Raw genomic sequence first — 72,089 nt, 5'->3', positions numbered from 1 at the left:
AATCAAGATTGTAACATCACTAGCTCAAGCTCACTCCGCGCAGAGACCACGCGAAACAGCTCTGATACCACCTGTGACAGCCCCACCTCACCCTAAGGCGAACACAAGGGTTCGGCGGACCACCTGCCCAACTCTCGCCGGGACTCAGTCGAGCCGTTAAAAGAAATCGGAAACGTTCAAGAAGGTAATAGCGCGCTTAAACGATTCAAAGTCGCCAAATAGAAAAACGAAAATCAACACAAAAAAATGAATAGTGGTTGCCACTTCACCACCCCGCCAGGAGCCCAACGAATACAGATATGGCCAAATGACTAGAGAAAACATTTCCAATGCAAATAGGATACATGAACAGGGTAAACAGTTTTATACACATACGTTTGTAATTTACGGAACAAAAGAAGATAATTAGATCAAAAATACATTTAGGGTTTTCCCACTATCAAGGAGTTTTACAAAAATATAATAAAACTAGCTCGACTCGTTTCAAAACATTTTAGCCGCAAAAGTGGTTCCCTGTAAGGAAAACAAAGAGAACGGGAAGGGGTGAATTTACGCTCAATGAGGTACCAGAATAATAGCAAATAAGAAACATGAAACTTTATATTCAATTAATCACATATGTGCATCAAATAAAGAAGTGAACAAACACCATAGACAGAAAGGATACAGGTGGCTCTCAGGAGCCAAATTCACATTTGCTTTACCGAAACTTGATCGAAATAACAGTTGACACTCCGTCAACGTTACAGAAGTAACCAATACCGTAGACTCCATTTTCTTCGATTCCTTCCACCTCACATACCCCCACCGGGCCCGAAATCCAATCAGATCAGAAATGGTAATACTCGAGTATACCGGAATCAAGGGTCTCAATACTCAAAGATCCCAAAACAGACTACCGTGGTTCGTTATCTAATCGACCAGGCCCTTGCCGGCCCGACTCGACTAACTGGCCACAGGTGTTGAGCTCAGAGGTCACAGAAAGGTCGTTGGATACAAGCTTCCAAACGACGTCAGAACAGATACAGATACAGATACCAGATATAGATAATAGATTCTGATACGCACTCAAAATTGGCATATGAACAGACAAGAGAATGAGTGTGATAAAGTACACCCTCGCCTCCATTTTATCAAAACAGTATTTGGCTCCAACAGTCATAAATCAAGTATTTCAGATATTCAGATATTTCACATAACGGGTAGCAGGTAGTGGAACACTCACCGGTTCAAGTACAGATACTTCAAAAGTTTTCACTTCAGATTGGCTTTAATCGCCAAGAAACCCTAAAAGAATCAAAGTAAAACAATTGAAAGTTCTACTTCCAAAATCGAGTATACAGAATGCACATGTGAGGCTCGACAACCAGTCGTAGGCCTCGCCAAATAATTACTAATGCAATGGTGAAAAACATGATTTTAAGGTAACATGAAGACATAGGCTCAAGCAACCCAAAAGCTTTTCATTTCTACCAAAAGGGCAATTCAAACTTAAAGGAACCAAACGGCCTCGAAAATTGGACAGCATTTTTCCTAAATTTGCTTACTTTTCCAGCCGTCATGGCTTCATTATTTTCCTCAGCCAGTCCCAAAGTCACCCACAACATAAGTTCATTCAATAGCCGTTTAGTAAGCTCCAAGTAGTACAAGTACAATTCAAGCTAGGGAAAATCCGGAAAGGAAAGTCAAGCCCTAAAATATTCAAATAAGCACAATAAAACTCAATTACAAGTCATAAACCAATTCCAAATACCACCAAAATAGGGCTCCATAAGCATACATAAGCATTAGAGGAATCCAGAAAAATCCGGAAATGGAGTTAAGCGTTAACGAAAAAAAACAGTTTTTGACATCATTTTGCGGTTTTGGTACCAAAGGCACTACGATTATCGGATGGAGGTACAAGATACACCGTTTCGAAGCTAAGAGATAGGGTTACAATATTACAGAAGGTCACTAAGCCCAATTTCCAGTCTAACCAAGTCAAAAATGCAATAGACGACACCAGAACTGCAAAAACAGGTTCACAAATCGCATTCTGGTGCAACCATCATAAATCAGGCTACCTAAGTCCAAATCTAGTAATTCCAAAGCCATCCAAAAGCTAAGAAACAGAGATACAATTTATCAGAAGACCTCAACAATTAATTCCGAAGTATTCCCAACCAAAATAACCCATTACAGAAGCAATTCTCAAATTCAGGTAAAACCAGGGTAGCAAGGGTAATTCCATCTTTTCTCAAGCTGCGCTACTCCGATTGACCTGAAATTTTGTAAGTAACTCTAAAATATCATTACCTACAACTTTCATGTTTTAACCCAAGACCAATTCGTCCTCTAACTATGAGCTACAAAACCAGGCAGAATGTAGGAATATGAACCCTAGTTTTCCAATTTTCCTTCCAAAACAGAAATTTCCAGCAATTAAGCACTTTTTCCACCTTCTAGCTTCCTTAAATATCATTTCCAATCATCATACAAAGCCACACCATATGAATCATATGAAATCAGAAAAATTCATGAACAAAAGAAAATCCATCAATCTCACCCATAGGTCATGAAATCATCCATAAAATGCAATGCTTTACCACTAGAAATCCTTAATTGACCATTATTAGCATGAGAGGGAAGATATTTAACACCTCACCTTTGCAACTCCAAGAAACAAGACAAGTAGAGCTTGTTCTTCACAAATGGCTCCACTCAATACCTTAAACTAGTTTAGCAACTCACTTTTGTGGAGAAATTTTGGAATTTAACCGGTAGATTTGCAAGATTCAAGCTAGAAATGTAGGAAAATTGAAGACACTTTCTCTCTCTTTCTCTCCTCCATGGCCGGCCAAGAGCAAGGGAAAATGAAGCTCATTTTGGTCAATTTTTGGTATTTGGTAAAGTTGGTGAATAGTGGTCAAATCTAAGGTCCAATGAAAACGTGACACCTAGCATCTCTTTTGGCTTACAATTATTCTTTTGTCTCTCTAATACCAATCCACTTGGGTAACCTCTAATTATCTCTAAGCACCCTATAATTTAAATCCAATATCCGAAACTTAACCTAGTTGACCGAATTTTTTCGAACTTTTCACCCTAGTGGGTCCCACGTCCGATATATACTCTTAATTTCTCAAAAACTAACCGATACTAGAAAAATCATTTTAAAACTATATTTACTCATAAAATTTATTTTTAAAATTTTTTGAATAAAGAAAATGTGGAAAAACGTGCAATTAAAAGAAATTAAGACCTAAAAATTAAGAAAATCACGGGTCCTCACACTATCTCCCCCTTAAAGAAATTTCGCCCTCGAAATTTTTCTTATCAAAGGAATCTATCAAAACCTAAGGTACCCAACGGACCATACCTTCTCCGTCCTCAGACGAGTCAGGATCCTGATGGTGTTCTAAAGAGTACACCTGAGCCGGTACCTTGGATCCAGTCCCTTTCTTTTCCGACTGTCCAGGGTTAGTCTTAATGGGTTGCGGGGTCCCTTTTCCTTTTCGCAATCGAACTGGGCAATCAGCAATCCGATGATCAGCACTTCCGCAACGCAGACATTTTCCTTCTTTCTTCCAGCAATTTGCCTCCGTGTGATTTGGCCCTCCGCAATATCCACAGGGACCTCGAGTAGCAGTGACCGATCCTCCTAGTGAGACACCACTGGCCACCCCCGGTTGTCATACTCCCCTGTTTCCTTTTCCACTCTTAGGGGGTGTGCTCTTATCTTCCTGTTCCGAGCTGCTCCCAGGAAAGCCCATTTTTTTGGCTTGGAAGTTCCTAACTTGTAATCTCGCAGTTTCAACTCGCTGGGCCTTCTCCATCGCATCACTAAAGGCATTAAGTTGGGCTACTGCCAGATCCTTCTGAATTTCAACATTTAATCCTTGTATGAATCGCCTTATCCGTCTTTGTTCGGTTACAATCAGTTCGGGCGCAAATTTAGACAACCGAGTGAATTGACTCTCATACTCGGCTACGGTCTGAGTTCCTTGGCGAAACCGAATGAATTCATCTTCCTTCTTTTCTTGGTTTAGAGGAGGGGAAAACTTGGCATTTAATTCTCTCAAAAAGTTCGCTCACGTCCTCGGGGTTTGTTCTCTTTCCCACTTCATTCAAATGACATTCCACCAGGAACGGGCGGCTCTCTCTAGTTCAAAGACAGCAAATGTCACCTGTCTCTCCTCAGTGTAGTGTAATGCAGCAAAAATATCAATCATCTTCTCCAGCCACCTCTCAGCCACGTCAAGGTCAGGGCCTCCGAGAAATTTGGGTGGGGAGAACTTTTGAAATCTCTCAAGAGCTCTATCCTCGCCCTCTATGTGATTACCAGCGTTCTCAGGGTTGGGGTTAGGGTTTTGACCCTGTTGGTGCACTACTTGGGCTAGCAAATCAATCATTTGCTGCATGGCAGCAGCTATTTGGACGTTGGGGTCAATCATAGGTTCAGGGTTTGGTCCATATGAGGTTTCCCCAGCACCTCTGTCCGGCGTGGGTTGTCTACGCCCGCGCCCACATCCTCGGCCACTATGTGTGCCCTCTATGAATCTAAGTCAATCTAGGGTCGAGGTGCAAAGATAATATTAAAGATAATTATAAGCATAAGCAAATAACAAGAGGTACACACAGAGCAAAAGCATATATACACACAACTAGACCGAACCAGTCACACATTAGCAGTCAAGTAGATACAAATATGAGAGATCCATGAAAGTAGCAGAATCATCCGAAAGTACTATAGACAGACTAGGTCACGAGTACAAAAATAACTCACGAAGAGCTTTTCCCTCTCGAGAGCTCCGTCCATAATCTACGACAACAACCTTAACCACACCCGAACAGACCATACGAAATTCCATAGAATCGCCTTTCTAGTTCGCGTAAGTCCTTTCTAACCTAGGTTCTCATTGATTTAGTAGCCGGGCACGAGAATCCCAAATAAGATAATTCACAAATTGAGTCGGCCGGTCCCAAGCGTAAATCATCCATATTAAAGATTCCTACCCGACATACAAATCAATCTTCCTCAAATTTCATAATAAAGATTTTTACACTTAGAACATGCATAGTTCATAACTTATGCTCAAACGAGCACTCAGACACATTCAAGAAATCAAGATTGTAACATCACTAGCCCAAGCTCACTCCGCGCAGAGACCACGCGAAACAGCTCTGATACCACCTGTGACAGCCCCACCTCACCCTAAGGCGAACACAAGGGTTCGGCGGACCACCTGCCCAACTCTCGCCGGGACTCAGTCGAGCCGTTAAAAGAAATCGGAAACGTTCAAGAAGGTAATAGCGCGCTTAAACGATTCAAAGTCGCCAAATAGAAAAATGAAAATCAACACAAAAAAATGAATAGTGGTTGCCACTTCACCACCCCGCCAGGAGCCCAACGAATACAGATATGGCCAAATGACTCGGGAAAATATTTCCAATGCAAATAGGATACATGAACAGGGTAAACAGTTTTATACACATACGTTTGTAATTTACGGAACAAAAGAAGGTAATTAGATCAAAAATACATTTAGGGTTTTCCCACTGTCAAGGAGCTTTACAAAAATATAATAAAACTAGCTCGACTCGTTTCAAAACATTTTAGCCGCAAAAGTGGTTCCCTGTAAGGAAAACAAAGAGAACGGGAAGGGGTGAATTTACGCTCAATGAGGTACCAGAATAATAGCAAATAAGAAACATGAAACTTTATATTCAATTAATCACATATGTGCATCAAATAAAGAAGTGAACAAACACCATAGACAGAAAGGATACAGGTGGCTCTCAGGAGCCAAATTCACATTTGCTTTACCGAAACTTGATCGAAATAACAGTTGACACTCCGTCAACGTTACAGAAGTAACCAATACCGTAGACTCCATTTTCTTCGATTCCTTCCGCCTCACATACCCCCACCGGGCCCGAAATCCAATCAGATCAGAAATGGTAATACTCGAGTATACCGGAATCAAGGGTCTCAATACCCAAAGATCCCAAAACAGACTACCGTGGTTCGTTAACTAATCGACCAGACCCTTGCCGGCCCGACTCGAGTAACTGGCCACAGGTGTTGAGCTCAGAGGTCACAGAAAGATCGTTGGATACAAGCTTCCAAACGATGTCAGAACAGATACAGATACAGATACCAGATACGGATAGCAGATTCCGATACGCACTCAAAATTGGCATATGAACAGACAAGAGAACGAGTGTGATAAAGTACACCCTCGCCTCCATTTTATCAAAACAGTATTTGGCTCCAACAATCATAAATCAAGTATTTCAGATATTCAGATATTTCACATAACGGGTAGCAGGTAGTGGAACACTCACCGGTTCAAGTACAGATATTTCAAAAGTTTTCACTTCAGATTGGCTTTAATCACCAAGAAACCCTAAAAGAACCAAAGTAAAACAATTGAAGGTTCCACTTCCAAAATCGAGTATACAGAATGCATATGTGAGGCTCGACAGCCAGTCGTAAGCCTCGCCAAATAATTACTAATGCAAGGGTGCAAAACATGATTTTAAGGTAACATGAAGACATAGGCTCAAGCAACCCAAAAGCTTTTATTTCTACCAAAAGGGCAATTCAAACTTAAAGGAACCAAACGGCCTCGAAAATTGGACAGCATTTTTCCTAAATTTGCTTACTTTTCCAGCCGTCATGGCTTCATTATTTTCCTCAGCCAGTCCCAAAGTCACCCACAACATAAGTTCATTCAATAGCCGTTTAGTAAGCTCCAAGTAGTACAAGTACAATTCAAGCTAGAGAAAAATCCGGAAAGGAAAGTCAAGCCCTAAAATATTCAAATAAGCACAATAAAACTCAATTACAAGTCATAAACCAATTCCAAATACCACCAAAATAGGGCTCCATAAGCATACATAAGCATTAGAGGAATCCAGAAAAATCCGGAAATGGAGTTAAGCGTTAACGAAAAAAAAACAGTTATTGACATCATTTTGCGGTTTTGGTACCAAAGGCACTACGATTATCGGATGGAGGTACAAGATACACCGTTTCGAAGCTAAGAGATAGGGTTACAATATTACAGAAGGTCACTAAGCCCAATTTCCAGTCTAACCAAGTCAAAAATGCAATAGACGACACCAGAACTGCAAAAATAGGTTCACAAATCGCATTCTGGTGCAACCATCATAAATCAGGCTACCTAAGTCCAAATCTAGTAATTCCAAAGCCATCCAAAAGCTAAGAAACAGAGATACAATTTATCAGAAGACCGTAACAATTAATTCCGAAGTATTCCCAACCAAAATAACCCATTACAGAAGCAATTCTCAAATTCAGGTAAAACCAGGGTAGCAAGGGTAATTCCATCTTTTCTCAAGCTGCGCTCCTCCGATTGACCAGAAATTTTGTAAGTAAATCTAAAATATCATTACCTACAACTTTCATGTTTTAACCCAAGGCCAATTCGGCCTCTAACTATGAGCTACAAAACCAGGCAGAATGTAGGAATATGAACCCTAGTTTTCCAATTTTCCTTCCAAAACAGAAATTTCCAGCAATTAAGCACTTTTTCCACCTTCTAGCTTCCTTAAATATCATTTCCAATCATCATACAAAGCCACACCATATGAATCATATGAAATCAGAAAAATTCATGAACAAAAGAAAATCCATCAATCTCACCCATAGGTCATGAAATCATCCATAAAATGCATTGCTCTACCACTAGAAATCCTTAATTGACCATTATTAGCATGAGAGGGAAGATATTTAACACCTCACCTTTGCAACTCCAAGAAACAAGACAAGTAGAGCTTGTTCTTCACAAATGGCTCCACTCAATACCTTAAACTAGTTTAACAACTCACTTTTGTGGAGAAATTTTGGAATTTAACCGGTAGGTTTGCAAGATTCAAGCTAGAAATGTAGGAAAATTGAAGACACTTTCTCTCTCTTTCTCTCCTCCATGGCCGGCCAAGAGCAAGGGAAAATGAAGCTCATTTTGGTCAATTTTTGGTATTTGGTAAAGTTGGTGAATAGTGGTCAAATCTAAGGTCCAATGAAAACGTGACACCTAGCATCTCTTTTGGCTTACAATTATCCTTTTGTCTCTCTAATACCAATCCACTTGGGTAACCTCTAATTATCTCTTAGCACCCGATAATTTAAATCCAATATCCGAAACTTAACCTAATTGACCGAATTTTTTGGAACTTTTCACCCTAGTGGGTCCCACGTCCGATATATACTCTTAATTTCTCAAAAACTAACCGATACTAGAAAAATCATTTTAAAACTATATTTACTCATAAAATTTATTTTTAAAATTTTTTGAATAAAGAAAATGTGGAAAAACGTGCAATTAAAAGAAATTAAGACCTAAAAATTAAGAAAATCACGGGTCCTCACACTATCTCCCCCTTAAAGAAATTTCGCCCTCGAAATTTTTCTTATCAAAGGAATCTATCAAAACCTAAGGTACCCAACGGACCATACCTTCTCCGTCCTCAGACGAGTCAGGATCCTGATGGTGTTCTAAAGAGTACACCTGAGCCGGTACCTTGGATCCAGTCCCTTCCTTTTCCGACTGTCCAGGGTTAGTCTTAATGGGTTGCGGGGTCCCTTTTCCTTTTCGCAATCGAACTGGGCAATCAGCAATCCGATGATCAGCACTTCCGCAACGCAGACATTTTCCTTCTTTCTTCCAGCAATTTGCCTCCGTGTGATTTGGCCCTCCGCAATATCCACAAGGACCTCGAGTAGCAGTGACCGATCCTCCTAGTGAGACACCACTGGCCACCCCCGGTTGTCATACTCCCCTGTTTCCTTTTCCACTCTTAGGGGGTGTGCTCTTATCTTCCTGTTCCGAGCTGCTCCCAGGAAAGCCCCTTTTTTTGGCTTGGAAGTTCCTAACTTGTAATCTCGCAGTTTCAACTCGCTGGGCCTTCTCCATCGCATCACTAAAGGCATTAAGTTGGGCTACTGCCAGATCCTTCTGAATTTCAACATTTAATCCTTGGATGAATCGCCTTATCCGTCTTTGTTCGGTTACAATCAGTTCGGGCGCAAATTTAGACAACCGAGTGAATTGACTCTCATACTCGGCTACGGTTTGAGTTCCTTGGCGAAACCGAATGAATTCATCTTCCTTCTTTTCTTGGTTTAGAGGAGGGGAAAACTTGGCATTTAATTCTCTCAAAAAGTTCGCTCACGTTCTCGGGGTTTGTTCTCTTTCCCACTTCATTCAAATGACATTCCACCAGGAACGGGCGGCTCTCTCTAGTTCAAAGACAGCAAATGTCACCTGTCTCTCCTCAGTGTAGTGTAATGCAGCAAAAATATCAATCATCTTCTCCAGCCACCTCTCAGCCACGTCAAGGTCAGGGCCTCCGAGAAATTTGGGTGGGGAGAACTTTTGAAATCTCTCAAGAGCTCTATCCTCGCCCTCTATGTGATTACCAGCGTTCTCAGGGTTGGGGTTAGGGTTTTGACCCTGTTGGTGCACTACTTGGGCTAGCAAATCAATCATTTGCTGCATGGCAGCAGCTATTTGGACGTTGGGGTCAATCATAGGTTCAGGGTTTGGTCCATATGAGGTTTCCCCAGCACCTCTGTCCGGCGTGGGTTGTCTACGCCCGCGCCCACATCCTCGGCCACTATGTGTGCCCTCCATGAATCTAAGTCAATCTAGGGTCGAGGTGCAAAGATAATATTAAAGATAATTATAAGCATAAGCAAATAACAAGAGGTACACACAGAGCAAAAGCATATATACACACAACTAGACCGAACCAGTCACACATTAGCAGTCAAGTAGATACAAATATGAGTGATCCATGAAAGTAGCAGAATCATCCGAAAGTACTATAGACAGACTAGGTCACGAGTACAAAAATAACTCACGAAGAGCTTTTCCCCCTCGAGAGCTCCGTCCATAATCTACGACAACAACCTTAACCATACCCAAACAGACCATAAGAAATTCCATAGAATCGCCTTTCTAGTTCGCGTAAGTCCTTTCTAACCTAGGCTCTCATTGATTTAGTAGTCGGGCAAGAGAATCCCAAATAAGATAATTCACAACTTGAGCCGGCCGGTCCCAAATATAAATCATCCATATTAAAGATTCCTACCCGACATACAGATTTATCTTCTTCAAATTTCATGATAAAGATTTTTATACTTAGAACATGCATAGTTCATAACTTATGCTCAAACGAGCACTTAGACACATTCAAGAAATCAATATTGTAACACCACTGGCCCAAACTCACTCCACGCAGAGACCACGCGAAACAGCTCTGATACCACCTGTGACAGCCCCACCTCACCCTAAGGCGAACATAAGGCTTCGGCGGACCGCCTGCCCAACTCTCGCCGGGACTCAGTCGAGCCGTTAAAAGAAATCGAAAACGTTCAAGAAGGTAATAGCGCGCTCAAACGATTCAAAGTCGCCAAATAGCAAAACGAAAATCAACACAAAAAAATGAATAGTGGTTGCCACTTCACCACCCCGCCAGGAGCCCAACGAGTACAGATATGGCCATATGACTCGGGAAAACATTTCCAATCCAAATAGGATATATGAACAGGGTAAACAGTTTTATACACATACGTTTGTAATTTACGGAACAAAAGAAGATAATTAGATCAAAATACATTTAGGGTTTTCCCACTATCGAGAAGCTTTACAAAAATATAATAAAACTAGCTCGACTCGTGTGTCAAAACATCTTAGCGCCGAAAATGGTTCCCTGTAAGGAAAACAAAGAGAACGGGAAGGGATGAGTTTACGCTCAATGAGGTACCAAAATAGTAGCAAATAAGAAACATGGAACTTTATATTCAATTAATCACATATGTGCAACAAATAAAGAAATGAACAAACACCATAGACAGAAAGGATACGGGTGGCTCTCAGGAGCCAAATTCCCAATTGCTTCACCGAAACTTGATCGAAATAACAGTTGACACTCCGTCAACGTTACAGAAGTAACCAATACCGTAGACTCCACTTTCTTCGATTTCTTCCACCTCAAATACCCCCACCGGGCCCGAAATCCAATCAGATCAGAAATGGTAATACTCGAGTATATCGGAATCAAGGGTCTCAATACTAAAAGATCCCAAAACAGACTACCGTGGTTCGTTATCTAATCGACCAGGCCCTTGCCGGCCTGACTCGACTAACTGGCCACAGGTGTTGAGCTCAGAGATCACAGAAAGGTTGTTGGATACAAGCTTCCAAACGACGTCAGAACAGATACAGATACAGATACCAGATATAGATAATAGATTCCGATACGCACTCAAAATTGGCATATGAACAGACAAGAGAATGAGTGTGATAAAGTACACCCTCGCCTCCATTTTATCAAAACAGTATTTGGCTCCAACAGTCATAAATCAAGTATTTCAGATATTCAGATATTTCACATAACGGGTAGCAGGTAGTGGAACACTCACCGGTTCAAGAACAGATACTTCAAAAGTTTTCACTTCAGATTGGCTTTAATCGCCAAGAAACCCTAAAAGAATCAAAGTAAAACAATTGAAAGTTCCACTTCCAAAATCGAGTATACAGAATGCACATGTGAGGCTCGACAACCAGTCGTAGGTCTCGCCAAATAATTACTAATGCAAGGGTGCAAAACATGATTTTAAGGTAACATGAAGACATAGGCTCAAGCAACCGAAAAGCCTTTCATTTCTACCAAAAGGGCAATTCAAACTTAACGGAACCAAACGGCCTTGAAAATTGGACAGCATTTTCCCTAAATTTGCTTACTTTTCCAGCCGTCATGGCTTCATTATTTTCCTCAGCCAGTCCAAAAGTCACCCACAACATAAGTTCATTCAATAGCATTTAGTAAGCTCCAAGTAGTACAAGTACAATTCAAGTTAGGGAAAAGTCCGGAAAGGAAAGTCAAGCCCTAAAATATTCAAATAAGCACAACAAAACTCAATTACAAGTCATAAACCAATTCCAAATACCACCAAAATAGGGCTCCATAAGCATACATAAGCATTAGAGGAATCCAGAAAAATCCGGAAATGGAGCTAAGCGTTAACGAAAAAAAAATAGTTTTTGACATCATTTTGCGGTTTTGGTACCAAAGGCACTACAATTATCGGATGGAGGTACAAGATACACTGTTTCGAAGCTAAGAGATAGGGTTACAATATTACATAAGGTCACTAAGCCCAATTTCAAGTCTAACCATGTCAACAATGCAATAGACGACACCAGAACTGCAAAAACAGGTTCACAAATCGCATTCTGGTGCAACCATCATAAATCAGGCTACCTAAGTCCAAATCTAGTAATTCCAAAGCCATCCAAAAGCTAAGAAACAGAGATAAAATTTATCAGAAGACCTCAACAATTAATTCCAAAGTATTCCCAACCAAAATAACCCATTACAGAAGCAATTCTCAAATTCAGGTAAAACCAGGGCAGCAAGGGTAATTCCATCTTTTCTCAAGCTGCGCTACTCCGATTGACCTGAAATTTTGTAAGTAACTCTAAAATATCATTCCCTACAACTTTTATGTTTTAACCCAAGGCCAATTCGGTCTCTAACTATGAGCTACAAAACCAGGCAGAATGTAGGAATATGAACCCTAGTTTTCCAATTTTCCTTCCAAAACAGAAATTTCCAGCAATTAAGCACTTTTTCCACCTTCTAGCTTCCTTAAATATCATTTCCAATCATCATACAAAGCCACACCATATGAATCATATGAAATCAGAAAAATTCATGAACAAAAGAAAATCCATCAATCTCACCCATAGGTCATGAAATCATCCATAAAATGCAATGCTCTACCACTAGAAATCCTTAATTGACCATTATTAGCATGAGAGGGAAGATATTTAACACCTCACCTTTGTAACTCCAAAAAACAAGACAAGTAGAGCTTGTTCTTCACAAATGGCTCCACTCAATACCTTAAACTAGTTTAGCAACTCACTTTTGTGGAGAAATTTTGGAATTTAACCGGTAGGTTTGCAAGATTCAAGCTAGAAATGTAGGAAAATTGAAGACACTTTCTCTCTCTTTCTCTCCTCCATGGCCGGCCAAGAGCAAGGGAAAATGAAGCTCATTTTGGTCAATTTTTGGTATTTGGTAAAGTTGGTGAATAGTGGTCAAATCCAAGGTCCAATGAAAACGTGACACCTAGCATCTCTTTTGGCTTACAATTATCCTTTTGTCTCTCTAATACCAATCCACTTGGGTAATCTCTAATTATCTCTTAGCACCCGATAATTTAAATCCAATATCCGAAACTTAACCTAGTTGACCGAATTTTTTTGAACTTTTCACCCTAGTGGGTCCCACGTCCGATATATACTCTTAATTTTTCAAAAACTAACCGATACTAGAAAAATCATTTTAAAACTATATTTACTCATAAAATTTATTTTTTAAATTTTTTGAATAAAGAAAATGTGGAAAAACGTGCAATTAAAAGAAATTAAGACCTAAAAATTAAGAAAATCACGGGTCCTCACACTATCTCCCCCTTAAAGAAATTTCGCCCTCGAAATTTTTCTTATCAAAGGAATCTATCAAAACCTAAGGTACCCAACGGACCATACCTTCTCCGTCCTCAGACGAGTCAGGATCCTGATGGTGTTCTAAAGAGTACACCTGAGCCGGTACCTTGGATCCAGTCCCTTCCTTTTCCGACTGTCCAGGGTTAGTCTTAATGGGTTGCGGGGTCCTTTTTCCTTTTCGCAATCGAACTGGGCAATCAGCAATCCGATGATCAGCACTTCCGCAACGCAGACATTTTCCTTCTTTCTTCCAGCAATTTGCCTCCGTGTGATTTGGCCCTCCGCAATATCCACAGGGACCTCGAGTAGCAGTGACCGATCCTCCCGGTGAGACACCACTGGCCACCCCCGGTTGTCATACTCCCCTGTTTCCTTTTCCACTCTTAGGGGGTGTGCTCTTATCTTCCTGTTCCGAGCTGCTCCCAGGAAAGCCCCTTTTTTTGGCTTGGAAGTTCCTAACTTGTAATCTCGCAGTTTCAACTCGCTGGGCCTTCTCCATCGCATCACTAAAGGCATTAAGTTGGGCTACTGCCAGATCCTTCTGAATTTCAACATTTAATCCTTGGATGAATCGCCTTATCCGTCTTTGTTCGGTTACAATCAGTTCGGGCGCAAATTTAGACAACCGAGTGAATTGACTCTCATACTCGGCTACGGTCTGAGTTCCTTGCCGTAACCGAATGAATTCATCTTCCTTCTTTTCTTGGATTAGAGGAGGGAAAAACTTGGCATGAAATTCTCTCAAAAAGTTCGCTCACGTCCTCGGGGTTTGTTCTCTTTCCCACTTCATTCAAATGACATTCCACCAGGAACGGGCGGCTCCCTCTAGTTCAAAGATAGCAAATGTCACCTGTCTCTCCTCAGTGTAGTGTAATGCAGCAAAAATATCGATCATCTTCTCCAGCCACCTCTCAGCCACGTCAAGGTCAGGGCCTCCGAGAAATTTGGGTGGGGAGAACTTTTGAAATCTCTCAAGAGCTCTATCCTCGCCCTCTATGTGATTACCAGCGTTCTCAGGGTTGGGGTTAGGGTTTTGACCCTGTTGGTGCACTACTTGGGCTAGCAAATCAATCATTTGCTGCATGGCAGCAGCTATTTGGACGTTGGGGTCAATCATAGGTTCAGGGTTTGGTCTGTATGAGGTTTCCCCAGCACCTCTGTCCGGCGTGGGTTGTCTACGCCCGCGCCTACATCCTCGGCCACTATGTGTGCCCTCCATGAATCTAAGTCAATCTAGGGTCGAGGTGCAAAGATAATATTAAAGATAATTATAAGCATAAGCAAATAACAAGAGGTACACACAGAGCAAAAGTATATATACACACAACTAGACCGAACCAGTCACACAGTAGCAGTCAAGTAGATACAAATATGAGAGATCCATGAAAGTAGCAGAATCATCCGAAAGTACTATAGACAGACTAGGTCACGAGTACAAAAATAACTCACGAAGAGCTTTTCCCCCTCGAGAGCTCCGTCCATAATCTACAACAACAACCTTAACCATACCCGAACAGACCATAAGAAATTCCATAGAATCGCCTTTCTAGTTCACCTAAGTCCTTTCTAACCTAGGCTCTCATTGATTTAGTAGCCGGGCATGAGAATCCCAAATAAGATAATTCACAACTTGATCCGGCCGGTCCCAAGCATAAATCATCCATATTAAAGATTCCTACCCGACATACAGATCTATCTTCCTCAAATTTCATGATAAAGATTTTTATACTTAGAACATGCATAGTTCATAACTTATGCTCAAAAGAGCACTTAGACACATTCAAGAAATCAATATTGTAACACCACTGGCCCAAACTCACTCCGCGCAGAGACCACGCGAAACAGCTCTGATACCACCTGTGACAGCCCCACCTCACCCTAAGGCGAACATAAGGGTTCGGCGGACCGCCTGCCCAACTCTCGCCGGGAATCAGTCGAGCCGTTAAAAGAAATCGAAAACGTTCAAGAAGGTAATAGCGCGCTCAAACGATTCAAAGTCGCCAAATAGCAAAACGAAAATCAACACAAAAAAATGAATAGTGGTTGCCACTTCACCACCCCGCCAGGAGCCCAACGAGTACAGATATGGCCATATGACTCGGGAAAACATTTCCAATCCAAATAGGATACATGAACAGGGTAAACAGTTTTATACACATACGTTTCTAATTTACTGAACAAAAGAAGATAATTAGATCAAAATACATTTAGGGTTTTCCCACTATCGAGGAGCTTTACAAAAATATAATAACACTAGCTCGACTCGTGTGTCAAAACATCTTAGCCCCGAAAGTGGTTCCCTGTAAGGAAAACAAAGAGAACGGGAAGGGGTGAGTTTACGCTCAATGAGGTACCAAAATAGTAGCAAATAAGAAACATTGAACTTTATATTCAATTAATCACATATGTGCAACAAATAAAGAAATGAACAAACACCATAGACAGAAAGGATACGGGTGGCTCTCAGGAGCCAAATTCCCAATTGCTTCACCGAAACTTGATCGAAATAACAGTTGACACTCCGTCAACGTTACAGAAGTAACCAATACCGTAGACTCCACTTTCTTCGATTTCTTCCACCTCAAATACCCCCACCGGGCCCGAAATCCAATCAGATCAGAAATGGTAATACTCGAGTATACCGGAATCAAGGGTCTCAATACTCAAAGATCCCAAAACAGACTACCGTGGTTCGTTATCTAATCGACCAGGCCCTTGCCGGCCCGACTCGACTAACTGGCCACAGGTGTTGAGCTCAGAGGTCACAGAAAGGTCGTTGGATACAAGCTTCCAAACGACGTCAGAACAGATACAGATACAGATACCAGATATAGATAATAGATTCTGATACGCACTCAAAATTGGCATATGAACAGACAAGAGAATGAGTGTGATAAAGTACACCCTCGCCTCCATTTTATCAAAACAGTATTTGGCTCCAACAGTCATAAATCAAGTATTTCAGATATTCAGATATTTCACATAACGGGTAGCAGGTAGTGGAACACTCACCGGTTCAAGTACAGATACTTCAAAAGTTTTCACTTCAGATTGGCTTTAATCGCCAAGAAACCCTAAAAGAATCAAAGTAAAACAATTGAAAGTTCTACTTCCAAAATCGAGTATACAGAATGCACATGTGAGGCTCGACAACCAGTCGTAGGCCTCGCCAAATAATTACTAATGCAATGGTGCAAAACATGATTTTAAGGTAACATGAAGACATAGGCTCAAGCAACCCAAAAGCCTTTCATTTCTACCAAAAGGGCAATTCAAACTTAAAGGAACCAAACGGCCTCGAAAATTGGACAGCATTTTCCCTAAATTTGCTTACTTTTCCAGCCGTCATGGCTTCATTATTTTCCTCAGCCAGTCCCAAAGTCACCCACAACATAAGTTCATTCAATAGCCGTTTAGTAAGCTCCAAGTAGTACAAGTACAATTCAAGTTAGGGAAAAATCCGGAAAGGAAAGTCAAGCCCTAAAATATTCAAATAAGCACAATAAAACTCAATTACAAGTCATAAACCAATTCCAAATACCACCAAAATAGGGCTCCATAAGCATACATAAGCATTAGAGGAATCCAGAAAAATCCGGAAATGGAGTTAAGCGTTAACGAAAAAAAACAGTTTTTGACATCATTTTGCGGTTTTGGTACCAAAGGCACTACGATTATCGGATGGAGGTACAAGATACACCGTTTCGAAGCTAAGAGATAGGGTTACAATATTACAGAAGGTCACTAAGCCCAATTTCCAGTCTAACCAAGTCAAAAATGCAATAGACGACACCAGAACTGCAAAAACAGGTTCACAAATCGCATTCTGGTGCAACCATCATAAATCAGGCTACCTAAGTCCAAATCTAGTAATTCCAAAGCCATCCAAAAGCTAAGAAACAGAGATACAATTTATCAGAAGACCGCAACAATTAATTCCGAAGTATTCCCAACCAAAATAACCCATTACAGAAGCAATTCTCAAATTCAGGTAAAACCAGGGCAGCAAGGGTAATTCCATCTTTTTTCAAGCTGCGCTACTCCGATTGACCTGAAATTTTGTAAGTAACTCTAAAATATCATTCCCTACAATTTTCATGTTTTAACGCAAGGCCAATTCGGCCTCTAACTATGAGCTACAAAACCAGGCAGAATGTAGGAATATGAACCCTAGTTTTCCAATTTTCCTTCCAAAACAGAAATTTCCAAAAATTAACCACTTTTTCCACCTTTTAGCTTCCTTAAATATCATTTCCAATCATCATACAAAGCCACACCATATGAATCATAAGAAATCAGAAAAATTCATGAACAAAAGAAAATCCATCAATCTCACCCATAGGTCATGAAATCATCCATAAAATGCAATGCTCTACCACTAGAAATCCTTAATTGACCATTATTAGCATGAGAGGGAAGATATTTAACACCTCACCTTTGCAACTCCAAGAAACAAGACAACTAGAGCTTGTTCTTCACAAATGGCTCCACTCAATACCTTAAACTAGCTTAGCAACTCACTTTTGTGGAGAAATTTTGGAATTTAACCGGTAGGTTTGCAAGATTCAAGTTAGAAATGAAGGAAAATTGAAGACACTTTCTCTCTCTTTCTCTCCTCCATGGCCGGCCAAGAGCAAGGGAAAATGAAGCTCATTTTGGTCAATTTTTGGTTTTTAGTAAAGTTGGTGAATAGTGGTCAAATCCAAGGTCCAATGAAAACGCGACACCTAGCATCTCTTTTGGCTTACAATTATCCTTTTGTCTCTCTAATACCAATCCACTTGGGTAATCTCTAATTATCTCTTAGCACCCGATAATTTAAACTCAGTATCCGAAACTTAACCTAGTTGACCGAATTTTTCCGAACTTTTCACTCTAGTGGGTCCCACATCCGATATATACTCTTAATTTCTCAAAAACTAACCGATACTAGAAAAATCATTTTAAAACTATATTTACTCATAAAATTTATTTTTAAAATTTTTTGAATAAAAAAATGTGGAAAAACGTGCAATTAAAAGAAATTAAGACCTAGAAATTAAGAAAATCACGGGTCCTCACAATCCCCATTCTTTAACTACATCAAACACCATGTTCTCAATATTATGATCATTCCAATTTGATATATCAATCATATGTATGTATTCATCAATTTTGTATTTCAAAATTTTTTAATGTAACTTTTATTCTCATTCTTTTTTTTACTATTAAAAATGGTTAGTATTATCAAGTTCTTAAATTCATGGTTCTTATGTTCTTGGATTATAAACTACATGATTTATTCTTCAATATGTGATGCAAACATCCGATAATACAATATAACATCAAAGTACAGAATCTCATATCAGCGTAAATTGAATATTGCCTTTTCCACGATGAACTTTTGAATAGAAATGTGTTGCATACTTCGAGTAGAGAAACTCTTTATAGAGTGGTTCTACTCCAGTGCTCTCAAGCACTTCTTCAAAAGGTCTGATAATTGCACAAGATATTTTACTTGCAAAAAATTGTATTGAAATCCTATTGTGATTTTTTATAACAGTCACAAAATACTCAATACTCCTATAGCATCCATTATCATGATTTTTCAGCATCATCAACATTTATCACCAAAACCCCATTTATTGGAAAGACATATATCCATATTTTCAAATCCAAAAACCTCTTATCACACTTTGAGAAATGATGGTGATAGTTGATATGTCGGCGTGATGGTCTATGTCAATAGCAAATTCAAATTGGGGACGTTTAGGATAATAATTTAAATTGACTCTTTCTTCACCCATAAGCATTAAGTGTTTTTTTTTTATCAATATCTTTCGTATTCAATAGTTTCAGGATGATTTTATATATTTCAACACTTTTTTTCTACAAATTGGAAGCCAAAATCCTTGGACTTTTTCATCAAAAACATACATAAATGCAAGTTTGTCAGTCCACTCGTGAATCTATTCAATTTCTGGGATAAAGCTTATTCAAAGAGAAATATTTCTTTTTGCAGAGTTAATTTTGGTATATTTCAATTTCTTGGTTGGTGGTAATTCAAAAAATTCACGAGCTGCACTCCTAAACTTGAAAGTGTATCAGTAGAAATCCCATGATTAATAATTTAGATCAATCTCCATTCTTTAGCTACATCACACACCATATTCTCAATATTAGGATCATTCTAATTTGATATATCGATCACTTGTATGTATTTATTAATTTTGTATTTTGAATTCTTTTAATATAACTTTTATTCTCATTCTTTTTTTTACTATTAAAAATTGTTAGTCTTATTAAGTTCTTAAATTCATGGGCCTTATGTTCTTGGATTATAAACTACATGATTTATTTTTCAATATGGGATGCAAACGCCCGATAACATAATATAACAACAAAATACAGAATCTCATATAAGCGAAAATTGAATATCGTCTTTTTTACGATGAACTTTTGAATGAAAATATGCAGCATGCTTCAAGTAGAGACATTCTTTATAAAGTGGTTCTTCTCCAGTGCTCTCAAGCACCTCTTCAAAAGGTCCAATAATTGCATAATATATTGTACATGTAAAAAATTGCATTGAAATCCTATTGTGATCTTTGATAATAGTCACAAATCCTCGATATTGCTATAGCGTCTGTTATCATAATTTTTGGAACATCACCAACATTTATCATCAAGACTCCATTTATTGGAAAGACATGTATCCATGGATCATTTTTTGATTTTCAAACCCAAAAACCTCTAATCACATCTTGAGGAAGGATGATGATAGTTGATATATCGGAGTGATGGCCTATGTCAATAGTAAATTCAGGTTGGGGACATTTTGTATAATAATTTAAATTGACTCTTTCTATACCCATAAGCATTCAGTGTTTTTTTTTTATCAATCTCTTTCACATTCAACCGCTTCAGGAGAATTTTTAGTAGTTTTTTCGACAAAAACTTTGCATGATTTTATATATTTGAACATTTTTTTCTTTCAAATTGGAAGCCAAAACCCCAGGACCTTTTCATAAAAAATATACATAAACATAAGTTTGTCATGTCACTCATGAATCTTTTTAATTTTTGATAGAAAGCTTGTTATAAGAGAAATATTTTTTCTTGGAGAGTTGATTTTGGTATACTTCAAATTCTTAGTTGGTGGCAATTCAAAAAATTCACGAGCGGTATTCCTAAATTTGAAAGTGCCTCAATAGAAATCTCATGATTAACAATTTTAATCAATCTCCATTCTTCAATAACATCACACACCATATTCTCAATATTAGAATCATTTCAATTTGATATATCGATCACATGTATATATTCTTTTAAAATATTGTCAACATTAAACCGTTTTTCAGGTGGTAGAATGAATTTCTATGACAAAATTTTAAAGTCTGTTTCAGACAAGTTATTGACACCATGACCTTCGTTTATTAGTGCTTTGATACTATTTGAATTCAAGGCAATTGTTGTCTTTTTTGAAATCGGCCATTGAAATTTATGAAACTAGAATGATACTTGCCACTAGTTTGTCAAGTCGTCAATATCTATCACCTTTTTCTTTTCCACTTGCAAGAGCCTATTTGAACCAGCGTCAATAAAGTGCAGATATTGTTGAAAAATTAGGTCGGTAACAGAGATGGTCCAATAGAGAGAAACGAAACGAAAGACATAAAACATAGCAGAAGTTGGACTTTTGGCAACAAGACGAATTCCTCAATCTATCTGGATATAAAGTTGATATTTCATAAGAAACCCTCTATCTGGACAGTATATCTCCCAATCTATATTCATAACTACTGTCTATGATATGATGTTATTTCATTTGATCACGATACAATTGTATATCTAACTACTAATGCAATTTTTCTTTAACTATTGTATTTCTTTAATTTATATCTTTATAGAATATGTTACATCTTCACACTTTAAAAACGATATAATAATTATTGTTTCTTAGTTTAATATTTATTATAATGCATTTCTGGATCAAAGTAATGAACACACCGCCTCTTCTCAAATTCAACAACTATCAATTTCACCAATGATTTTACATGATCATGGTAAATGCAAATCTAATTATATTTTTGAGATTATCATACAATTATACATTTTTACGATAGCATATTGTTAAATCGCCTATTTATATGACATAATGTTAGATGGTATACACAATAACTCAACAACACAATAACTCAACAACTATTAAAGTTCTCTTTATACCAACGTTACCATCTAATGGTCATGATGATGGTAAATTCGAGCATTCTCTTTTATGTTTAATACATATCATTAATTTTGTATTTCAAATTCTTTTAATGTAAGTTTTATTCTCATTCTTTTTTTTACTATAAAAAATTGTTAGTTTTATTAGACTCATAAATTCACGGTTCTTATGTTCTTGAAATATAAACTACATGATTTATTCTTCAATATGCGATGCAACATAACATCAAAGTAAAAAATCTCATATCAACGCAAATTGAATATCGTCTTTTCCACGATTACCTTTTGAATAGAAATGTGTTGCATACTTCGAGTAGAGACACTCTTTATAGAATGATTTCTTCTCCAATGCTCTCAAACACATCCTCAAAAGGTCCGATAATTGTACAAGATATTGTACCTTCAAAAATTGCATTGAAATGTTATTGTGATCTTTGGTAGCAGTCATAAATGCTCGATACTCCTATAGCATCCATTATCATGATTTTTGGAGTATGTCCAACATTTATCATCAAAACTCCATTTATTGGAAAATCATGTATCTATGGATTATTTTCTGATTTTCAAACCCAAAAACCTCTTATCACTCTTTGAGGAATGATGGTGATAGTTGATATGTCGGAGTGATGGCCTATATTAATAACAAATTCAGGTTGGCAACATTTAGGATAATAATTTGAATTGACTCTTTCAGCACCCATAAGTATTAAGTGTTTTTTTTTAATCAATCTCTTTCGTATTCAACAATTTCAGGAGAATTTTTAGTAATTTTTTTAACAAGTACTTTGCATGATTTTATATATTTGAACACTTCTTTCTTTCAAATTGAAAACCAAAACCCCTGGATCTTTTCATAAAAAACATACATAAACATAAGTTTATCATGTCACTCATAAATCTTTTCAATTTTTGAGAGAAATCTTGTTCGAAGAGAAATATTTTTTCTTGAAAAGTTGATTTTGGTATATTTCAAAAAATTCACGAGCTGCATTCCTAAATTTGAAAGTGCCTCAGTAGAAATCTCATGATTAACAATTTAAATCAATCTTAATTCTTCAATAACATCACACACCATGTTCTCAATATTAGGATGATTTCAATTTGATATATCGATCACATGTATATATTCTTTTAAAATATTGTCAACATTAAACCGTTTTTCAGGTGGTAGAATGAATTTCTATGACAAAATTTTAAAGTTCGTTTCAGACAAGTTATTGACACCATGACCTTCGTTTATTAGTGCTTTGATACTATTTGAATTCAAGGCAATTGTTGTCTTTTTGAAATCGGCCATTGAAATTTATGAAACTAGAATGATACTTGCCACTAGTTTGTCAAGCCAGTCAATATCTATCACCTTTTTCTTTTCCATTTGCAAGAGCCTATTTGGACCAGCGTCAACAAAGTGTAGATATTATTGAAAAGTTAGGTCGGTAGTAGAGATGGTCCGATAGAGAGAAACGAAACGAAAGACATAAAACATGGTAGAAGTTGAACTTTTGGCAACAAGACGAATTCCTCAATCTATCTGGATATAAAGTTGATATTTTATAAGAAACCCTCTATCTGGACAGTATATCTCTCAATCTATATTCATAACTACTGCCTATGATATGAAGTTATTTCATTTGATCACGATACAATTGTATATCTAACTACTAATGCAATTTTTCTTTAACTATTGTATATCTTTAGTTTATATCTTTATAGAATATGTTACTTCTTCACACTTTAAAAACGATACTATAATGATTGCTTGTTAGTTTAATATATATTTTAATGCATTTCTGGATCAAAGTAATGAATACACTGCCTCTTCTCAAGTTCAACAGCCATCAATTTCACCAATGATTTTGTATGATCATGGTAAATGCAAATCTAATTATATTTTCAAGATTATCATACAATTATACATTTTTACAATAGCATATTGTTAAATCACCTATTTATATGACATAATGTTAGATGGTATATATAATAACTCAACAATTACTGAAATTTTCCTTATACCAACGTCACCATCTAATGATCATGATGATGGTAAATTCGATCATTCTCTTTTATGTTTAACACATATAATTAATTTTGTATTTCGAATTCTTTTAATGTAACTTTTATTCTCATTCTTTTTATTTTACTATTAAAAATTGTTAGTCTCATTAAACTCATAAATTCATGGTCCTTATATTTTTGGAATATAAATTACATTATTTATTCTTCAATATGCGATGCAAACATCCGATAACACAATATAACATCAAAGTACAAAATCTCACATCAGCGCAAATTGAATATCATCTTTTTCATGATGAACTTTTGAATAGAAATGTGCTGCATATTTCGAGTAAAAATACTCTTTATAGAGTGATTCTTCTCCAACATTTTCAAGCACTTCTTTAAAAGGTCCGATTGTTGTACAAGATATTGTATCTATAAAAAAATTGCATTGAAATGTTATTATAACCTTTAGTAACAGTTACAAATGCTCGCTACTCCTACAGTGTCCATTATCATGATTTTTAGAGCATCAACAACATTTATCATCAAGACTCCATTTATTGGAAAGACATGTATCCATGTATCATTTTTTGATTTTCAAACTCAAAAACTTCTTATCACACTTTGAAGAATGATGGTGATAGTTGATATATCAGAGTGATGGCCTATGTCAATGGCAAATTCATGTTGGGGACATTTAGGACAATAATTAAATTGATTCTTTCTGCACCCATAAGCATTAAGTGTTTTTTTTTATCAATCTCTTTCGTATTCCACAATTTCAGGATAATTTTTAGTAGTTTTTTTTGACAAGTTCTTCGTATGATTTTATATATTTCAACACTTCTTTCCTACAAATTGGAAATCAAAACCTTTGAACCTTTTGATCAAAACCATACATAAACGTAAGTTTGTCGTTTCACTTGTAAATCTTTTCAATTTCTGAGAGAAAGCTTGTTCGAAGAGAAATATTTTGTCTAGGAGAATTGATTTTGATATTTTTCAATTTCTTAATTGATGGCAATTCAAAGAATTCACGAGCTGCATTCCTAAATATGAAAGTGTCTCAATAAAAATCTCATGATTAACAATTTAAATCAATCCCCATTCTTCAACTACAACATACCCCATGTTCTTAATATTAGGATCATTCCAATTTGATATATCGATCATATGTATGTATTCTTTTAAAATATTGTCAACATTAAATCATTTTTCAGGTGGTAAAATGAATTTCTTTGACAAAATTTTAAAGTCCATTTCAGACAAGTTATTGACACCATGACCTTCGTTTATTAGTGCTTTGATATTTTTTGAATTCAAAGCAACTGTTGTCTTTTTCAAATCGGCAATTGAAATTTACAAAACTAGAATGGTACTTGTCACTAACTTATCAAGCCGTTAATATCTGTCACCTTTTTCTTTTCCTCTTGTAAGAGTCTATTTGAACAGCGCCAACAAAGTGCAGAAAATTTTGAGGAAGTTAAGTCGGTAGTAGAGATGGTCGAATGGAGAGAAACGAAATGAAAGACATAAAACAGAGCAGAAGTTGGACTTTTGGCAACAAGACGAATTCACCAATCTATCTGGATATAAAATTGATATTCCATAAGAAACCCTCTATCTGGCCAGGATATCTCTCAATCTATATTCATAACTACTATCTATGATATCATGTTAATTTGATATTCATTTGATCACGATACAATTGTATATCTAACTACTAATGCAATTTTTTCTTTAACTATTGTATTTCTTTGATTTATATCTTTATAAAATATGTTACATCATCACACTTTAAAAACGATACAATAATATTGCTTTTTAGTTTAATATATATTTTAATGCATTTCTGGATCAACGTAATGATTACAATGCATCTTCTCAAGTTCAACAGCCATCAATTTCACCAACGATTTTGCATGATCATGGTAGATGCAAATCTAATTATATTTTTGAGGTTATCCTACAATTAAACTTTTTTACGACGGTAGATTTTTAAATTACCTATTTATATGACATAATGTTGGATGGTATATATAATCACTCAACAACTACTGAAGTTCTCCTTATACCAACGTCACCATCTATGGTTATGATAATGGTAAATTCGAGCCTTCTCTTTTATGTTTAACACATATTAGTAATTTTGTATTTTGAATTCTTTTAATGCAACTTTTATTCTCATTCTTTTTTTTACTATTAAAAATTGTTAGTCTTATTAAACTTGTAAATTCATGGTCCTTACGTTCTTGGAATATAAACTACATGATTTGTTCTTGAATATGCAATGTAAACACTCGATAATACAATATAACATCAAAATACAAAATCTCATATCAGCGCAAATTGAATATCGTCTTTTTCATGATGAACTTTTGAATAAAAATGTGATGCATACTTCAAGTAGAAACACTCTTTACAGGGTAGTTTTTCTCCAGTACTCTCAAGCACTTTTTCAAAAGGTCCGATAATTGTACAAGATATTGTATCTACAAAAAAATTGTATTGAAATGATATTGTGATCTTTGGTAACAGTCACAAATGCTCGATACTCCTATAGCGTCCATTATCATGATTTTTAGAGCATCACCAACATTTATTAGCAAGACTCAATTTATTGTAAAGACATGTATCCATGGATTACTTTCTGATTTTCAAACAATCTTTTATCATACTTTGAGGAATGATGGTGATAATTGATATGTCGGAGTGATGGCCTATATCAATAGCAAATTCAGGTTGGAAATATTTAGGATAACAATTTAAATTGACTTTTTTCTGCAACCACAACCACAAGCATTAAGTATTATTTTTATCAATCTCTTTCGTATTCAACAGTCTCAGGAGAATTTTTAGTAGTTTTTTTGACAAGTACTTTGCATGATTTTATATATTTTAACACTTCTTTCCTACAAATTGGAGACCAAAATCCCTGGATCTTTTCATCAAAAACATATATAAATGTAAGTTTGTCATTCCACTCATGAATCTTTTCAATTTCTGAGAAAAAGCTTGTTCAAAGAGAAATATTTCTTCTTGGAGAGTTGATTTTGATATATTTCAATTTCTCAATTGGTGGCAATTCAAAGAATTCACGAGCTGCATTCCTAAATTTGAAAGTGCCTCGGTAGAAATCCCACGATTAAAATTTTTTATTAATCCCTATTCTTTAGCTACATCAAACACCATGTTCTCAATATTAAGATCATTCCAATTTGATATATCGATCACATGTATGTATTCATTAATTTTGTATTTCGAATTCTTTTAATGTAACTTTTATTCTCATTTTTTTTACTATTAAGAATTGTTAGTCTTATTAAACTCTTCAATTCATGGTTCTTATGTTTTTGAAATATAAACTACATGATTTATTCTTCAATATATGATGCAAACACCCGATAATACAATATAACATCAAAGTACAGAATCTCATATCAGCGCAAATTGAATATCGCCTTTTGCATGATGAACTTATGAATAGAAATGTGTTGCATACTTCAAGTAGAGAAACTGTGAGGACTCGCAAAATTTACTTATTTAATCTCCTATTTCTAGCTTATTTAATTATTTATTTGATCTTTTACTCCGAATATTATTTTCTAAGCTCTTGAGACCTAATTACATGGAAATATAGTTTCATTATATTTTTAAAATAACTTGTTTCAAAAATTAATTTTCGGAAGCTCGTTTAGTGAAAATAGTGAACACGTCTTTGGAAATCTTGATCGATTGAGAGTACAATAGGTTTGAAATATTGGAGACATGTACAATGGACCTAAATTAGGCATTTTAATGTTTAAATACTCAAGTCATAGTTATTAGTACTATCGTTATAAGAATTTTTCAGAAATTTCGTCTTATCGCGCATAAATTGGACATACGCGTTTTTACGCGCGCGATTTAATTTAGGAACTTTAGACCCTTATTTTGGGACAATTTAAGAGTGAATAATAGTTATATGAATATAAGTGCATTAGAGGTTTAGTGCACTAGTGAAACAAACGCGCGAGAAAATCGAGCCCTAATCGCGCCAAACGCACCCTAATGTGAGTTGACTAATGGGTGATTTGAGACCACAAGTTAATGTCTTCTCTTGGAAGCTTAGAAATCTGATCACACTCTCTCTCTTGCTCCCTCATCTGGCCGAACAACAAGCAAGAAAAACAGCTCAAGAGTTCTTCAAATTCCTCCATCAAATCTTCACCAAATCTTCTCTAATTCACTTCAAATTTCACCCACACTTAGTATAACACTTGAGGAGTATTTTGAGCTGCAAAAGGGAGCTGAAAAGTCACGGTTTTCTGGAGCAAAGAGTGACCAAAATTTCTGATCTAGTCATCCAAGAAGGTAGCAAATCATCCAACCCATAGATCTTAGTTTTTGTAAGATATATTGCACATATAAGGTTATATAATCATGTGGGTAGTCTTGTTTATGGTATAAAATGTGAAAGTGGGCTCTATGAACTCCCACTCTTGGGTTGTTGCTGATTTGATGATTGATGGTGGATATATTGTTGGTTTAGTAGTTAAAATGATGGATTAATGGTGTGTAATTGATAGAAACTTCGTTGGGTGCAAGAAGCAAAAGTGACCGTTTTACCCCTGCCTTGTCCGACCATTTTTGTGCAAACTTTTGAAGCTCTAATGACTTGATTATATTGTTTACATGTTAGTGTGATTGTGTACAAAATTTTATTGAAAAATAACATGATTTGGTTAGTCAAATGAGTTGATTTCCAAAGTTAGCAAAACTGGAAAATGAATCCCGTATTGCCCAGGCAGTCATTTTGTATCGGCCATAACTCTTTCCTCCGATGTCGAAATTAAGTGCCGTTTGCGGCACTGGAAACTAGACATTCCCAGCTTTCCATTGGTACCAAATTCACGTTCTGGTTCCACTTGAGTGAGCCACACCATTCGTTTGAAAATCACTGCCCTGTTTCATTGCCCTCCAGGAGACAGGACAGAAATTGCTTCTTGATGCTCAAAAACGAGCTGTTTGTGGATAGAATTTGAAAATGGTTTCTTCTGATAAAATTCAGCTTTATAAGAGAGCTTTCCAACGCCATCAACCACGGCCAATTCCAAGTTGAATTGAGTGAGTTGTGGCCAAAGTTTGAAACTGCTACAGTGATAGAATTTTCCACTTGGACAGATTTGTAACTAACAATGATTTGGGACTTGTTGTTTTGGAAACTTTGATGTCCAACATCTACCAAACTTTATATTAGATGTTCCTTGGACTTTGTTTTACAAATAAACCAGATTTGGGTTGGTTGCATTGGACAAAATGTTTAAAAAGAAAGAAGAGCTAGAAGACAGTTTTGCCTTGGGAAATTTCTTGAACTTTGATGGTTTAGTTAACTACCTTCTCGTGTGAATTTTCAAATGAAATTTGATAGAGGAGTGGTCCTCATATGGAGGTTTAATTTTGAAAAATTTGGTGATATTCTAAGACCATTTTGATATGCAAATGATGCCCCGAAATTGCTCTTCGAATCTGGAAAACTTTTCCTTTTCTCTTAGCCGATTAGCCAATCTTGACTTGGGACTTGTCATTCGAAATTCTTGGTATAAATCACCTATCAAATGTACCTTAGACATTATCTACTGAAATGAACCGTGTTTGAGGTGTTTTATTGGCCAAACGTTTTGAAAATGGAAAAACGGAAGTCCAAGGCAGATTGCCGAGGAACTTCTTGGGACTTTAGTGATTTCGTTAACCAACTTTACGAATGAATTTTCCTACGAAATTTGGTAGAGAAATAGCCCTTATATGGTAGGATAATACTGCCAAATTTGGTGCCATTCCGAATCCATTTCGATGTTCAATCAAAGTCCCAAAGTTGTGAATTAAACCTGGAATTTACGTAACAGTTTCACATTTTCACTAACTTTGAATTACCATATCTTGGTGCTCGAAACTCCGTTTCTCATTCCGCTTGTTTTTTTGTATACTCTTGGATTGCAACACTAATTGATTTCCAAATTTCAAAGGTTAGTTCAAAACAAATGAATTTTGCCGAATTTCCAAAGTTGGCCAAAAACCAACTTAAATTTGTCTTGGTAATGCAAGTTACCAACTTTGAGCTGCTATATCTTGGCGCTCAAAACTTTGATTCTTGTTCCGTTTGTTTTGTTTTAAACTTTGATTGTAGCTCTAATTGAGTTCTAAATTTCGGAGGCTAGTTCGTATTGTGTGAATTTTGCTGGATTTTCAAAGTTGGTCAAAAACCAACCCCGAAACTGTCATAATGGTCCCAAGCAGCAACTTTGAGTCAATTTTTGAATACCTTCCGTTTGGAATCATGGAAAAGTATCTTCCAGGAGCTTTTAGTGCTTTTGAAGAAGTTTCCAACGGTATCAAGCTTTCTAATTATGGACCTACATAGTGCAAGATACGATTTTTCTAAATTGACACCCAAAGCTGAAATTTGTCAATTTCTTAGAAAATGAGATTTTGGAAACTTGCCTTCTTTTCTCGATACCGATTGAACATTTTGAACTCGATTTCATGGAAAATGTTAGTCTCTCTCTTTAGACTTTAAAACTTTACTCTTGAACCTCGATTTACGAGTAATTGAGGTTCATTTTCATAAGATTTCCTTAGATTGCAGTAACGTACAATCTTCCTCGATAATTAGAGATTCGTAGTGATATTGAGTGGTACTTGATTATTGTTTACTCAGGCACTCGAGGGAATCTCCAAGAGGAACTCGGAGCGGACACCTAAACGCTTGTTTGAAAACTACTCGTTTGTTTTGACTAGGTGAGTGTTCCATATAGGAATACGTAATTGAGTAAGTCTAGGACACGCTTATTTCATGATTATTAAGTGTTAAGTGCTATGTGTTAAGTATTTACCATACTCATGCCTATTTAAGGAATGTATACTTGCATTGTATATCTACATGAATTGGTTAAATGATTAACCATATCAAATGACCATATGAACTCGATACATGCTTAACTTGCTAGATTATTTACTTAGCCTACTTGATTTTGAGAAATGGAGTCGAGTGTGTACTTTATCGCACTCGTTCTCTTTTGAGATGAATAACTCATGCTTGGAAATACTCGAATAACATGACTTGGTATGCTAAGGTTGTATACGTCGTTGGAGTGAATCTCCTCGACTCTCACATGGTAAAAATGGGATAACGGCCAATGGTGGCCTATTCATATGACAAATGCCTGTCAATTAACCGTCACTACTTAACCGTTAACCGTCAACCGTTAACCGTGAACTGTTTACCAACCACATGACTACTTGATTACTTGACTATTTGCTCACATGATTTCCAATCTACATGACTATTCGATATCCATGAATTACATGCTCCCATGAAATCAACTTGTATTGCTTACGTGCTTACGTGCTAAGTATCTACTTGATTACTTGATTATCATGAATCACATGTTATATGAAGCTGTCCATCATTATTAGGCGAGTGTGTACTTTACCTCACTCGATCTACTCTAATGATGAATTTTACCTTTTGTCGAATTACTTGGTTACCTGTGCATGTTGTAAGCTCTATGCTGAACTTGGGCCCTGCCCTTGGTTACTGACCTACTCGAGCCAGGACTGGGCTCGGTCGGGTAGGTTGGAACCCTGGGCCACCGTTTCGGTATACTCGAGTATTACCACTGGAGGGATAAGGCGATGGCCAGACCGTACCATGGGGATCCGGAAGTCATAAGGTGCAGATGACCGACAGAGTTCCACTGAAACACCGTATCCTACCGTATATGTTTACCTTGTATCATGATAATTGTTTCATGCTAAAATGCCAACTTGAAATCCTGAGCTATGCCTGTGATATGCTCCATACCTGTTACCTGACCAATGTACTCATACCATGATACCTGTCTCATGATAACATGCCATTGTGCAACCTTGAACCATGCATATGATATACCCAACTTACTTGATTTATTTGAACTGTTAGAGTGTCTTGGAACCTCACTGGGCTGTGTAGCTCATCCCATGTTGTGGTTTTCTTTTACAGGGTTCGAGATCAAGGGTGCTCGTGAGTAGTACTAGATTGCTTTCTTTTGAAGATTTTAAGTTATATTATAACGGATGGCTATTGTACCCTTTTCTGTTGGGTTGTATTTAAGCTTGAAAGCTGTATAATTGTAAGTGTGAGATATTTGAAATACTTTAATTATGTATTGAAGTGACTTAAAGTATTTCGAGCTTTTGAATGATGGATTGTAGTGAGTCCTGGCGAGAGCTGGGCAGGCGTCCCGCGGATACCCTTTGGTTCGCCTTAGGGAGAAGTGGGGGCGCTACAGTTGGTATCAGAGCTTAGGTTTCAGATCTTTGTAGTGTATCTTAGGCTTAAATGTTTAGGATGCCGGACTGTGGGACTGATCTGAAAGTTAAATGATTGCTTGTAGCGATGAAATTTAGAGCCACTTCACGTGGTCTCTACAAAGGAGTAGATAGGGCCAAGTGGTGTTATGATTCTTACCATGTGATTGAGTAAAGATTTAAGTGCCCTTCTAGAAATATAAGCTGTGAATCATGAATATTGTAGGTTGTAAAACCTTTATCTTGATAATTGGAGGGAATTTGATATGTATGTTGGGTAGGAATCTCGAATGTGGTGATTTACTCTTGGGACTGGCCGGCTCGAGTTGTGAATTATTTTATTTCTGATTCTTGTACCCGAGTACTTGAGAGTGGAAAGCAACCATAAGGATTTTATATCTCCATTTGTGGGGAATAAGAATGAATCGATATTTCATGTGAATGATTACAGGAAACCAATAATTGTTTGGTTAAGATGGTACGATAATCAAGAGTGGAAGGCGGAAAAGATCGTAATCCAAAAGATCCTTGTGTTGGGAATTGAAATCGAGCATGTTAGGGAACGAGAATCATCTAGTTCCAATTAATCTAGTGAATCCCTACTTGTGATCTTTCATAGTGAGACGATGGGAGTAGAACTTAAGAGTTTGCGCCTTGGAGATGAATGTACTTGTGATAATCACTTGTTTATTTTTGTTATTGACTTTGACTTGGCATGAACTTTACTTGGCCATAATTTGTGTTATGATTTAATGAACTCTAGTTTGTGTTTACTTACATAGTGATAATTTTATTTGTGAAAGTGTCTTCATCCTCTTTAAATGTTGCTACTGGTATATGAGTATAGTTCAATTTTAACTAAGTGTGAGGGTTATGCATGTGCGTATAGATTAGTTGTGAACATGGAAACTAGAGGACAACGAAAGGGACGTCAACCTAGACAACCCCGAAATGAAAGAGTAGCTAATAGGTCCGATATTGATCAAAACGTTGAGCTAAGTGCTGGGAGAGGAAATGACTAGATGGGACAAGTTTTAACTCGCATGACGGATATCCTAGAGCTCTTGGTAGCTCAACAAGGTCAAGGTGTTGGACAAGGAAACCAGCGTGGAAACCAAGAAATAGGGGAGGATCGAGCTTTAGAGCGGTTTCAGAAATTTTTCCCACCTAAATTTGCTGGAGGACCTGATCCAGAGGTGGCTGAGAATTGGTTAGAGAATATAAGAAATATATTCGATGCCTTGGATTACACAAAGGAGAGACAAGTCACCTTTGATGTATTTCAACTTGAAGGAGCAGCCCGATCATGGTGGAATGTTATAAGAAACAAGTGGAAAAGAGATCAAACCCTAAGGACTTGGATAAACTTTGTGCGTGAATTTAATGAGAAATTTCTTCCTCCACTTGTCCAAGAAAAGAGAGAAGATGATTTTATAAACCTTCGTCAAGGAACTTTGAGCGTAGCTGAGTATGAAACACGCTTTACGAAATTATCTACATATGCCCGAGAATTGGTGGTTACTGAACGGAAGAGAATAAGACGGTTTATCCAAGGATTAGATTTGGAAATCCAAGATGCCCTTGCTGCAGCACAGGTTGAAACATTTAGTAACGCTCTCGAAAAAGCGCAAAGGGTAGAAAGCACAAAATCTCAACTAAAAGCTTTTCAAACAAGGAAAAGAGATGCATCTGACAGTACATTAGGAGAAAATGGACCACCACCCAAAGTTAGAAAAGAAGTGGATGAAGTAGAACTGTTACTTCCTGCACCACTCATGATAAAAGAACCAAAAGAAATTATGTCACGAGGGACTTCAGTAGGACAAACACAATCGAAGAAAACCTCGCAAGCAAGTCAGGTCACAACACCTCGTCCGACTTGTGGATATTGTGGAAGGACGAATCACACTGAAGAAAACTGTTGGCTAAAGGGACGAAAGTGTATGGGGTGTGGGAGTACCAACCATAAAGTTCATGACTGTCCAAGGAGGTATCCACGAAAAACTACTGCTCAACAAGGAAATGGAACTATCTCTCGACAAGTCAATGGAAGGAAAAACCGACCAATGGCATCTGAAAGAACGCATAACATGAATACACCACACGGTTCAGAGTTGTCTGAGATTACAGAAGGTATGAATTTCGAGGACGAAATTCTTTTAAGGAGGGGAGGTTGTGAGGACTCGCAAAATTTACTTATTTAATCTCCTATTTCTAGCTTATTTAATTATTTATTTGATCTTTTACTCCGAATATTATTTTCTAAGCTCTTGAGACCTAATTACATGGAAATATAGTTTCATTATATTTTTAAAATAACTTGTTTCAAAAATTAATTTTCGGAAGCTCGTTTAGTGAAAATAGTGAACACGTCTTTGGAAATCTTGATCGATTGAGAGTACAATAGGTTTGAAATATTGGAGACATGTACAATGGACCTAAATTAGGCATTTTAGTGTTTAAATACTCAAGTGATAGTTATTAGTACTATCGTTATAAGAATTTTTCAGAAATTTCGTCTTATCGCGCATAAATTGGACGTACGCGTTTTTACGCGCGCGATTTAATTTAGGAACTTTAGACCCTTATTTTGGGACAATTTAAGAGTGAATAATAGTTATATGAATATAAGTGCATTAGAGGTTTAGTGCACTAGTGAAACAAACGCGCGAGAAAATCGAGCCCTAATCGCGCCAAACGCACCCTAATGTGAGTTGACTAATGGGTGATTTGAGACCACAAGTTAATGTCTTCTCTTGGAAGCTTAGAAATCTGATCACACTCTCTCTCTTGCTCCCTCATCTGGCCGAACAACAAGCAAGAAAAACAGCTCAAGAGTTCTTCAAATTCCTCCATCAAATCTTCACCAAATCTTCTCTAATTCACTTCAAATTTCACCCACACTTAGTATAACACTTGAGGAGTATTTTGAGCTGCAAAAGGGAGCTAAAAAGTCACGGTTTTCTGGAGCAAAGAGTGACCAAAATTTCTGATCTAGTCATCCAAGAAGGTAGCAAATCATCCAACCCATAGATCTTAGTTTTTGTAAGATATATTGCACATATAAGGTTATATAATCATGTGGGTAGTCTTGTTTATGGTATAAAATGTGAAAGTGGGCTCTATGAACTCCCACTCTTGGGTTGTTGCTGATTTGATGATTGATGGTGGATATATTGTTGGTTTAGTAGTTAAAATGATGGATTAATGGTGTGTAATTGATAGAAACTTCGTTGGGTGCAAGAAGCAAAAGTGACCGTTTTACCCCTGCCTTGTCCGACCATTTTTGTGCAAACTTTTGAAGCTCTAATGACTTGATTATATTGTTTACATGTTAGTGTGATTGTGTACAAAATTTTATTGAAAAATAACATGATTTGGTTAGTCAAATGAGTTGATTTCCAAAGTTAGCAAAACTGGAAAATGAATCCCGTATTGCCCAGGCAGTCATTTGGTATCGGCCATAACTCTTTCCTCCGATGTCGAAATTAAGTGCCGTTTGCGGAACTAGAAACTAGACATTCCCAGCTTTCCATTGGTACCAAATTCACGTTCTGGTTCCACTTGAGTGAGCCACACCATTCGTTTGAAAATCACTGCCCTGTTTCATTGCCCTCCAGGAGACAGGACAGAAATTGCTTCTTGATGCTCAAAAACGAGCTGTTTGTGGATAGAATTTGAGAATGGTTTCTTCTGATAAAATTCAGCTTTATAAGAGAGCTTTCCAACGCCATCAACCACGGCCAATTCCAAGTTGAATTGAGTGAGTTGTGGCCAAAGTTTGAAACTGCTACAGTGATAGAATTTTCCACTTGGACAGATTTGTAACTAACAATGATTTGGGACTTGTTGTTTTGGAAACTTTGATGTCCAACATCTACCAAACTTTATATTAGATGTTCCTTGGACTTTGTTTTACAAATAAACCAGATTTGGGTTGGTTGCATTGGACAAAATGTTTAAAAAGAAAGAAGAGCTAGAAGACAGTTTTGCCTTGGGAAATTTCTTGAACTTTGATGGTTTAGTTAACTACCTTCTCGTGTGAATTTCCAAATGAAATTTGATAGAGGAGTGGTCCTCATATGGAGGTTTAATTGTGAAAAATTTGGTGATATTCTAAGACCATTTTGATATGCAAATGATGCCCCGAAATTGCTCTTCGAATCTGGAAAACTTTTCCTTTTCTCTTAGCCGATTAGCCAATCTTGACTTGGGACTTGTCATTCGAAATTCTTGGTATAAATCACCTATCAAATGTACCTTAGACATTATCTACTGAAATGAACCGTGTTTGAGGTGTTTTATTGGCCAAACGTTTTGAAAATGGAAAAACGGAAGTCCAAGGCAGATTGCCGAGGAACTTCTTGGGACTTTAGTGATTTCGTTAACCAACTTTACGAATGAATTTTCCTACGAAATTTGGTAGAGAAATAGCCCTTATATGGTAGGATAATACTGCCAAATTTGGTGCCATTCCGAATCCATTTCGATGTTCAATCAAAGTCCCAAAGTTGTGAATTAAACCTGGAATTTACGTAACAGTTTCACATTTTCACTAACTTTGAATTACCATATCTTGGTGCTCGAAACTCCGTTTCTCATTCCGCTTGTTTTTTTGTATACTCTTGGATTGCAACACTAATTGATTTCCAAATTTCAAAGGTTAGTTCAAAACAAATGAATTTTGCCGAATTTCCAAAGTTGGCCAAAAACCAACTTAAATTTGTCTTGGTAATGCAAGTTACCAACTTTGAGATGCTATATCTTGGCGCTCAAAACTTTGATTCTTGTTCCGTTTGTTTTGTTTTAAACTTTGATTGTAGCTCTAATTGAGTTCTAAATTTTGGAGGCTAGTTCGTATTGTGTGAATTTTGCTGGATTTTCAAAGTTGGTCAAAAACCAACCCCGAAACTGTCATAATGGTCCCAAGCAGCAACTTTGAGTCAATTTTTGAATACCTTCCGTTTGGAATCATGGAAAAGTATCTTCCAGGAGCTTTTAGTGCTTTTGAAGAAGTTTCCAACGGTATCAAGCTTTCTAATTATGGACCTACATAGTGCAAGATACGATTTTTCTAAATTGACACCCAAAGCTGAAATTTGTCAATTTCTTAGAAAATGAGATTTTGGAAACTTGCCTTCTTTTCTCGATACCGATTGAACATTTTGAACTCGATTTCATGGAAAATGTTAGTCTCTCTCTTTAGACTTTAAAACTTTACTCTTGAACCTCGATTTACGAGTAATTGAGGTTCATTTTCATAAGATTTCCTTAGATTGCAGTAACGTACAATCTTCCTCGATAATTAGAGATTCGTAGTGATATTGAGTGGTACTTGATTATTGTTTACTCAGGCACTCGAGGGAATCTCCAAGAGGAACTCGGAGCGGACACCTAAACGCTTGTTTGAAAACTACTCGTTTGTTTTGATTAGGTGAGTGTTCCATATAGGAATACGTAATTGAGTAAGTCTAGGACACGCTTATTTCATGATTATTAAGTGTTAAGTGCTATGTGTTAAGTATTTACCATACTCATGCCTATTTAAGGAATGTATACTTGCATTGTATATCTACATGAATTGGTTTAATGATTAACCATATCAAATGACCATATGAACTCGATACATGCTTAACTTGCTAGATTATTTACTTAGCCTACTTGATTTTGAGAAATGGAGTCGAGTGTGTACTTTATCGCACTCGTTCTCTTTTGAGATGAATAACTCATGCTTGGAAATACTCGAATAACATGACTTGGTATGCTAAGGTTGTATACGTAGTTGGAGTGAATCTCCTCGACTCTCACATGGTAAAAATGGGATAACGGCCAATGGTGGCCTATTCATATGACAAATGCCTGTCAATTAACCGTCACTACTTAATCGTTAACCGTCAACCGTTAACCGTGAACTGTTTACCAACCACATGACTACTTGATTACTTGACTATTTGCTCACATGATTTCCAATCTACATGACTATTCGATATCCGTGAATTACATGCTCCCATGAAATCAACTTGTATTGCTTACGTGCTAAGTATCTACTTGATTACTTGATTATCATGAATCACATGTTATATGAAGCTGTCCATCATTATTAGGCGAGTGTGTACTTTACCTCACTCGACCTACCCTAATGATGAATTTTACCTTTTGTCGAATTACTTGGTTACCTGTGCATGTTGTAAGCTCTAAGCTGAACTTGGGCCCTGCCCTTGGTTACTGACCTACTCGAGCCAGGACTGGGCTCGGTCAGGTAGGTTGGAACCCTGGGCCACCGTTTCGGTATACTCGAGTATTACCACTGGAGGGATAAGGCGATGGCCAGACCGTACCGTGGGGATCCGAAAGTCATAAGGTGCAGATGACCGACAGAGTTCCACTGAAATATCGTATCCTACCGTATATGTTTACCTTGTATCATGATAATTGTTTCATGCTAAAATGCCAACATGAAATCCTGAGCTATGCCTGTGATATGCTCCATACCTGTTACCTGACCAATGTACTCATACCATGATACCTGTCTCATGATAACATGCCATTGTGCAACCTTGAACCATGCATATGATATACCCAACTTACTTGATTTATTTGAACTGTTAGAGTGTCTTGGAACCTCACTGGGCTGTGTAGCTCATCCCACGTTGTGATTTTCTTTTACAGGGTTCGAGACCAAGGGTGCTCGTGAGTAGTACTAGATTGCTTTCTTTTGAAGATTTTAAGTTATTTTATAACGGATGGCTATTGTACCCTTTTCCGTTGGGTTGTATTTAAGCTTGAAAGCTGTATAATTGTAAGTGTGAGATATTTGAAGTACTTTAATTATGTATTGAAGTGACTTAAAGTATTTCGAGCTTTTGAATGATGGATTGTAGTGAGTCCTAGCGAGAGCTGGGCAGGCGTCCCGCGGATACCCTTTGGTTCGCCTTAGGGAGAAGTGGGGGCGCTACAGAAACTCTTTATAGAGTGGTTCTTCTCCAGTGCTTTCAAGCATTTCTTCAAAATATCTGATAATTGTACAAGATATTTTATTTGCAAAAAATTGCATTGAAATCATATTGTAATATTTGGTAACAGTCACAAATGCTCGATATCCTATAGCATCCATTATCATGATTTTTAGAGCATCACCAACATTTATCACCAAAATTTTATTTATTGGAAAGATATGTATCCATGGATCACTTTTTAATTTTCAAATCCAAAAACCTCCTATCATATTTTGAGGAAGGATGGTGATAGTTGATATGTCAGAGTGATGACCTATGTCAATAGCAAATTCAAGTTGGGGACATTTAGGATAATAATTTAAATTGACTGTTTCAATATCCATAAGCATTAAGTTTTTTTTTTTTATCAATATCTTTCGTATGCAACAGTTTTAGGAGAATTTTTAGTAGTTTTTTTGACAAGTATTTCGCATGATTTTATATATTTCACCACTTCTTTCCTACAAATTGGAAGCCAAAACCCATGGACTCTTTCATCAAAAACATACATAAACATAAGTTTGTCATTTCACTCGTGAATCTTTTCAATTTCTGAGATAAAGCTTGTTTTGAAGAGAAATATTTCTTCTTGTAGAGTGTATATTTCAATTTCTTAGTTAGTGACAATTCAAAAAATTCACGAGCTGTATCCCTAAATTTGAAAGTGCATCAGTAGAAATTCCATGATTAACAATTTGGATCAATTACAATTCTTTAACTACATCACACACCATGTTCTCAATATTAGGATCATTCTAATTTGATATATCGATCACATGTATGTATTCATTGATTTTGTATTTTGAATTCTTTTAATGTAACTTTTATTCTCATTTTTTTTACTATTAAAAATTATTAGTCTTATTAAGCTCTTAAATTCATGGTCCACGTGTTTTTGGAATATAAACTGTATGATTTATTTTTCAATATGGGATGCGAACATCCTATAATACTATATAACATCAAAGTACAGAATTTCATATCAGCGCAAATTAAATATCATTTTTTTCATGATGAACTTTTGAATAGAAATGTGCTGCATACTTCGAGTAAAAATACTCTTTATAGAGTGATTCTTCTCCAATACTTTCAAGCACTTTTTCAAAAGGTCCAATAGTTGTACAAGATATTGTATCTGTAAAAAATTGCATTGAAATGTTATTATGATCTTTAGTAACAGTTACAAATGCTCGCTACTCCTACAGTGTCCATTATCATGATTTTTAAAGTATCAACAACATTTATCATCAAAACTCCATTTATTGGAAAGACATGTATCCATGTATCATTTTTTGATTTTCAAACCCAAAAATTTCTTATCACACTTTGAGGAATGATGGTGATAATTGATATATCGAAGTGATGGCCTATGTCAATGGCAAATTCATGTTGGGGACATTTAGGACAATAATTAAATTGATTCTTTCTACACCCATAAGCATTAAGTGTTTTTTTTTTATCAATCTCTTTCGTATTCCACAATTTCAGGATAATTTTTAGTAGTTTTTTTTTGACAAGTTCTTCGCATGATTTTATATATTTCAACACTTCTTTCCTACAAATTGGAAATCAAAACCTTTGAACCTTTTGATAAAAAACATACATAAACGTAAGTTTGTCATTTCACTCGTAAATCTTTTCAATTTCTGAGAGAAAGCTTGTTCGAAGAGAAATAATTTTTCTTGGAGAATTGATTTTGGTATATTTCAATTTCTTAATTGATGGTAATTCAAAGAATTCACGAGCTGCATTCCTAAATATGAAAGTGTCTCAATAAAAATCTCATGATTAACAATTTAAATCAATCCTCATTCTTCAACTACAACATACCCCATGTTCTTAATATTAGGATCATTCCAATTTGATATATGGATCACATGTATGTATTCTTTTAAAATATTGTCAACATTAAATCATTTTTCAGGTGGTAAAATGAATTTCTATGAAAAAATTTTAAAGTCCATATCAGACAAGTTATTGACACCATGACCTTCCGTTTATTAGTGCTTTGATATTATTTGAATTCAAAACAATTGTTGTCTTTTTCAAATCGGCAATTGAAATTTACAAAACTAGAATGGTACTTGTCACTAACTTATCAAGTCGTTAATATCTGTCACATTTTTCTTTTCCTCTTGCAAGAGTCTATTTGAACAGCGTCAACAAAGTGCAGATATTGTTGAGGAAGTAAGGTCGGTAGTAGAGATGGTCGAATGGAGAGAAACGAAATGAAAGACATAAAACATAGCAGAAGTTGGACTTTTGGCAACAAGACGAATTCACGAATCTATCTGGATATAAAATTGATATTCCATACGAAACCTTCTATCTGGACAGGATATCTCTCAATCTATATTCATAACTACTATCTATGATATCATGTTAATTTGATATTCATTTGATCACGATACAATTGTATATCTAACTACTAATGGAATTTTTTCTTTAACTATTGTATTTCTTTGATTTATATCTTTATAAAACATGCTACATCATCACACTTTAAAAATGATACAATAATATTGCTTTTTAGTTTAATATATATTTTAATGCATTTCTGGATCAACGTAATGATTACAATGCATCTTCTGAAGTTCAACAGCCATCAATTTCACCAACGATTTTGCATGATCATGGTAGATGCAAATCTAATTATATTTTCGGGGTTATCCTACAATTAAACTTTTTTATGACGGTAGATTTTTAAATTACCTATTTATATGACATAATGTAGGATGGTATATATAATCACTCAACAACTACTGAAGTTCTCCTTATACCAACGTCACCATCTAATGGTTATAATGATGGTAAATTCGAGCCTTCTCTTTTATGTTTAACACATATTAGTAATTTTGTATTTTGAATTCTTTTAATGTAACTTTTTTCTCATTTTTTTTTACTATTAAAAATTGTTAGTCTTATTAAACTTGTAAATTCATGGTCCTTACGTTCTTGGAATATAAACTACATGATTTGTTCTTGAATATGCAATGTAAACACTCGATAATACAATATAACATCAAAATACAAAATCTCATATTAGCGCAAATTGAATATCGTCTTTTTCATGATGAACTTTTGAATAAAAATGTGCTGCATACTTCAAGTAGAAACACTCTTTACATGATAGTTTTTCTCCAGTACTCTCAAGCACTTTTTCAAAAGGTCCGATAATTGTACAAGATATTGTATCTACAAAAAAATTGTATTGAAATGCTATTGTGATCTTTGGTAACAGTCACAAATGCAACAGTCACAAATGCTCGATACTCCTATAGCGTCCATTATCATGATTTTTAGAGCATCACCAACATTTATTAGCAAGACTCAATTTATTGTAAAGACATGTATCCATGGATTACTTTCTGATTTTCAAACAATCTTTTATCATACTTTGAGGAATGTGGTGATAATTGATATGTCGGAGTGATGGCCTATATCAATAGCAAATTCAGGTTGGAAATATTTAGGATAACAATTTAAATTGACTTTTTTCTGCAACCACAAGCATTAAGTATTATTTTTATCAATCTCTTTCGTATTCAACAGTCTCAGGAGAATTTTTAGTAGTTTTTTTGACAAGTACTTTGCATGATTTTATATATTTTAACACTTCTTTCCTACAAATTGGAGACCAAAATCCCTGGATCTTTTCATCAAAAACATATATAAATGTAAGTTTGTCATTCCACTCATGAATCTTTTCAATTTCTGAAAAAAAGCTTGTTCAAAGAGAAATATTTCTTCTTGGAGAGTTGGGGCCTGTTTGGAACCTGAGTTTTTTGGGAGTTTGTCTAAAACTTTACTGTAGATCACTGTAGAAGTAGTAGAAAAAACTTTTTAATGTATAAGTTTTCTAAAAACTTTACTGTAGCGATTTTTTAAATTTTTTAACAAAATTTTTTTTAGGTGTTAAATATTAACTTCCCTCCCTAATTTTTTTTTCCCTTTATCAAAAAATTGTGACCTATATTACTGTATCAAAATTAGGATTACATTTTTGTCAACCCGGAAGCCAAGTTGCTTTCCACCCAGAAGCCAACTTCGCCTTTTTCACTTCATTTGGTCATCTTTGCCTCCATGTCCAATATCTACAAATGAAAAATAACAAAATAACTCAAACAAATAATATAAACGTATACTCACACCAAAATGATATAAAATACCAAAACATTGTAAAGAGTATAATAAAATGTACTTAAATTAACTAATAAAATGTACTTAAAAATACGTAAAATAAACCCTTATCAGTACCCGTTAACCCAACATTGACCAGAAGGCTTAAATTTTACAGTACCAAATATTTATCCCAAATATTCAAAAAAAAAGTGTCATATTATACAATTGAGAGCAAGTTCGGGCTCGTGGAAATCAAGCGTGGCAACCATATACTACTCATTTCGGTGAAGGTACATGTGATCAGCCATTGCATTTCGTAATTCCTTCCAATCATGGAGTGCTTCTGGAGTGACGTGTAATTGTGGCATTTGAGCTCCCTCGGTACCTCCGCCATCCATATTAACTTCATCCGGTAAGTAGACGTCGTATGGCTGCATCTCTCTAATGAAATTGTGTAATACGCAGCACGCCACTACAATGTTCCTCTGTGCCTCAATGGGATAGTTTTTCATAGGACCATCCAGAATTTTGAACCTCATTTTCCATACCCCAAATGTCCTCTCTATTATATTCCGAACCGAAGAATGGCGGCGATTAAATAATCCTTTCTGTGCCGTCTGTGATCTTCCTCCTGGTCCACTCTTAAAAGGGGCCATGAGTCCTGGCATGTGTCTGTACGCTGCATCAACTGCATAATATTTTCCAGCCGGTGGGGTTGGAAATACTGCATCCGGATTGGAAATAGCATCCAATAAGACACGACTATCATGGGCACTCCCTTCCCAACCAGCTCTGACATAAACGAATCTCATATCGTGGTCACATGCGGCTAAAACATTTTGTGAAAGCGTGCCTTTTCTGTTACGAAAGGCATCCTGTTCCCCCCTTGGCACGCTTGCCGAGACATGTGTTCCATCAATAGCCCCAATGCAATCCTACATATTGAATACATGATAAATTAAACTTGCATTTCGAAACTTATTAGTTTTAAGATGCGGGCATCTACCTTAAACCAGGGATAAAACTTTCTATTATTCCGAATCCGAGGATGAGTAGCATCTGTATCCCTATGTCGGATAGCAATAGGTGCTAATCGGACTAAAGCTTGGCACAGGCGGCGCACGTGTCGATGAATGGTCTCAGTGGAATGCTGAAATCACTCACCTAACATTCTTTGTGTCAAATCATGGCTCAACCCATATAAACCAATTGCCACTCCTTCCTCTAAAGTCACTTTATCACAGGGGCCCTCAATAATGTATTCACCTTCACGCAATATCCGGCAGAGTTGAATGAATGTGGGCACATTCATGCGCATGTTGTTAAGCATCCTGATGCACTTTCCCCCCAACAAGTCGTCAACCCAACCCTGACCTGTGAAAGGGCATGTATGGACTAACTGCCTTGTCCTTGGAACTTGATGTGTTTGAAAGTGCCATGATAGTATTAATACAGCAGTTGCGGCTTGTCTTGCATCATCTGGATCATCCAAATTCACTCCAAAATTTGGCGGAGCCCTAGCCATTTATGCTCTGTTTGGGCAAAACACCTGTACCTTGATAACAAGTGATACATAAGGAGTTAAATGAGGAACAAGCTAGGAATTTGATCATTAGAGAACTGTAACGGCCCCATTTTCCCCTAAGGCGAACCAGAGGGGTCAACGGGCCGCCTGCCCAGCTCTCTCCAGGACTCGGTCAAACACTACAGTCCTCGAACAAATTACCATATAAAACTCAAATATATATCAACTTAACCAATGATTACACGTCGAGAGCGAAGCGTCCACGCATCCGCTGCGCCACTCTGATCCATGGGAAGTCCAACACTAGACTATTACACATCCAATCAATTCCAAACGTTCAATACAATCCCTAATATGAACTATTACACAACAGGAAATCCAAATTCAAACTGTACACAAGATAATCTATCCACTCGCATGAATAAGCACTACAAGCCTTCGCTTTGCCTTGAGCCCTGTGGAGGGGAATAAAACATTTTGGGGTGAGCTAGAAGCTCAGCGAGTAACCAATAAAATCAATTATCAAATCAGTTTCACAAACATTCATTTCGATAATGTCATGATTCAATAATCAATGCACTTTCATTTCTCTCGTGAGCCAGTGAAATCATGGTACTTAGACGTCCAACGCTCCAAACAATCATTTAACATTAAACACTTAACATTGAACATTGAACATTGAGAAAGAGCCCATTGGTGCTCTACAGGAACATTAAACGGTGGAGGAGACATTGGGGTCCAGCACACGAATTCCAAGTACTCATTTGAGCCAAAACATGTCAAGAACTTATATGCCGGCACACAGGATATGCAATCAAAGAAACGATGCAAGAAACATTGCAAAGGTAACGTTGGAAATCGTTTGAGGTCACTCACCTCCACGGCTCACAATCCTCGTCCAATATAGCCAATTTCATCGTTCAAGTCCAAGCCGTTTAACTTAACTCAAAGCAACCAACGCTATCCAAAATCGGACAGCATTTCCCCTTAATTCCTTTATTTTTCCAACCTACAAACAAACCCAATCACATAGCAATTAACCACAATTGCTCATACAATTCACAAACGATAAAACATATCCAATTAGGGCCTTAATACCCCTCAATTGAGCCAATTAGAAGCTCATAAGCCAACCTTGGAAAAATTCCCAAATTGAAACCCTAAAACCAGAAATTATACCATAAGCGTAAATTTTCCGCAAACGATCACAATTAACGCACAATCACTTCATTTAACACCATTTCAATCCATCAATTCAAGCCAACTAACCATAATCATAGTAAATCAGAAAAATATCCAATAAATCAGAAATTGGACCAACTTATCTCAAACCCATGAAATACTCCACAAAATAATACACATGGCCACTACAAACCACTAATTAACCAATATTAGAACCAAAGGAAACTTGTTTATTCAACTCACCTCAAATTCAAGAGAGCTATCAACCTAGAGCTTCCCTTCAAAAACCCATCCATCACAAGCTTTAACCCACCATAGCAAACCCTTGTGTGAAGTAGCTTCCAAAACCATCGGTTGAAACCCAAGATATTTGCAAAGATTGAAATTAGGAAATTTGAGAGTTTTCTCTCTATGAAGCTCGGTTGAGCAGGGGCAAAAATGAAGAGCAAAAGCAGCCAAAACAAGATATTTATCAAGGAAACAGCCGGTCAAAGCTGCTGACCGGCTGTGCCACGTCAGAATCCGGCCAGTTTCTGGCCGGATTCCCGGCCGGATTCCTGGCCGGATATGAGGCCGAGACTGAACCATTTTTTTCAAAATTGCAAGGCAATCCGGCCAGCTATCCGGCCAGTTTCTGGCCGGATTTCCGGCCGGATTTGGCCCTTTCTTTTTTTCCAAAATTTTTTTCGTTTCTTATCCGAGTTGAAAAACTGTTTTACTCCACTTGTCCAACAAAGATTTCTACCAAAGGAAAACCTCCTTCTTGCGGGGCGTCACAAGAACCAACTCTTATATTAAAGAAAGACTCCTATTTATTATTCGCCAACTCGAAAAGTCAAATATTAAAGAAATGGTGAAACATTATGGTAAGTTTTAAAATGAATGAAACAACCAAAGTGCAAATTCGTTTCCCAACAGGGAAAACCAGCATCCATCAATCACAAATACAAATCTAGAGTCATTAAAGCATGCAAAGAAAACCCTTCCAACTAGTGCTTAACCCCCCCTAGGCACATGCAGGCCTCAATCATCTAGTTGGCCCCCCCAATCGTCAATACATACAACCGCTTCCTAGCCTCACTCGGCTGAGTCAAAAACATCATCCGATGATCTACGGAATCAGCCAACTTAACACCTGCTTTTACAGCTACTTTATCTGGCAAGCCTGTAATTGCGTCCAAGGCTGCACGTGCCTTTGCCATTGAGTACAGGTCATCATCCACGTAAATCGGCACAGGAGGAGCTGTAGTAGCAGCAGGTGGGGGAGGTGGGGCATCTACACTCTGGGACGTGCTCCGATTGGAAGCAAACGTCGCATCCATCCAAGATATGGCATTATTGTATGAGGTGCGACTTAGACCAGGCGGGAGGTCGCCGTCTTTGGCGGATGAAGATTCTGGAGTCTTCCTTTTCCCTTTGCCTTTGCCTTTTGAATGTTGGGCATCCGATTTCCCAGTTGACTGCACAGGAGGCGTCATTTCATCAGTTAGGTCCACGTGCTCCGTACCCTGGAGGTTGATATTGGAGAAAGCTTGACCTTGCCTCGCTCTTATCTCGTCATTGATGTCAATTGGTGGTTGGTTTGAGTCCCTTGCGTATCGGCCTTGGGCATCCATTTTGTCAAACACCTCCGACAATATGTAGAAGACACGGCAATCTTTGTTGTGGTAAGTCTCAAAAGATGGATTCTCCTACACATTTAAAGCCAAAATTAACACAGAGGATATATCTAAAATTCTATTTATACTTTATAAGCTTATGTGATAGAAAAGAAAAAATTAAATGGAATACCTTAATCACATCTTGCCATTTGATTTCATCCATGGTTACAGTCTGGAGGAGGGGATCCCATCCGGCCCCAGTCACCCTCATTCGCATGCGATTGTATTCTTGAGTCTGAGCACGTAAAGCATAATACTTCGCCTTGATTTGAGAAATATCAAAGTGGCATCCCTTTTTGGCAAATCTATCAACAATTGCCGGGAACACCTCACTCTTTAAGTTGCCCTTGTTAATTCTATTAGCCCGTTTTAATTCAACCAAGTACTCCGCAAATTCAACCTCTCGCTCCATTGGAAATTGGGCTCGACCTTGCCTCGATGAACCAACCTTACCGGCCATTGGTTTTTTACGCTTTATGTAGGACAAATAAGGATTAGCGAAAATTGACTATTACAGACGCTAAACAGAAATTGAATAGCATCTTAGCCCCAAAACAGATATATGGCAAAATATTAAAGTAAATCCCTTGAATCATATGCAAATAATACCAATTTCCAACCACGGCAGCCATGAAAACGGGACATACAAAATAGTTAATTCAATATATTAGTGAAAGGGTTGTGAAAAGAGACGAATTCAATAATACCTTGAAGTAATTGGTGATGCAAAGCTGTAAATCGTTCTCTCCACACTCGGACCAAGCAGTCGTAAGAGAAACAGGAAGTTTGAGTTTTCCGACTGTGAATTAAAGTGAAAATTAGTCCTTACAATATCTACCAGAAAAATACATGCAAGTGAAAGTCAAAATACCCCAAAACAAACCTCTAGAAATGGATCTAGTGCGCGGCGGCATAAACCTGTTAACAATGTAAGAATGAATGTATGCCTATATCTTAAATTAATTATAATGCAGCAAAATTACCAACCTCTATATAGAACAGGAAAATACATGCAAGGAATAAATGAAAAACCATCCACTTTACTAAGCAAACAGTAGAATTTGAACTAATTCCGCTAACCCCCTATTTCACCTAAATCATGAAGGCATGAAAACTTTACTACTACTCATGAATTAATTTGTCAAAGCCTCAATAAGCACACAATTTAAGTGAAAAGTCTTTAGAAAGGAATCCTTCTAGTTTGGGTTGCAAACCCAAGAAACATAAATAATTATAGTAAATAATAAATAAATTAAACAAGACACTGAGAAATAAATGATTTCTAGTTTGGGTGAGTGTTTAGAAGTTATACCAGTCACCACATTGCAAATAAATGATACTAGTAAAAACTAAAGGATGTAAGTTGAAGGATACTCAAGTGAGTATACAAATTTCATAGGTAGATAGGAACGTGGTGGCTTGTATAGTTCACCAACTCATCTTCAAATTGGCATCCCTATCTACCCTTTGCGTTCTTATTACAGAGCAAGAAATAATTGATTGATTTAGGTATAATAAATAGTTAGGTAAAATAAATAGTTTGCCTAATCAACGCCCTCGCTTAATTGGGACCTCAACCCTTCTATTTTTTTCAAAGTAAATAGAAGGAGCGACAACAAGCAGGAGTATACACTACTGATGGAAAGTGTGTATCAAGCGCTTCGAAACTAATTAGAAAAATCAGAACTCTATTAAAAATTTGTTTTTCTTAGTTATTAGTCTCCAAGAAATTTCAATCATAAAAAATGAATTTTTTTTATTCAGTACTATTAGGACCTTGTTAATGTACCTAAATTCTATTAAATTTACACACAAACAATTAAATTCATTATCCATTGGCAATCTCATTATTCAAGTTCATTCGTCTAAAAAATCATTGTCCAAGGCTTGTCTTTATCAAATGGAAGCTTGTCAAACTAATCTTGAAAAAGAAAAACTATTTCCAAAATCTCACAATTGCCGGGAAATTCACCAATCAAGCAAAAGAAACGCTTTCAACAACATCAAAGACAGCAAGAATAACAAGAACAAGTAACCCAAGGGACTCCTCAGCTGAACCTCATATCACACCAAGACCAATCAAAGCCTTCAAAACTCCTTCAAATACTTGCTCAATCTTGGCCCGGAGCAACACAGAGCAATCAATTATGTGAAAAACCTTTAATCAACGCAGCACCCAAATTAATTCTCACAGACCAATGTTAAAGAATTAATTAACACATTACCCAAATTAATCAACACAGAGCTTTACCCTCTGTCCGAACTTGAGACCAAGTGTAACATTCCAATGGAGGGCAATTAACTCAGCCTTTCTCCAAATGTTGGCTTATTTAATACCAAAACAATAAAGAATCAATTAGCGCAGCACGCCATACAAAGTGACTAATCAACAAAAAAAAAAATCCCAAAAATTGCTTCTGGAATGCCGCGGTTTCAGAGGCAAAATATCGATGCGTGTCTTCCTCAAATCTAAGCTACTGGTTGAAGGAAACTTACGTAAATGGAAGCACAGTAGAATTGTGGCAAATGGACTGGCATAGCCGTTTGTCAGAGGAGGAGCAGTTGCGGGGGAGGGGATGAATTTGTTCTTCGCCGAACGTCGAGCCCTAGCTTCTCACGCGTCTACACTGTTGCAATACAGAGCTGCAGCACCAACCCTCACGCCTCACTCCAAGCTCCGATCACTCCACGTCCTATGGCCGAATTGCTCAGGTGAGCCCGCTAACCCGCTGTATACTAGGCACCGCTTCCGTGAGCTCAAAATCGAGGAAAGTCTTTGCGTATAGGAGGGTACCGCTTCTGTCGGGCAAAGTGTTTTGGGGTTTCAAAACAAAAGATGCGGCAAAACGACGTCGTTTTGCTGAAAGTTTAACAAGGGAGTGAAAAAGTTTTTTGGAAGTTTTTTGGGTTCCTGTAGCAAAAGTTGTATAAAAACTAGTAGCAAACAAACTTGCTCAAAAACTTGGGTTCCAAACACCCCCTTGATTTTGGTATATTTCAATTTCTCAGTTGGTGGCAATTCAAAGAATTCACGAGCTGCATTCCTAAATTTGAAAGTGCCTCGGTAGAAATCCCACGATTAAAATTTTTTATTAATCCCCATTTTTTAGCTACATCAAACACTATGTTCTTAATATTAGGATCATTCCAATTTGATATATCGATCACATGTATGTATTCATTAATTTTGTATTTCGAATTCTTTTAATGTACCTTTTATTCTCATTTTTTTACTATTAAGAATTGTTAGTCTTATTAAACTCTTAAATTCATGGTTCTTATGTTCTTGAAATATAAACTACATGATTTATTCTTCAATATACGATGCAAACAACCGATAATACAATATAACATCAAAGTACAGAATCTCATATCAGTGCAAATTGAATATCACCTTTTGCATGATGAACTTATGAATAGAAATGTGTTGCATACTTCAAGTAGAGAAACTCTTTATAGAGTTGTTCTTCTCCAGTGCTTTCAAGCATTTCTTTAAAATATCTGATAATTGCACAAGATATTTTATTTGCAAAAAATTGCATTGAAATCATATTGTAATATTTGGTAACAGTCACAAATGCTCGATATCCTATAGCGTCCATTGTCATGATTTTTAGAGCATCACCAACATTTATCACCAAAATTTTATTTATTGCAAAGATATGTATCCATGGATCACTTTCTAATTTTCAAATCCAAAAACCTCCTATCATATTTTGAGGAAGGATGGTAATAGTTGATATGTCAGAGTGATGGCCTATGTCAATAGCAAATTCAAGTTGGGGACATTTAGGATAATAATTTAAATTGACTGTTTCAATATCCATAAGCATTAATTTTTTTTTTATCAATCTCTTTCGTATTCAACAGTTTTAGGAGAATTTTTAGTAGTTTTTTTGACAAGTATTTCGCTTGATTTTATATATTTCAACACTTCTTTCCTACAAATTGGAAGCCAAAACCCATGGACTCTTTCATCAAAAACATACATAAACATAAGTTTGTCATTTCACTCGTGAATCTTTTCAATTTCTGAGATAAAGCTTGTTTGAAGAGAGATATTTCTTCTTGTAGAGTGTATATTTCAATTTCTTAGTTAGTGACAATTCAAAAAATTCACGAGCTGCATCCCTAAATTTGAAAGTGCATCAGTAGAAATTCCATGATTAACAATTTGGATCAATCACCATTCTTTAACTACATCACACACCATGTTCTCAATATTAGGATCATTCTAATTTGATATATCGATCACATGTATGTATTCATTGATTTTGTATTTTGAATTCTTTTAATGTAACTTTTATTGTCATTTTTTTTACTATTAAAAATTGTTAGTCTTATTAAGCTCTTAAATTCATGGTCCATGTGTTTTTGGAATATAAACTGTATGATTTATTTTTCAATATGGGATGCGAACATCCTATAATACTATATAACATCAAAGTACAGAATTTCATATCAGCGCAAATTAAATTTTGTCTTTTTCATGATGGACTTTTGAATGGAAATGTGCTGCATAGTTCGAGTAGAGACACTCTTCATAGAGTGGTTCTTCTCCAATGCTCTCAAACACTTCTTCAAAAGGTTCGATAATTGCACAATGTATTGTACCTACAAAAAATTGCATTGAAATCCTATTGTGAACTTTGGTAATAGTCACAAATGCTCGATACTCCTATAGCGTCCATTATCATGATTTTTATAGTATCACCAATATTTATCACTCAAACTCCATTTATTGGAAAGACATGTATCCATGGATCAATTTCTGATTTTCAAACCTAAAAAACCTCCTATCATACCTTGAGAAATGATGGTGATAGTTGATATATCGGAGTGATGGCCTATGTCAATAGCAAATTCATGTTGGGGACATTTTGGATAATAATTTAAATTGACTCTTTCTGTACCCATAAACATTAAGTGTTTTTTTTTTATCAATCTCTTTCGCATTCAACCGTTTCAAGAGAATTTTTAGTAGTTTTTTTACCTGTATTTTGGATGATTTTATATATTTGAACATTTCTTTCTTTCAAATTGGAAGCCAAAACCCCTGGGTCTTTTCATCAAAAACATACATAAACGTAAGTTTGTCATTCCACTTGTGAATCTTTTCAATTTCTGAGAGAAAGGTTGTTCGAAGAGAAATATTTTTTCTTGAAGAGTTGATTTTGGTATATTTCAATTTCTTAGTTAGTGGCAATTCAAAGAATTCACGAGTTGCATTCCTAAATTTGAAAGCGCCTCAGTAGAAATCCCATGATTAACAATTTGGATCAATCTTCTTTCTTTAGCTACATCACACACTATGTTCTCAGTATTAGTTTCATTCCAATTTCGTGTATCGATCACATGTATGTATTCGTTTAAAGCATTGTCAACATTGAACCGTTCTTCAAGTGGTAGATTGAATTTCTATTGCAAAATTTTAAGGTCCATTTCAAAAAAGTTCTTGACCCCATGACCTTCGTTTATTAGTGTTTTGCTATTATTTGAATTCAAAACAATTACTGTCTTTTTCAAATAGGCCATTGAAATTTACGAAACTAGAATGGTACTTGCCACTAGCTTATCAAGCCGTCAATATCTGAAAGTGTCTATTCATTTTTCACCTTTTCCTTTTCCACTCGCAAGAGTCTATTTGGACCAGTGTCACAAAGTACAGATATTGTTGAAAAAGTCAGCTCGGTAGCAGAGATGGTCCGATGGAGAGAAACGAAACGAAAGATATGAAATAGAATAGAAGTTGGACTTTAGACAGCAAGACGACGTTACCAATCTATCTGGATATAAAATTGATATTTCATAAGAAACCCTCAAAAACAATTTGTGTTGCCAAAATGAGGATGTTGTTTTGTCTTTATTGCCTAATACTCAGTTTCTAAAACAAGTACTTACTACTCCAAATTTGAAAGAAAAAATTCGTTTATTGAACTTCTTATTCAAATTCACATCTATAGGAGGCAAAATAGATGATTCTGTATTCAATTCTGTCAGACCATATTGATTTTGATTTAGTCGAGAAAATTATCATCTAATTGAATCTCTCTTACCTTCTATTGGAGAATTAGGTAGATTCATATAACTGTACATTTTTATACTGATAACAAGTTATAGAATTGTATGAATCTTCTAAATAGTTATAATGACAATCCAATTAGAGTTACGGCATTAGCAGTTGAGAGATTATAGAATATGCTCGATGAGATCAATCTATATGTACAAGTTTTTTTGGAGTGCTAGAGATATACTCCAAAACTAAAGTGTTTCCAATCAGCAAGTATAATTAATTTGTACTTGAACCTATAGACAGCACATCCAATCAACTGCAAATGAAGTTGCTGCTTTGATTATAGATGAGGACAGGGGTCATGTTACACATTGTAATATTGTACTCATCACTCGAGATGAAAATCGAAAAAAAAATCAAGGAGACACAGCCATCATACATGTAACTACAATATCCTTTACTATTTTCCTATGGAATAGATAAATGACATTATGGAATAAACTTTTCAACTCTTTTTAAAAGGAAAAGAAAATTTCTCATTACGTAAATTCAATACTTTTTGCATTCATATTTTCGATATAATGAGGGTTATATATTTTTGAAATGTGCCAAACTATTCCAACAATTTGTCTTTGCCTATTATGTAACAATTAAAAATAGGTCAAATTTTATGAAATTCATCAATCCGTGTTGTGTGTTGATATATATCAAGACATAAAAGATACTACTATTGCCGGAGATATAGATGCATTAGCAATTGAAAAAGAAATTATTCTACCATTATTATTTTTAGGTAGATTCTGAAATATGGTATGACATTTTAATGATGCAATGACAATTTGTATGACAGTAAAAAATTCAGATTTTTTCATCACATTTACCTACAATTTGAATTGGCTAGAAAGTAAATTAGAGTTAACACGAATATTGAGACAAAATGTTGAAGATAGACCTAATACTATTATTCGAGTTTTCAAAATAAGACGAAAAAATGATGGAGGTTTTGAAAATAAATCATCTATTGGAAAAGGTACTTGTATGTAAAAATTTTAGTTAATTTTAAATTATGATTTTTTTCAATGTTATCATATTTTTATATACTAAAAATCATATTTGTTGTTGAGTTTCAAAAATGTGATTTGCTATATACTCATATCCATCTTACATTAATTTTAGATGATTTTTTTTTTAATCAAACCTTTATTTTATTAGACCAAAGAAGGAAGACAAGCGTGGGAACCATTACATATGGGAAGAAGCCCCTTTTACCCTAAACCTACGAAACGAAGGAAAACCACTCCTATCCAACCGGTATGCACCCCTAGCCAACTTGGGCAATTCATCAACCCCATCATAGACATAAACCCCACACTGAGAATGAGCTGCCCCAACATTCGCCAAAATGTCCGCGACCTTATTCGCTTCCCTGTAACAGTGTGTGACTTGACAGCTCCCCCCGAGTAGGAGCCCAATCTTACCCACCTCTACACTGATGGCCATGGACACAAGCAGCGTTTCAGCAGAATCCGTTCCAACATCAGAGAGTCAGTCTCCACCACCACGTTACCACCAAACCCCCGTTGCTCACATATCCGCAACCCGAGTAATAATGCTTTAGCCTCAGCCTGTAAACTGGTACAACTCCCAAAATAGCTGGAAAACGTAAAAATCATACCTCCCAGCGGATTCCGAAGGATCCCTCCTCCCCCACTCACCCCTGGGTTACCTTTTGAGCCCCCATCAGTATTAAGCTTGACCAGGCCATGGCACGGAACGACCCACCGAATGGGACGCACGAGAAATGCCTCCTGCCAACCCTCCTCCGCCTCCAAGAACGTATGCCAGTCGGTCGCCCGATGTGTCACCCCGAACTTAAACCAAAACACCTCCTTAACCTGTCGAAAAATTGCCTGAGACACCTGTGCAGGGCTCTGCATGGCTCCCTGGAACACAGCTGTGCACCTGACCTTCCAAATATGCCAACAAATGAGAGATGGTAATACCCGAAACACAAACCGAAGCTTATCCGACTTCACTGGCTTAAGCCACCAATCCATCAGCCACACCCTCAAATGGCCGGTCATAACCCTCCCCCCAGGTGAGCCAAAAAACTCCCGAACCGCAGTCGCAAGTTCCCCCTCCAAGAACAAGTGGTGAAGGGATTCAGTAGCCGAAAGCAGACAACACAAGCACTTGGATGGAAGCTGAAACCCACGAGCTGTCAACACATCATCCAAAGGAAGACGAGAAGACAACAACCGAAGCATAAAAAAGGACACCTTCAGGGGAATGCAAGGATGCCAGATTTGCCGAAAGAGGAATGATGAAGGCTTTGTCTCTCGAATCTCTGCATAGGCGGATGAAATCGAAAACTGGCCCGAGCATGAAGGCAACCATATCATTCGATCCGGAGACTCCCCATCCGGCCCGGCCACTGCTAAAACCTGTTGTACCATGTCATAAGGTAGGACCCCCGCTAACTTCGACGGAACCCATTCTCCATCCTCCATAAATACCAGACAGGGAACGTCCTCCTGCATCCCCATTCTCAGGTATAAGGCCCCATGGCCAGTCCAATTATCAAACCAAAAACTACATTGACCCTCGTTCAACCTCCATCCAATAAATAACTCTGCTAATCCCCGAATATCTAACATTCGCTTCCAAGTTGCTGAGCCCAGGGTGGTCACAGAAATCTGACAAGGGTGACTTCCCTTACAATACTTATCCTTCAGAAACTGCGCCCACAATGACCGGCCACTCCGGAAATTCCACCACAATTTACACGAGAAAGCCTTATACATGTCACCCAGCGCTCGAAACCCAGCCCCACCTTCATCCGTCGGGTAACACAGGTCGCGCCAACGAATCCAATGAACTTTCTTCTGCTCATCCCCCGCCCGCCATAGAAAATTGGCACATATCCTTTCAATCGTCCTGAAGACACCTTTTGGTATGACACCCGCCGCCAGCAAATGAATCGGGATGCTGGACAGCACATGCCTAATCAAAATAAGCTTCCCCCCGGAGGATAACAGCCGGGACTTCCAAGAGAAAACCTTATTAACCACCATCTGACACAAATCCGAATAGTATGCCTCCTTGGCTCTACCAGTAAATAGCGGCGCGCCAAGATATCGAACCGGAAACTCCCTCCTTTGAAAGTGAGTAACCCGCTCAATTACCCTTCTACGGCCTACGATGATCCGAGGATGTACTAAGTATCCACTTTTTTGCACATTTACCAACTGGCCCGAATCACTTTGGTACCAGTCCAGAATCTTCATGACCTTCCTTAACGAACCCACTGCCCCATTGGCAAAGATAATGATGTCATCAGCAAACGCCAAATGAGACACTGCCGGGCAGTGCCGCGGAACCTTGTATCCCACACTACGCGACTGAGGCACAAGGCCATTTAAAGCTCTAGACAACACCTCGGCCCCAATGATAAACAGTGAAGGCGATAATGGATCCCCTTGACGCAACCCTCGAGATGATTTGAAAAAACCATACGGCACCCCATTCACAATCACAGAGAACCACACATTAGATACCAATCTCCATACCATGTCAATGAATCTTTCCCCAAAACCAAACCGCCGCAGAACGGCAATAAGAAATGGCCAAGAGACCCGATCATAAGCCTTTGTCATGTCTAGTTTCAGGGCCAAATTACCTCCCGGCACTTCCTCCCCATATCCGACATCAGCTCCTGAGCCAGCAGATAATTATCCGCAATCGATCGCCCCTTAACAAACCCACTTTGTTGGGGAGAAATGATCCGCGGTAATACACTAGACAACCTTGCCACCAAAATCCGAGAAATAACTTTGTTCAAAAAATTACAAAGACTAATAGGACGGAATTGCGTAAAATCCTTAGGATTCATGACCTTGGGTAACAGGACAATAGACGTAGCCGTAATGAAGCGAGGCAATTCAGCACCACAGAAGAAACTCACAACCGCCTTGTACACATCATGAGCCACAACCTCCTAGGCCACCGTAAAAAACTTCCCTGAGAACCCGTCTGGCCCAGCTGTACTATCACCATCCATCCCAAAGACCACCCCCTTCACCTCCTCCAAAGACGGCACCTCTTCCAACCACGTGTTATTAATCTAATTTTAGATGATAAGTCACTAATTTCAGAATAAAATGATGATATCATTTGTGTTGAAATACCAGACAAAAATATTGATCCACTTGTTTATACAATTATCAAGTGTATGTTACATGGATCTTATGATGATACTTATCCAAGTATTCCGTGTATGGTGAATGAAAAATGTTTTAAATTACATCCAAAAAGATTTTATAATAAAACTGCCATTAATGAAGACTAATTTTTGTCATACAAGCATCAAGATAATCCATCTAAGAGGGTAACCATTAATGGTTTCACATTTGACAACCGATGAGTTGTTCTTATAATCGAGATTTGGTTATCATGTTCAATGGCTATATTGATACAATAAAGTTGTACGATCAGAAATCACTAAATATCTGTACAAGTACATAAATAAGGAAAATGATAGAATAGATGTGCATATTGAGAATAACGTTGTACTCCCAAATGAAGGTGAACATAGTCATTATAAAAGTGTTGACGGGATTAAACAATACCTTAATTGTCAGTATTTATTATCGATTGAATCATACTGAAAGATATTTGATTTCGAAATATAAAGATAATATTCTTTTGTGATTAGACTGCAGTATCATCTTCTTGATCATCAATTTGATTTTCAATAATGATGATCATCTTTATGATATTCTTGATCATGAAAATATACATGAAACAATGTTAACCAAATGACTTGAAACCAACAAAAAAATATTTTAATTAGAAATTTGATCTTTATGGAATTCTCGAATAGGTAGATTTGAAAACAAAATATGCAACAATGAGAGCCCAAATTTGACAGCAAGTGAATTAGAAAGTTGCTATATATAAATTCACATTCTAATGAACGCTATTATTTTTTAATGTTATTTTATAAAGTTAGTGGAATTTAAAGTTTTTAACATATTAGAACTATTTATGGGGTTATATATCCGATTTTGAAGACAATATGTACTACATTTTCTCTTTTAGATGACAATAATAAGTGAAATAAAACTTTAACTGAAGCATCTGTAAAAAAAAATTGTGAAGCATGTAATGTACTATACTTATACACGATGAGATAAAGAATTCCTTTAATATCTATAACGCTACAAAAAAAGTATAACAAATGATTTACAATACCAGATCAGAAACGATATAGAAAACCTCTAAATTCGTGTTAACAATGAAGAATTATAAAATTTAAAATTAGTTAAAATGAAGTTATCTCAAACAAAAATGATTTCTTTCTACGAGATTTTTCACCGATACCATTATCGTCTTTTAAATATGCTCAATTTTCTGTGAGTAAATTTATAGGAGAAGAATTTGATTATGAATGTATATCAAAACTGTATTTGTTCGATAATTTTTATGTTAAATTGAATGAGAACCTACTGAAAGCATATGACATTATAATGCAGTCATACAAACAAAATTATAGAGGGCTTTTTTAGTATGGAATTAGTGGCACAGAGAAATCTTTTCACTTATAAATAACATCGATTGTTTGAATTAGATTTAAATGAAAAATTATTCTTTCGTATGATACAATTATCAAGTGTATATTACATAGATCTTATGATGATATTAATCCAAATGTTTCGTGTATGGTGAATGAGAAGTATTCTAAATCAAATTTAAAAAGATTATATAATAAAACTATCATTGATGAAAATAAATTTTTATCATACAGACGTCAAAATGATCCATCTAAGAGGGTGACTATCAATGATTTCACATTTGACAACCGATGAGTTGTTTCTTATAATCAAAATTTGGTTATCATGTTCGATGACCATATCAATATAACAAAATTATACGATCAGAAATCACTAATCATCTATACAAGTACATAAATAAAGGAGATGTTAGAGTAGATGTATATATTGAGAATAATATTGTACTCTTAAACAAAGGTGAACATAGTTATTATAAAAGTGCTGATAATATTAAACAATACATCAATTGTTGATTTTTATTACTAATTGAATCATACTGAAGGATATTTGTTTCCAAAATGTAAAGATAGTATCCCTTTGTGATTAGATTGCGGTATCATCTTCTTGATCATTAATTTGATTTTCAATGATGATGATGATCTTTATAATGTTCTTGATCATAAAAATATACATAAAATAATGTTGACCAAATGGCTCGAAACTGACAGAAAAGATCTTTTGAGTAGAAATTTGACCTTTGTGGAGTTGTTGAATAAGTAGATCTGAAAAAAAAAAATACAACAATGGGAATCCACATTTGACAACAAGTGAATTAGAAGGTTGTTATATACAGATCCGCATTATAGTGAACACTATTATTTATGAATGTTATTTCATAAAGTTCGTGGATTTCAATATTTTTAACATATTAGAACTATTGATGAGGTTGTATAATTGACTTTCAAAGCAGCATGTACTGCACTAGATCTTCTAGACGACAATAATGAGTGAAATAAAACTTTAAATGAAATATCTATAAAAAAAAATTGTGAGGTATGTACTGTACTGTACTTATGCACTATGAGATAAGTAATTCCTTTGATATATACAATGCCATAAGAAAAGTATGACAAATGATTTACAATACCAGATAAAAAAGGATATAGGAAGTCTCTAAATTCATGTTGACGATGATGAATTATAAAATTTGAAATTAGTTGAAATTGAACCTATCTTAAACAAAAATGATTTTTCTTTATGAAATTTTCCATCAATGCCATTACCATCTTTTAAAAATACTCAATTCTGTGACGACCCGAATTTTCAATTTTCTTACTTTATTTTATTTTATTGGTTTATTTAATTATTTATTCACTCGTTTACTCCGAATAAATTTATTTCATTCATTTTAAATCCATTTACATGGAACAATGTCTTATTTATATTTTTAAAACGTTTCGTTAGCGAATTTAATTTTCTGCGGCTCGTCTAGTGAGAAATAGCAATTTCACGTTTTTTTAGGCAAATTCGATCCAAAAGTACATTAATCTTGGAGAATGAAGGATGATCAATTGTAGACTAAGAAAAGTTAATGGAGGGTTTAGAGGTGAGTAAGTTATATTAAATTCAATTAGGAGCACTAATTGCTCACAATCGGTTATTGATTTTTGGGGTATTAAAACACCTTTATCTCATTCACCTTGTCACTCCATCAAATCACCCAACTACCACCAAACCTTTCTTCCTCTCCACTCCTCTTGGCTGATCCTCCTTCACCCATTTTCTCCCCAAAAATTTCAGCTAGATTCTTCCATTGCTGCTCCAAGAAAACTCTCCACACTTATTTCTTTCATTGGTTCTTCATACAAGCTTGGAAGAGGACTTGAACAAGGAAGAAACTTTGGTGATTTGAGGGCTTATCTCCTAGTGTTTAGTCTTCATCTTGGTAGCAAGATATTCATCCAAGAAACCCTCAACTTTTCCTCTCAAATCTTAGTAGCAAGTTAGTTTAGTTAGTTTAGTTGTTGGGTTGTTGATGGGTTCACAAGAACCTTGACATTAGGTAGTGGACTTGAGGTGGCTTGATAGGTAGAGGTCTTGAGGATTTTATGTGTTTAATTGCTTGTTTGTTATTTGCTTTGATGAGATATAGTGTAGTTCTAGTTGAAAATTGAAAAAGAAAGCTAGAGGATGAGAAATGCTTGATGGCCGAAATTTGCTGGTTGTTCATCTCTTGTTAATTTCGAAATTTTGATGTTATTTTGGGGCAATAATGCTTGATATATGTTGGTGGATATGTGTATGAAATATCTCCCAAAAGCTTTCCATTTGGTTATGTGAAAGTAGGGTTAAAATGAGGATGAATTCTGGAAATTTTTTGAGCAGGAAACCCCAACCAGTGTTCACGTTTTAGGTCATAACTTTTTATCTGGGAGTTGAAATTGAGTGTTGTTTGTGGCATCCAAAACTAGATTCCGAGAGCTTTCCATCGGTATAAAATACATCTTCTAACTCGTTTCCTATGAGCCGTAGTGAACTGGCAAAGATAACTAAATTTCCTCGCTGCTTGCATCCAAGAAACAGTCCTAATTGCAGTTTGTAGCTCAATTTTACCTATCGTGCAAACTGAATTTTAAGACAGTTCCTTCTATTGAATTGTAGCATTTTGAATCTAGTGTTCAACACCACAAATCACACTAAATTTCGAGTTCTGTAGCCCTAGTTATGATTGAATTTTGAAACTCTGTCAAGCCTTCAAAGCTGGAAATTTCCAAAACAGGTTCCAAAATTCAGTTTTCTTAAAACCATTGTATCTTGGTGTGGAAAGGTCTGAATTGAGTTCCATTTGTTTCATTTGAAACTAAGTTTAGAGTTTTAGTTGTGATATAAATTTCAAGGGCTGATTCTATTTCTAAAAATTTTGCTGAATTTGCAAGCCTGTTTTGCTCTGTCCTGTCTAGAACAGTGAATTTGAGCTAAAATTTGAATGACTTTGAATTGGAGTCTGAGAAAAGTGTCTTCTAGAGAGTTTTAGTTCTTTGAATCTAGTTTCCAACGGTATAAAGTTTTTAAATTTTGAAATTTTGGAACTCGAGATACGATTTTCCAAGTAGGGCCGCGCTAAACTGGAAATTTTTTTATTTCAAACAAATACAATTTTTAAGAACTTTCCACCTTCCTTTGCGATTGTTGGACTGTTTCAAGTGTAATTTTGTGGTTGAATACACGGTTCCTTTGGAACTTTAAATTTTTATTTTCGATCTTGGTTTCTGAAGGTTAAACCTCTCTTGATGCATTTTCTTGGTCATATAACTCCCTTGATTTATAGCACCTCTCTTCATATTTGAATTAGGGACTTCAACCCCTAGTTTTATGCCCTCGATTTCCATGAGTTTGAACTTTAAAAAAAGGAACGTTTGACTATAATAAATCTTGGATAAATTTCACTAGTTTTATACTCAAAACTTGGAGCCTTAGCATTGACAGTTACTATGAAATGAGCGGAGTTTTGGATGGATTTTGACTCCATTAGTTTGGAAAATGTGAACGTTCTTTATATTTTAACTTTTGGGACATGAGATTTGAAGTTTTGGGAGATAAGCCATCTACCCCTTTTTTCCCTCGATTTTCGTGCCGAAAGTGAAAACGGTACTTTCTTTTAGAATTGAGATTTCTTACCACGACTTGAATAAAAAACAACTCCAAGCTCTCTTTGAGCATTATTCCAATATTTGAGCTAGAAAAACTTCTTTAACTTGACTCGAACTTGCGACCTTGAGAGTGGGTAGCGAGAAAATGTCTTTCTGTTGAACCTTGGTCAAGCATCGAGGTAATTATGATTGTACATGTCTCAGGTGGTCACGAGGATGCCGAAGAGCTCATCTGACTTCTCGCTTCACTCTTGTTTTTGCCCTTGACTTGTAGTGAGTGTCAAGTACATGTTAAATGCTTATATGTTTGAAATGATATGTGTACAAGTACTATATATGATACATGAACTTGCCGAGGCGAGAATGTACTTTATCACTCTCGTCCTTTCTCTCTCTCTCTCTCCTGATTACATAATACTTATTAAATGAATATATATGATTTGCATTTGTGCATGAACCTGTTTAAGTCGTGAGCACTAAGCGGAAGCATGTATCACAGCCCTGTTTGGGTGGGAGGTACCTCTCATACCGACTCAGTGCTACAATCGATTCTCTGAGCGGAAGCATATAACACACCCTGTTCGGGTGGGAGGTGTCTTTCATATTGACTCAGAGCCATAAACAATTCTAAATCGATTGGAGCGATGTCTCATCGATCACTTATATTTCTGGGGAGCACCCCAACCCATCAGCTAACCTTGTAACTCGAGCCGGCAAGGGCTTGGTCGAGAAGCATGGTGAACCTTGAAAAATAATAATTTGATCTTTTGAGATCTCGCTTGGCATACTCGAATAGTGTCGCCACCCCTTACATGTTTGGTTCCGGATCCGAGTGGGTGTTATGTTGGATGGAGGAAGTAAGTGAAGCACTATGGTCGTGTTACTACTTGGGTTGACGGAAGGTCAACCCTCGAAGGCTCAATTGATCGAGACATGGGAATAGCTCCTGCGAACTCTTGTATCCTTCTTGTGTGTTAAATTCCTACTTCTGCACTTAAGTGAAACGTCATATTTATAGTTACTTTTAAGCATGTTATTTGATTGATTGGTGTTACTTGCGTAACTGTTTATTTTCTTGGTCTTACTGAGCATTCGCTCATCACTTTAAGTTTATTTTCCTTAACAGGCTTTGGAGGTGGATTTGAGGACCTAGACTAGCGATTTGGTGGAAGCTAGTATCTTTGTATGAACTTTTGGTGACTCTTAAAGTGTAATTTTGTTACTTCTGGTTGATGAATTGTAATGATAACTTTTACCTTAAAAGTTGTGACTTGTAGATTCGAAATACTCCTTATTTAGTTGTTAGATATCTCGTGGCTCTATATTAAGTTTGTACGAATGCGTGAGTCCTGACAAGAATTGGGCAGGCGTCCCGCTGATACCTTAGGGTTGGCCCTAGGGAGAGGTGGGGGCGTCACAAATTCTCCGTAAGTAGATTTACAATAAAAGTATTTGATTATGAATTGTTATTCTTGGTTTTGATGATCACAAAGTACTTTGAAATGTTTATCTAACTCTCTTCAAATATAAGTGTTTTTGCCTATCAAAAAATCAGGTACGAATATGTCAAGAAATGAAAATCAACCAAAAGAAGAAGCAAAAACAGGACACTCATGTCGGACGTCCGAAAGGAATCTGTTGGACGTCCGAAAGGATAAAGAACATCAAAAAGGAAGCTCTGTCGGACGCTCATAAGGAAGCGTTGGACGTCCGGAAGGATCGGACGCACGCCTCGGACGCACATCAACCTCGTCGGACGTCCGAAAAATTCCAAGATGACTTGCCAACTCTCTGCCAGCGATCGGACGCTGATGCTGTCGGACGATAAAAACGCATCGGACGTTCGAACTACAACTTGGCTGTTTTCGGACGATGATTTGGTCGTCGGACGTCCGACAGCCCCAACGACTAGCTGACTCTTCATCTGCCTTCTATCCGTTGGAAGCATTGATGAATCCCATTTTTGGTCCCCTTTAAAAACAAACTGTTCTGAACCAAGAAAGGACTTTTACACACTTTGTTTACAAGATTTCAAGAGATATTTTAACTAGAAAATAGTCTCCAAAACTAGATTTGTTCTCCAAGTGGTGTGAATTTCTTGTGAGCATTTCTCTTGTGGTTGAAAGTTTCATTAGTGTAGCTTTGTTGAGAGTTATCTGAGTGATTGTAAAACTTCTTAGCTTGACTAAGTGAGGCTTAGGGCAAGGAGGAAGTGCTCCCTCCATTGTACATCTAGTTGATCATCTTTCATCAAAGAGAAGTTGCTCAACCTAGTGATTGGTCTTCAAGTTTGAGGAAAGTTTGGTAGACAATCGGTTTGATATTCTATCTCATTTTTTTGTTTAATAAAATTTTCATTACTTATCTATACTTGTTTTTCTACTCAACATTACTCTCTTCTTTTAATTTACTTGGTTGATCATTACTAGAAAAGAAGGTAAATTTTTATTAAAGAAAAAGTGCATAAATTTAATTAAGATTTTAATCTACCTAATTCACCCCCCCTCTTAGGTTGTCTTTGGGCCTTACAATTGGTATCAGAGCTTGGTCTGCTAGAGATTAAACTCAAGCGGCTTGGAGTAAAGATGACAACCAGTCATGCTATATTTGTTGAGGGGCAATCTGTTACTAGGCCTCCCATGTTTAGTGGATCCAATTATGTTAGTTGGAAAGAAAGGATGATTATCTTTTTGCAATCTATTGATATTGAGTTATGGTTTATTGTGAGTGAAGGACCGCATGAAGCTAACTTTCTTGATGCAGATACAGGTTTGCTTCGGCCAAAAACGAGAGTTGAAATGAATGCTCAAGATAGGACTAACCTCACATTGAATGCCAAGGCCATGAATGTTCTTTATAGTGCCTTAGATTCAAATGAATCAATTAGAGTAAAAGGCTGTAAATCGGCCAAAGAAATGTGGGATAAGTTAAGAGAAATTCATGAGGGTGGTGATAACGTGAAAGAACAGAAAAAGGCTATCTTGGTCACAAAGTATGAATCATTTAAAATTGAACCTCTTGAGGATATTGACAAAATGTATTGCAGGTTCAATGACTTGATCAAAGATCTCGAGGTGTTGGGCAAAGAGTACACCTTGGGAAAGAAGAACAGGAAAATTCTCAATGCATTGGGCAAAGAATGGGAAAATATAGTGACTGCAATAGAGGAGGCTAAGGATTTAAATTCTGTGCCTATTGAATCTCTCATTAACTCACTAACCTCTTATGAGTTGAAATTGAAATCTAAAGTGCAGGAGAAAGAGGATGCTAGAGCAAAGAGAAACATTACTCTAAAGACTACTTAAGGTGAAGATGATCCAGCTAACTTGGATGATGAAGACTCGGATGGTGATGATAATGATCTTGCTCTCATCACAAGAGGCTTCAAGAGAATTCTGAACAAAAGGAAGTTTAGAAGGGGAGGACCTAGCAATCAATTTCAAAATTATTCATCAAATGCAAGGAACAAAGGAAAACAAGAATTCAACAAGAAGCTAGTGGACAAATGCTATGAATATGGACAGCCTGGACACTATGCAAACGAATACCCCATGAAGAAAATGAAAGATGGGAAAGCTGATCGAAAGCCAAGATTCAACAACTTCCAGATTACTTGGAATGAATGCAACTCCGAAGGGGAAGTTGAGGAAGAGGAAGAATCAGCTCAAATGACTTTCATGGCTATTGGAGATAATGAGGTAATTTTCATTCACTCTCAATCTGAAAGTGATGATGAAGAAGATGATGATCTTGAATCATTTGTTGAAAAACTGCATAATGCCTTGAAGGAATCTTATGATAAAAACAAGCAGCTAAAACAGAAAATTGCTTTTCTCATTCATGAAAATGCAAGTCTTTTTCAACTAAATAAACAACTAAAGACTAACAATGAATGTCTTGTAAGAGTCGGAGTTGATGTTCAAAATGAGCTTGATAGAAAGACAAGTATTTGTGAAATGCTAAAGGAAAGACATGGTGATTTGAAGAAAAGAATGGACAACTTGGATGAGACTTTGAAAGCAAGAAAGCAAGTTTTTCTCAAAAAGAACATGTCATCTACCCTTCTTACTGCTCATCAAAGAACGTTAGCACACAACAAAAATGCACATGGTTTCACAACATATAGAAGAGGTGGATTGAGATATGTCAAACCATTACATGTTAAGGACTCTTCCATTATGTGTGATTTTTGTTGTCAAAAAGGACATTTTAAAGGAAATTGCTATGTGAAAAGAAATCTGAACAAAAGGGTGAGATGCATGTGGTTAGTTAGACACAATGCTAACTATTGTGGATCCAAAAATTAAAAAGGGTATCAAACACTTTCTCTTTTCAGGAAAAAGGCTCAAACAAGTCCAAATAGTTTATTGATAGTGGCTGCTCAAGGCATATGACCGGTGATCCCTCTTTGTTCATAAAACTGAAATCAAAATCAAGTGGAAAAGTGGCATTTGGTGATGATGTGAAAGTTAAGACAATTGGAATAGGTGATGTTGGTAAGGATGGTGAAACTTTTGTTCATAATGTGCTCTTAGTTGATAACTTAAGTTATAACTTGCTTAGTGTTAGTCAATTATGTGATAAAGACTTGAATGTGTTGTTTAAAAAGCATGAATGCATTGTGCTTGATTCCAAATATAATGTTGTGTTCAAAGGAAAGAGGTTTAACGACATATAAATTGTGGTTCTTAATAGAATTGATTCATCTAGCTTCAAATGTTTTAAAGCTTCAAATGAAGATCCTTGGTTGTGGCATAGGAGGTTTTGTCATTTTAACATGGAACTACTAAAGGAAATTTCGAAAAAGGAGCTGGTTAGAGGCTTGCCAAAAATCAGTTTTGAAAAGGATAAAATTTGTGATGCATGTCAATTTGGAAAGCAAACAAAAGTATCTTTTAAACCAAAGAAGTGTGTATCAACTTCTAAACCTTTAGAACTCTTGCATCTTGACTTATTTGATCCTACTCAAATCACTAGCTTGGGTGGTAAGAAATACTGCTTTGTGATTGTGGATGATTATTCTAGATATACTTGGGTGATATTTCTTGCTCATAAGGATGATGCCTTCAAAATTTTCACTTCATTGTTTGCTAAAGTGCAAAATCAGCTTGGTTTAAAAATTGTTAGGATTAGAAGTGATAATGGAACGGAATTCAAGTATTGTGGTTTTCCAGAATTTTGTGATCATAATGGCATAACACATGAGTTTTCAATTACAAGAACTCCACAACAAAATGGTGTTGTAGAAAGGAAAAATAGGACACTACAAGAGACTGTTAGAACTATGTTAAGTGAATGTAGTTTGCCAAAATACCTTTGGGTTGAAGCGGCAAACACTGCATGTTATGTGATGAATAGAATCCTTTTGAGACCAATTTTGAATAAAACATCTTATGAACTGATTTTTGATAAGAAACCTACGGTTGGATATTTCAAAATCTTTGGTTGTAAATGTTTTATTTTAAATTTAAAGGAACATCTTGGTAAGTTTGAGAAAAAATCTGATGAAAGAATATTTTTGGGATATTGCGAGAACAAAAGAGGATATAGAGTCTTTAATAGAAGGACTCTTGTGATTGAAGAAGCCATACACATAACATTTGATGAAACTAATGATGATAATTCCAAAAGTTCATGTGAGGATGATGATGTAGGTGTTCGCAAAGGAATGGAAAAGCTAAAAATTGGAGATGGAGGAAACTCTGAACCGGAAGCAAAGGAAATGGAGAATGAAGCTCATGAAGATCAAGAAAGGGAAGATGAGAACAGAAATGATGATCCATTCAAAGATCTTCCCAAGACTTGAAAATTTAGCCAAAATCATCCAAAAGAACTTATAATTGGTGATCCATCCGAGAAGGTAAAGACTCGTTCCTCATCTAGAAAATTGATAGACAATTTTGCTTTAGTTTCTCTTTTTGAACCCAAAAATATCAATGATGCTGTAAAGGATGAAAACTGGATTTTGGCAATGCAAGAGGAACTTAATCAATTTGAGAGAAATAAGGTTTGAACACTTGTTAATAGACCTCAAAATCAACCTATCATTGACACGAAGTGGATATTTAGAAATAAGTTAGATGATAAAGGTGTTGTTGTAAGAAATAAAGCCAGATTAGTTGCTAAAAGATATGCACAAGAAGAAGGAATTGATTTTGATGAAACATTTGCTCCCGTAGCTAGATTAGAATCTATTAGAATGTTTCTTGCTTTTGCTTGCTTCAAAGGTTTCAAATTGTTTCAAATGGATGTTAAAAGTGCCTTTTTAAATGGTTTCATTGATCAAGAAGTATATGTGGATCAACCCCCCGGTTTTGAAAATACAAAATTTCTAAGTCATGTGTTTAAACTATCTAAAGCATTATATGGTTTAAAACAGGCTCCAAGAGCTTGGTATGAAAGATTAAGTGGTTTCTTGATTGAAAACGGTTTCAAAAGAGGTATTGTGGACACCAAACTTTTTACTAAGCAAGTGTTAAATGATCTTCTTATTGTGCAAATATATGTAAATGATATTATTTTTGGTGCTACTAATGAGTATCTATGCAAGGATTTTTCCACCACTATGCAAAGTGAATTTGAAATGAGTATGATGGGAGAATTAAATTTCTTCCTTGGACTTCAAATACATCAAGCCCTTGAGGGAATTTTTATAAATCAAGCAAAATATACCAAGGAATTGCTGAAAAGGTTTGGCATGGAGGACTCAAAACAAGTTGGAACTCCAATGTGCACTTCTACAAAACTTGACAAAGATGAAGAAGGTAATCATGTGGATGAAAAGCACTATAGAGGTATGATCGGAAGCCTACTCTATTTAACCACAAGTAGACCTGATATTATGTTTGCTGTTTGGTTGTGTGCTAGATTTCAATCGTGTCCAAAAGAATCACATTTGAATGCTGTTAAAAGGATTTTTAGGTATTTGAAAGGTACATTAGACTATGGTCTTTGGTATGCTAGATCTAGTGAGTTTGCCCTATATGAATATTCGGATACTGATTTTGGAGGTTGTCGTGTGGATAGAAAGAGTACTAGTGGAACTTGTCACTTTCTTGGTAATTGCTTAGTTTCGTGATTTAGCAAAAAGTAAAATGCAATCTCTTTGTCTACAACTGAAGCGGAATATATTGCCGCTAGTGCATGCTGTACTCAACTTTTATGGATGAAGCATACCTTGAATGATTTTGGATTGTTGTATGATTGCATGCCTATATTCTGTGATAATACTAGTGCTATAAATTTGACCAAAAATCCAATTCAACATTCTAGGACAAAGCATATAGATATAAAGCACCACTTTATTCGCGATCTTGTTCAAAAAGGTGAAATTTGTGTAAATTATGTTTGTTCTAAAGATCAATTTGCTGATATTTTTACAAAAGTTTTGCCATTAGATCAATTCATTCATCTAAGATCAAAATTAGGGATAATTGAAAAATCATCTTAAAATTTTTTCATAGCCTTCAGACGTCCGAAAGAAGATGAACGGACGTCCGATGATGTTCTTCAGCTATTTTCCCAGAATGCACCTGTTCGGACGAAACTGTCGGACGCACGATTTCGTTCGGCCGTCCGACATTGCAACGGCTCATTTTTTTAAAGTAACTTTCTTCCTCATTTGCTTCAAACTCTTCTTCTTCTATTTCCTCTCGGACGAAAACTCTCTCACTCTCAAATTCATACCACTCTGAAGTTCTCATTCCCAAATTGATTCAAACAAAACTTTTCCTGATCGATTGCGATTCATTTCTCCTGTTCATTTCACCGAATCGCATGACATTTCGCAAATTCCCAAATTTCCCTCAAAACCTTACTTTCTCATAACCGCTTGTCAAATCTTGTCCAAGGCCTTTTTGTCCCAAAATTTCTGTGTAATTCACTTCCATACTACTGTGTGCATCATTTGCATCCTTCATTCCACACATTTTGCACAATGGTGAATCTAAGAGGAGGGAAGGTTACTGCCGGACGCAAACATCCACTCTGGGATGAGGATGATGATCTTCCTACGGTCAAACGTTCATCCAAACGCTTTAAGAGAGGAGCTGTAAAGGGTCAAATGTCATGGCCAACACCACAACCCACCCCTCTGCCTGAATCTGGACAGGGAACCTCATCTCAACCGCCTTCAAAATCAACCACACTCCCTACATTCTTTGATGATGCTGCAAAAGACATACACTCCTGGATATCCCAGAAAGGTGTCATCCCTCAACGCACTGTAAATTCTTCTGAATTTCGCCAAATAGGTTTAGAATCCATTCTGAGTCTGTTTGCTTTCCAAAAATGGTCACATCTCATTTCTATGCCCAATGTTTATTACCCTGAAATGCTGTATCAATTCTTTGTCAATTTTAGGAAAGGCACTGACCAAACTGAGATCATGTCCAGGGTTAATGGGGTAGACTTAGTCTTTGATTCTGAATTTGTGAATGCCATTTTAAATACTACTATTGAACGTGGATGCAAGGATAAAATTACAAATTTCTTTTCCTATAAAAAGCACCCTACTGCTGATAATCATTTTGATGGGGCTAAAATGTTGACTTATTTTAAAAGAAGTTTTTCCTCCCCTGTTGATACTAAACTGAATGATCTTGCACCTGTGAATCTAATTGCCTTTTCAATTATTTCAAATCTGCTTGTGCCTACTGATGGCCATAGAACAGATGCAAACAAAATGGAGTTGTATCTCTTTTACTGTTTTCGAGAAAAGATTCGTATTGATTTTGGTTTTGTCATGTGCAAGTTTCTACTTCGCTATGCCACTGATTCTCGCAGAAAACTATCTTATGGAAAATTTCTTCAAAAGATTTTTGAGTTTTACAAAGTACCAATTCAAGGTGTTTGTCCCAAAGAAGCATCTTCTTATGCCTTTACCAAAGGATATTTTGAAAGAAAAAATCTTGTCTTTAAGGATAATCTATGGGCTTATAAGGGGGCATCATCTAGTGAACAAAGGTCTAAGGCTGCACATGATCCTTCATTTGTCGCACTCACTCCCATTCATCCCAGGAAGTCTGCCACTAAGGCATCTTCCTCCTCCAATGATGAAGTGATTGAGCTCCTTCGTGAACTCAAACAGCATGTTCTTCTTCTGGAACATGGTCTAATGCTCACCATGTCCTCTGAGCATCAAACAGCCTACCTAGACAAAAAGAACCTCCTTTTTCCCCCACCTGTGGTTGAGGATGTTTCACATGGCAAAGAGCCACGCCCCACTGATCCAAGTTCATCAATTCCAGACTCGAACTCATCAACTGCTGTGACTCCTCATGGCCCTTCCACATCAGATAAAGGCAAGGCACCAATTGAAC

At 36.6% G+C, this 72,089-nt stretch overlaps 2 protein-coding genes across 2 annotated transcripts; both read right to left on the bottom strand.

Annotated features, from left to right (window-relative positions):
* Nucleotides 1–43,458: 43,458 nt before the first annotated feature.
* LOC140007230 (protein ANTAGONIST OF LIKE HETEROCHROMATIN PROTEIN 1-like) lies at nt 43,459–44,711 on the bottom strand. Its single transcript, XM_072049928.1, has 3 exons — nt 44,351–44,711; nt 44,193–44,245; nt 43,459–44,121 (listed from the first exon to the last, which is right to left on the bottom strand). The coding sequence occupies exons 1-3, from the start codon at nt 44,709–44,711 to the stop codon at nt 43,459–43,461; spliced, it is 1,077 nt and encodes a 358-aa protein (XP_071906029.1).
* Nucleotides 44,712–46,726: 2,015 nt separating this feature from the next.
* LOC140007457 (uncharacterized) lies at nt 46,727–48,331 on the bottom strand. Its single transcript, XM_072050179.1, has 3 exons — nt 48,262–48,331; nt 47,685–48,026; nt 46,727–47,584 (listed from the first exon to the last, which is right to left on the bottom strand). Exons 2-3 carry the CDS (start codon nt 48,012–48,014, stop codon nt 46,925–46,927), a joined length of 990 nt encoding a protein of 329 aa, XP_071906280.1. The 5' UTR covers nt 48,015–48,026; nt 48,262–48,331; the 3' UTR covers nt 46,727–46,924.
* Nucleotides 48,332–72,089: the final 23,758 nt, after the last annotated feature.

Source organism: Coffea arabica, chromosome 5c (assembly GCF_036785885.1).
Source record: "Coffea arabica cultivar ET-39 chromosome 5c, Coffea Arabica ET-39 HiFi, whole genome shotgun sequence".
Lineage (NCBI taxonomy): Eukaryota > Viridiplantae > Streptophyta > Magnoliopsida > Gentianales > Rubiaceae > Coffea > Coffea arabica.
Note: the sequence above shows the minus strand (reverse complement) of the source record. Positions and strands in the feature narration are given on the sequence as shown.

Coding starts and splice junctions, on each gene's coding strand:
- LOC140007457 (XM_072050179.1), bottom strand. CDS start 48,014: ATGGCCGGTAAGGTTGGTTCATCGAGGCAAGGTCGAGCCCAATTTCCA. Junction 47,585..47,684: donor AATGGCAAGATGTGATTAAG/GTATTCCATTTA, acceptor TTAAATGTGTAG/GAGAATCCATCTTTTGAGAC.
- LOC140007230 (XM_072049928.1), bottom strand. CDS start 44,711: ATGGCTAGGGCTCCGCCAAATTTTGGAGTGAATTTGGATGATCCAGAT. Junction 44,246..44,350: donor TTTGACACAAAGAATGTTAG/GTGAGTGATTTC, acceptor ATAGGGATACAG/ATGCTACTCATCCTCGGATT. Junction 44,122..44,192: donor AGTTTTATCCCTGGTTTAAG/GTAGATGCCCGC, acceptor TTCAATATGTAG/GATTGCATTGGGGCTATTGA.